The 66676-nt window shown below is 40.8% G+C and overlaps 1 protein-coding gene across 1 annotated transcript; it reads right to left on the bottom strand.

Annotated features, from left to right (window-relative positions):
• Positions 1–29758: 29758 nt before the first annotated feature.
• On the bottom strand, positions 29759–36443 carry LOC147853300 (short-chain dehydrogenase TIC 32, chloroplastic-like). Its single transcript, XM_087333322.1, has 8 exons — positions 36252–36443; positions 35071–35320; positions 33754–33833; positions 33437–33599; positions 31303–31381; positions 31129–31216; positions 30458–30504; positions 29759–30346 (listed from the first exon to the last, which is right to left on the bottom strand). Exons 1-8 carry the CDS (start codon positions 36364–36366, stop codon positions 30104–30106), a joined length of 1065 nt encoding a protein of 354 aa, XP_087189448.1. The 5' UTR covers positions 36367–36443; the 3' UTR covers positions 29759–30103.
• Between the last annotated feature and the right edge of the window lie 30233 nt (positions 36444–66676).

Genomic DNA, 66676 nt, shown 5'->3' with positions numbered 1-66676 from the left:
AACCGGATGGGGAGTACCCGACTACGGAGAGCCGGATGGTGTAGGCCCGGTATGAACCGGATGGGGAGTACCCGACTACGGAGAGCCGGATGGTGCAGGCCCGGTATGAACCGGAGGAAGAGACATATTCGTAAATATGTTTCTGAGAGCCCATCGAGGCTACATTTGTAAATAGCCGAAAAGTCATATTAGTATAAATATGACTTAGGGCAAACTTTTAGTGGGGTCGTTTCTGTTGTTGTTATTCTTCCTTGTTGGTGCAAGAAGAAGCGAGAGCGCGTAACTGTACAGAGAGAGAGAGAGAGAGAGAGAGAGAGACGAGGTCGTTGCCTCTGTTTTAACCTCCGCCTGTGGTGAAGATCTGAGAGCACGAGGTCGTTGCCTCAGTGAACTCACTGTTGTATATTCCTACATAGTGACAGTTTGCAGCCTGTGGGCTGCCGTGGTTTTTCCCTTATTTTGGGGTTTTCCACGTAAACCTCCTGTGTACCATTTCTCCCCTTTGTGTCGCGTTTCATTACCTATTTTTCTGTGTATGAAAAGAATCTCGGTTGTGGCCGAGCGTCAGACATAAGGAACGACGAGTTCTCAGCACTACCTTCCCGTTCACCTCCGGATTGTACGCCGTAGTGAGGGAGAGTTTGACGCCTAGCCGGTCGAACAACTCCTCAGCTTCCCATGCATCCAGCTCTCCCTGGTCCGCCATGATCCTCCCGATGCACCCGTACCGACATACTACCTCTTCGATCAGGAACCAGCATACCGCCGCGGTTGTCCTGTTCTGAAGTGCACGGCCTTCCACCTGGTTCGTTAAGTCTTCCCGTGCAAGCACCAGGTATCGCATCTGTCCTGCCCCCATCAGCATCGTCACCAAGTCCACCATCCACTTGAAATGGACTGTAGACGGGTAGGTCGGGTGTAGCTCGTCCCGATGTCAGACTATGGAGTGCATCTGACAGCTTTCGCAAGTCGTTACGAACCGATGCACGTCCTGGTATAGCCCCAACCACCAGTACTTCTCCTTCAGCTTCTCGAACGTGGTCCACGTTCCGCGGTGCCCGGCCTAGGGACTCTCGTGAAATGCTGCCTGTAGTTTCTCCTATTCTTCTTTCTTTGTCACTACTCGGAGCGGGATGCCGTTTCTCTTCTTAGAGTGCCTCCATATGCACTTGTCCCGCAAGAAGAATCGGTATGCCTTCTTCCGTACCCGGCTCGCCTCTTCTCTCGTCCATGCTGCGTCCGGCATCATCGTCCGTAGGAACCTCCCGATTTGGAGCCACTCCCCGTCGTACCTGCTTTCGTCAAATTCGTTAAGCGCCGGAGTGTCCCCTTCCTTCGTCGTCACATTAGCCGACCCGAAGAAGTCCTCGCCGACTTCTTCGTCATCCGAAACCATGTCGTTTTCGTTGTTGAACCTTGCTTTCGAAAGCATGTCGGCCATGGCGTTATCCTTTCCGGAGATGTGCCGTATCTCCAGGTTCAAGGACTTAATGTACGCTATCCACCGGAGCATTGCTAGGTCCAGCGTCGCGCATCCGGAAACCATGCCGAGTATCGGCAGGCAGTCCGTCTCGATGATCACCTCCGTCCCTATCAGATAGTCCATGTCGGCCTTGACTGCCGAAACAATACCCCAAAGCTCGCGCTTAACTTGGGCGTATCCTCGCTGCCGCTTGCTCAATACCTTCGCCCCAAACCGGATCGGGAATCGTACGCCGTCCTTGTCCTCCTAACTGATTACCCACCCGATCCCGGTCAGGCTCATGTCCACCGTTATGCAAATGGGGACACCCTTGCCGTAAACCGCTTTACGTAGGGCCGGCGCTACCGTAAGCGCCCCCTTTAGTCTCCGGACCGACTCCATGTGCTCCGTCCTCCACTCGAACCCACACCTTTTTTTCAATAGCCCGTAGAGAGGTTCCGCAACATACGCGTAGTGCGGAATCCAGATGTGGTAGAACGCGCATGCCAAGAATCTGCGGACCTCCGTGACCGACCCACAATCGTCCCTCATCGCTGAGATGGCCTCTACCTTTGCCGGAGACGGTTTCCTACTGTAGGGCCCGCACAGGTGCCCGACCACCAATATCTCCGACTGCCCGAACGTCGATTTTTCTCCGGAGAAGGTGAGTCGTGCGTTTTCGACCCTCTGCAGCACCTTCTCGCAGTCATTGATGTGGTTCATGACGAACCTCCGGCATCCATCTAGCCCGACAGTCTCGTCCGCATCATCCATCGGACACCCCTTTATCGGGATGTCGTTCAAAAATGGCATGGTGATATCCGGGATGCAGTCCCTTAGCACCTTGTTCATTGTGCTCACCATATGTGCCACCGAATTTGTCCCGCCTTGTGGTAGGGTACACATCCGTACCAAGCCAAGAGGAGTTCGCATCGTCGTGATATCCCTGCTCTCCACAGCTAGCTGGAACTGGTCGTACCCCAAGTATAAGTCACCAACCAAATAGATCGACCTTCCAGCAAAGGCCTCCGCAAACTCGTCTATGGTTGGTCCGATTCCTGCATTCCAGATGGTCACCTTGTTGACCGGTTGTAGGTCCTGAATGAAGTGCAGCGTGCCGTTCTTCTTCGGCACTGTAAACCACCGATTTGAATACGGGGCACTCGACGGTTCGAGGATGCCCATCTCCACCTTTTGCTTCAGAAGCTCCATCAACTTCGGGATGTGAGCTCTTGGCACCGGAATCGGTTTGAGATTCCACGGTACATGCGGTACCGTGAAGATCACCATCGGTTCGAAGACCGTCGGGTCCACGCACCCGATCTCCTCCGGCGAGAACGCGAAGGCTTTCCCATGCCTTCTGAGCATTCTCCGAAACTTGTTCTCCTCCACCGGCAGTAGGAAGCCACCCCCACCAACCTTGAGCTCCCGTAGCGTTATGTCAGTGAACCGGTGCCCTATGCCAGCCGGATTCCGTAAACTCGGGTCCGACGCGACCCCTTTTATCCGCTCCTCGCTACCCTTCGGCAAGGGTGCCGCGACTGGCCTCACCTTCTGGTCCACATTCTTGTACTTTGTATCCACGCGAGCCATCCGATCCGACCCGATCTTTTCCCCGAAGTCCGCGATGACTTCGTACATTCCCATCGAACCAACCGAAACAGTCTGGTCTTCTCTAAGGTCTTGACCAATCACCTTTCGCAACTCGCCCAAGGTGTCGTCAAAAGACGCCGCCTCCACGGCGCCGCTAATTTCTTCGTCGGGGGAGAGGACTCTGCATCCCTTGAGGCGCTCCTCCGCTCGTTTCCTCTCCCGGCCGCTAACAATGGCTATAGTACCACCTCCATTTTCGGAGAACCAAAATTTCCTACCTATGGTACAACTCTTCTTCTCTACTGTACATTTGTGTGGTTTTTCCGGGGTGCCCGTCCTGGCTCTTGACTCTTGCATAGGCCGAACCGTTGTCCAACACCTTGGTCTCCATCCATGCTGCCGTGATGTATGGCTCTCCTAGTATAACCGGATGCGAGGACATCTCCTGCACGAAGAAGTGCTAGTCGATCTCGACATCGCCGATTTTCACCTGTACGTTCAGACAGGCCCCATGTAGTTCTTCCGTGGCGCGCATCGTTGCCCATATCTTCCAGCCGTGCTTGGTGTTGATTGGCCATTTACCCCTCTTGTAGAAATCCATGGACATCAGGTTGATTTCGGATCCATGGTCTACCAATGCCACCACCGGTTCCAGAATGTTGCCGATCCGTACAGGGGTTTCCGTAGTTGCCCTAGCCCAATGCGGCTTCGTGTAGTGGCTTCCCGCCAACTCATCTTCTAGCGCTGCATCTTCCAAGTGCGTGGTCCGCACCTCCACCGGCTTCTCCGGTTCCGGCTTCGTCGAGAGCCTCTTCCGCTTCACTAAGTCTACGATAGAGTCGTGGAACTCCCTCTTGGCGATTCCCAGCACCTCCCGCAACAACAGCTCCACTTTACTGTCGAGGATACGTTCCTCCAGGACCTTTCGCAGGTCTGTAGTCCTTTCGATTTTGGTGCTCAACCGAAACCTCACCTGCTTCTTTCCATCCGGCGCACCTGGGTTGCCGGCACCGGTCGGTTTCGGTCCAAACCGGGTCTCATACCTCTACGGGGGACCGACCCCTCCAGCCTTTCCTGCCCGTTAGTCCTCCACCAGAACCTCGTAGTTTTGGCAAGCGGCTTCTACGAAGCCCGTTTTCTCTTCGACCGGATCGTCCCAACCGGTGACCTCCTGAACCTGCTGTTCCACGCGGTCCACCTCTTCCTTCTTCAGCCGAACTCCGGAGAGGCCTTCTAGCACTAGCGGCCAGAATCCGGAGTCCTTCGCCTTCCGGGTCTCGTCACCCCCGACCTGAATTCCCGCCGACACTGAGTAGTTAACGGCTTCAACATGCCGTGCCGCGGCCTCTTCCATCAACCTCTTAATTTCGTCGCGCTCTGTAATAAGTTCTAGGGCTCTCTAGGTCTTGCTCGCGTGCACCCACCCGTTCCAAAGGTACACCGCGTTAGTCCTGAGCGCGTCGGCGAAATCCGCGCAATCCTTCTGAATGTGACCGATCGCGTCACACCACATGCACCGCTGCCCAACCGGCGGCCTCCGATCGCGAGGTTGTTCACCACTGTCTCTCCGGGCTTGTGCGATCTGCAAGTCGCGCACCATCTGTGTCAGCTCCTCCAGAGCCGCTCCTCTGGATGGGCCTCTGACCACGTCGTTCGATGCCGACCCCGACTCTGGCCAGATTCGGGTCTCTTCCTTCCTACCGGCCGGCACCGATACCGGCTCCTCGAGCCTCCTCCCCGGCACCGGCCCTGACCCCGACGAGCTTCCGTCGCTCCAATCACGCAGTTTGTCGAAACGGATGCAGACCCGTTTTACCACTGCCCAGTGTGCCGTGAGCCCTTCGTCCGTTTCCAATAGGGGACCCACCTTTTCCCTGTCCAGCACGTCCACCGACTTGACAAACAGTAGTACTCGACTCGTTTTGAGCATCGTCCGGTCCAGCGTCGATAGCCATGCGAACCGTTTTTCGAACTCCTGGAGGAGCACTGACGTGTTCCTCCCCTTTCCGGGGCTTTCCACCCACACCATGAAGTCCCGCCTCGACAGCCGAAGCGAGTCGTCAAACCCGTACTTCTCAAGGAGCTGCAGCTCGAACTCCTCCCAAGTCTGGTATCCGGCCAACACCTCGAGCACCTCCACGTGGATGCCCGGCATCACCACCCGAGGGAATCTGGACAACCGCCTGTCCACCGGGATATCCCTCATGATCATTTCGGCCCAGTAAGCCTCCAAATAACTTGTGGCGTCTTTCCCTCCGAACCGGCCTATAGAGCCAACGATCGATTCAATGGCTCTATCGAGGGTACCCGTCCCCTCACGAGCGCTCACCAGCCGGTCGACGGTTACCGCCATTGCCTCTGCTAGCTCTGATCCCCTCATCTTTCGACTCCTTTGCCGCCCTTTCACGTCGGGTTCACCAAATATGTCGCGTTGTTACACGTGTGCGTGGAGAAAGAGGCGGGACCACGGGGGTCTCGGACCAAGGAGAGAGAGAGAGAGAGAGAGAGAGATGCAAGCACACATAGAGAGACTAAGATCAAGAAAAATAGGAATCTGATTACTATAGTCAGTAGCTTACAATCGGCAACCCGGTAATGGACCCGACACGGGGTCCTACTCACGCACACCGACGACAACCACACGACTCGAAGAAACAAGAGGGGAAAGGGGAAGGAGAGAGAGACTCTGCTAGAAGCACACGGGTTGTCCACGAAGCAGAGTCAACGAACTCCCGACACCTGAAGAGAACGACGATTTGAGGAGAGAGAGAGAGACCGGCACTCGGTTCTGCTGCAGCACTTCGTCCTCGCCAACGCGCGATATTGAAAAGAATGACGTGCGGAAGCAATATAGGAAAACCGAACAACAGAAAACGCAGGTTTAATGGAAAGCTTAGGTTTGCACAGTACGCACAGAAGAGACTGAGAGAGAGAGTAACTCAAGAACTTAAATTCGAAAAATAATACTCAATCTCTACATAGGATGTGCTCAGTGAGCACTTTTATACAAGCCCTGACAATGGGTTGACACAGGTACTGGCAGTACTTGACTGCTCATAAATGAGCCTCGACACTTACTCCCAAAACTATTCCTTACGAGGAATATCTTTCTAATGGCCTTTCGGTCTACGCACCGATACGGCCTTTCTTCACACCGGTCTGCATACCGGTTTTATGCACCCAGTCTATGCACTGGTTACGCATCGTATTACGCACAAATGTTGAGCTTGTCTCTCAACACTCCCCCTCAAGCTCAACTTGAGGTTTCGCTTGCTCTGCCGGACCTACGCTCCGGCTTCTCCTTGCTCCTCGGCCTATTCGACTCCGTGCGCTTCGACCCTTCTGGTCGACTTGTCTGCTCCCACGGCCCTTCACAGGTCCCTTGCTGTCGCGGTGTTGGCGCTTCTCCTGCTGCCTTCTTTTCTGCTTGGCCCTCAGTTGATTCAATGTATTTGAATTAAACATCTGAACTAACTCGGCTACCTCCGATCGGTTTTTGCTCTCGTCTGAGTTGGTTGTCTCCAACTCGGCTCCGGTCTTCTCGCCCTTGACGGCGTCATCTCCCCCATGCCTGGTTGGCTTTGGCTCTTTCTTTCTGCTACTCCCCTTGGGTCCGCTTTCGAATTCTTCCGCGGATCCGCTCTCGGCTTCTTCAGCCGATCCGAGGTTTTTTCTTTTCGCTCCTTTCATGCTCCCTTTCATGGTTATCTGGAACGTTTCTCCCCCTCAAGTTCGGCACATCGAGGTGACGCAACCCAAGCGCACCCGAAAATTGCCGCATCTTGCCCAAACCAATAGACTTGGTGAAGATGTCGGCGGTCTGCCGATCCGTCGGAACATATTGAAGTTCGACTTCACCAAAAAGGACACGCTCACGGACAAAATGGTAGTGCACCTCAATGTGCTTGATCCGTGCGTGGAAGACGGGGTTCTTCGCGAGTTGGATGTTGCTGAGGTTGTCGCAGTAGATCGTCGTTGGATCGGACACCTCCACCTGCAGATCCTTAAGTAGCTGCTTCAACCATATGGCTTCGCATGTTGCGACAGCCGCTCCTCTATACTCGGCTTCGGTACTCGACAGTGCAACTGTCGGCTGCTTCTTGCTACTCCACGCTATCGCGGCACTCCCAAGAGAGAACGCATATCCAGACATGGATCGGCGATCAGCAACATTGTCGGCCCAGTCGGCATCAGTGTAGCCGACCAACTGCGGGGCTGTGTCGGTCCGATATAGCAGTCCCCGGTCCTTAGTGCCGCTTACGTACCGCAGTATGCGTTGCGCACACTAAAGGTGCTCCTTGGTAGGTCGCGCCATGAACTGACTGATCACCCCGACTGGATAACTGAGATCGGGTCGGGTGATTGTCAAGTAGATAAGGCTTCCGACAACTTGTCGGAACCTTGTCGGATCACAAAACTTGCCGGAATTGGGGCAAAGCTTGACAGTTCTATCCAGAGGAGTCGAGACGGACTTACAGTCTGCTATCCCAAATTTGAAGAGCATATTCAGCGCATAATGACGTTGGCTGATTAGTATGCCTTCGGGGGTGCGGATCACTTCGATCCCGAGGAAGTAATGAAGGTCCCCAAGATCCTTCATGTCGAATGATGCCGCAAGCTAGAGCCGGTTGATTTCACCTAGGTCAGCGCCGATGATGACCAAGTCATCAACATAGAGTAAAATACTGACTGGCCCAAGTCGACCTTTCCGAATGAACAACGAGGAGTCCGATTTTGACATCGCAAAGCCCATCCGACGCAGCCGATGCGTGATTTTCGCATTCCAGGCACGTGGGGCTTGCTTCAGTCCGTAAAGGGACTTCTTCAATCAAAGTCAGCTGCAGAGGTTCTCAACCCTCGCGCTCTGATACCATGAAAAGAATGACGTGCGAAAGCAATATAGGAAAACCAAACAACAAAAAACGCAGGTTTAATGGAAAGCTTAGATTTGCACAGTACGCACAGAAGAGACTGAGAGAGAGAGTAACTCAAGAACTTAAATTCGAAAAATAATACTCAATCTCTACATAGGATGTGCTCAGTGAGCACTTTTATACAAGCCCTGACAATGGGCTGACACAAGTACTAGCAGTACTTGACTGCTCATAAATGAGCCTCGACACTTACTCCCAAAACTATTCCTTACGAGGAATATCTTTCTAACGGCCTTTCGGCCTACGCACCAATACGGCCTGTCTTCACACCGGTCTACGTACCGGTTTTATGCACCCAGTCTACGCACTAGTTACGCATCGTATTACGCACAAATGTTGAGCTTGTCTCTCAACAGATATCTTCTCTCCCCTCTCTCTTTTCCTTAAATAGTTCCCATCCCTAGTCAAATCGCCTTATTCCTTGTCCCTTCTGACAGAGATACGCACAATCCCCTAATAAATGTGTACTACTTAGTATTTACATCAGTCGATCCATTTATGAATCATGTGCAAAATATCAAAATATCAATTCACGCGTCCATCCGTGTAAGAGCCAGTCCATGCACCCTTTTCTCCAATTCCGCCTATGGCCGGTTTTCTTCACGACAATGGTATACTCGAAGTGCCCATATTGGGTGCGAAAAGCGGTCTTCCATTCATCTCCCAGTCGGATCCACACGAGGTTATACGCTCCTCGTAGGTCGATTTTTGTAAAAAAACTTAGCACCATTTACTCACTCTAAAAGACTTGATATAAGGGGAAGTGCATACCTATTCCTAATGGTGACCTTATTCAAGCCGCGGTAATCAACGACGAGACGAAGTCATCCATCTTTCTTCGTAACAAAGAAACTAGGTGCACCGGCCGGAGATGGCTCGAAGGACTTCTAACTTAGTTGGTGACAAGTTGTAAATTGGTCCCCATGGTGGTTGTGTTCCTGGTTGTAAATCGTAGGGACAATCGTAGGGACGATGTTGAGGAAGAGTACTGGCTTTTACCTTGTCAAATACATCAGCATAAGGATGATATTTCTCCTAAAGTTGAACTAAGGATTCCTTCTTAGTATTGTTGGAAGGATGTACTGATATTGCAAATAGAAACATTGCCTCCTTGTGTCCTTCTTCACATAATTGATGGAGTGAAATGGTCGAAACTCGATGAGTAGATTCTTGGGCTTGTCGATACCGGACTTCTCTTGTTCTCCAATCTATGTCTGGATTATGTAATTCAAACCAAGGTAATCCCAGGACAATGGGATGCTCTGGACTACTAATTATATTAAATGATACCACACACACAAAACTACCTAGGACAACCTGAATGGGTTTTGACTCTTCTATAATATTCCCAGAAGCAATGGGACGACCATCAATGACTACTACAGATGCGGGGCAAGGAAGTTTTCTTAAGGATATCTGAGAAGCTTGGGCAAAATTCTGATCCATGAAACATGAATTGGCTCCGGAATCTAAAAGTGCTAAGACGTGTACTGGAGGGGTACTTTTAGTACTAACCATGACTTGGGCTAAAAACACATTGCTAACTTGCTTAGAGGGAATGGAACTACTAATGGGTTGCATAGATCTAGGGTTGTCCAACCAAACGGCTCCTATTTTGGCTGGACTCAGTCGTTTAACTCTTCTTCTAATTGACTAAGGATTTCAAATTTGTTTGAGATTCCTAGGCTATCAGTACTAGTAATACTATCAGACACTCCTAAGGAAATTGATTCGGGTTTAGTACAGGCTACGATTTGATTTACCTATCTTCTTGGCTTATGGGGACAGTTGATGGCGATATGCCCTGGTCCACTGCAATAAAGACATAATCGATTTGCATGTCGTCGTTGATTTTCTTCTTCCGATAACGGGCCACGTCAACACATGGTGTCGATCTCCATCGGTGTTGGAGTATTTGCCTAAGATACATCTCATGCAAACGGTTTAGCTGCGAGTGAGGCATATGTGGGCTCTGGCCTAGGGTGTGGTATTTGTAATTGACGTTTTGAATGTCGTTCGAAAAGGCGGTTGTCGCATCGGACCGGTCGACTGATTGCCTCTGTAAGAGACTTTGGTTCTTCGGGGAAGGTTAAAAGTAAATCTTTGACATCGTTTCATAGACCGTAGTGAAACTGCTCCATTAGTGCATATGATCATCCCAGGGAATATCTAAGGCGAGTAGACGAAAATCCGCCGCGTAGGCTGGACAATCGCCTTGACGCAATCGTCGGATTTTGTTGATCGTCGTCCTGATGTTGTCGGTATCTCCAAAGCAGGATTTAAACTCACTAATAAAGTCTTCAAAGTTATTAAGCAAGGGCAATTATTTTTCTAGAAGCAGAGCGAACCATGCCAAGGCTGAGCCGCTAAGCAACATGCCTATTAGGCCTACTCGGGATGCATCCATGGGGTATCGGGAAGGATGCATTTGAAGGACTAAGTGTACCTGATAAAGAATCCCCTAAATTGCGATTGCGTTCCATCGAATTTCATAGGAAGTCCAATCTTGGGCTCTTTATGGAATCCTTGGGTACTTGATCCTTGTTGTTGCAACGCTACGATGGTTGCTTCGAGTTGTTGTACACGTAACACTAACTCCCCATGTTGTTTTTGCAATTCCCCATGTTGTTGCTACGTTTGTTGTTTTTCTAGAGCGATTTGTTGAAGATCCCCTAACAATCGTTGCTTTTCTTGTTCCAATGCAACGAATTTTTCTTTTAGACATTGTACCTCGGAAAAAACGGATTGATATTCTTGGGCGCTAACAGTAGCCATAGTATTGGAAGAAAAAAAAAGGGGGCGTAAGAGGATGAGGGAAACCGAAAAGAAGACTAGAGGAGAAAAATTGGTTCAAACTATCAGGAATAGTACTAAAACAGAGAGAGAATTAGTATTGGAGAAGGGAAGTACTATTAGTACTAAGAGGACGGTATTGTGTAAGACTCCCAAGAGAGGAAGAGAGAAAAGGGGAGAGAGAGAGAGAGAGATGATGATGATAAAAGATGATATATTATATGAAGAGTAAGTACAAAATAGCTATGAGGCTTAAGACTAGCGTTGAACCAATTTGGTTCGAAATAATGCCTTGTGCCTCCTTTTATAATGCTCTTTGGAGTAGTCCTAAAGCTTCTAGAATGTTCTCGAGAAATCTGGAATATACATTAATTTTCTATAGTAAAACTTAAATGAAAATAATATCCTACGTCGGGGCCATCCATGTAGCGGGTATAGGAGTGGTACGACATTGTGTCAAAATCTGGGTCTTCCGGTAGGGCCGGAAAGGGGTTGAACTCGGATTGTTGAGAGACTTCCGACGGACTCGGACGAGTGGCGAGTTCGGGGCCGATATGTGATTGTGTGGGGGATGACTGGTGAGGGGTGTGATTTTGGGGTTTCTGGTGATGAGTGTTGAGTGATCGCGGAGTCAGTGGTATCCTCGGCTGGCTCGGCGCAACGGAACAAGAGCCGAGAGCGGGGAAGACGGTTGGGCGCCATAATGGCGGCTAGGGGTCTCCACCAACGTTTTGTGATGCACAACGTGAACCGGGCATGCAAAATTGTGTTGTCTCCTATTTGGAAGCAACACCTTCGATTACTCCTATGGTAATCGGATCAGGGGACTATGGTACGTGATGGAGGTCAAGGTGATAGAGGGATTGCTCTACAATCCGATTCGTGCCGAGAAACGGTCGGCATATGTTAACCATAAAACAGGATCTTAATTCACAATGTTATAATTCAAAAATGATCTCAAGACCCAGAACAGATTGGACCCAAAAGTAGATATATATTATGTAATTCGGAACAGAAATACATGGCGCACGGCCAGAGTCACAAATAGAAAGCACAATCAGATATTCAGTACGTGTCTTACTACTGTATTCCTATTCTAAATAGGTGCCTTCTCTTCTCTCTTTTGTCCTCCTCCTCTGTTTCGTTTGTGCTTCACATTTTATAGTTTTCTTTCCCGCTTGGCGTGCTTCAATCTTTACTCGTTTTTAGCTCCATCTTTCACAACTGCATTTTCTTCGCCGCCTTCTCTATTACAGTTGCCTTTACCTACTTCACCTACATCTAGATTCATTTTATTCCCAAATTACCAATCTGTCCCACGGACAACAAATATTGTGTGTATCAATTCATGAAAATGTGTGTAACAATGAGGAGCGTATAAATCGTGGGTGTTGCGGGTTTAGGTAGGGATATATATCCCATCGAGATAAAGCACTAGTCTGAGATACAAATAGACATGTATAAAGATTATATCCCACTGAGAAATTATTAGTGTGCATTAGGAAGTTCTATATATGTAGCGATAACATTCGACTAGGAAAATGCACACCTAGTTATATCTATATCTATATCTATATATATCGCCTATTTGATAAGAAGAAAAAGCACATGATATATAGCGTTAAGACGATAAATATACATATAGTGTGATTTTAGGATAGATATATATTGAGAAAAAAACACACCCCCATAAAAAAACAACTCATGTATAGAGAAAAAAATCGCTTGCTATACGTGAAAGACCTTACCCATGGATACCGTGGCGCACAAGTGTGTTTACCACAATGCTAATGTCCCATGAGGGTGCAGCCCAATTACCCAACATTTTTTTATGGAGACATCACTCTCTCTAAACTACCGCGTCCGCGAAGCTTTGGCCACCCAAGCATGCTTTGTGGTGGCATTGCAGAGGCGCCTACCAAGCCATGGTTGTTGTGCCAACGTGCAACCGCTTGGCATAGCTGTTGTGTTGCGGCGCTAACTGCCCGCCGTGGTGGTTGTATGGTGGTGCTATAAAGCAACCTGCCATGGCTTTTGGGGTTGTATCCTACTGCCTACCATCACCGCTTTTGGGCGATGCTACATAGGTGTTATAGTGTTATGTTGGCTACACTGGGTGTTAGAATATAAAATAAAGAATAATTAGGAGAAAAATAAAACATATTATGATAAATAAAGTAATAAATAATTATTCCTAAAATACCCCTATTTTATAAAACGTTTTGTAACTACCCTCTCTCTTATATATGCACATTGTAACCACTATTCATGTCACGGTGTGAGAAATACATCAATTAGTTTCTTGATCTCTCTCTCTCTATTATTTTCTTCCTATCTCTTGTGTTATTGCTTGATTTCTTACATGGTATCAGAGCTAAATTAGAGACATCAATCAAAACACAAAACATTTTGTTCGTGGATTGATCCAAACGATCTAAGCAAGATGGAGTTCAACAGAAAACCGGTCCACATCCACATCAAACAATCACCATCCTGCAAATACATCAAGTATAGAAAGAAAATATGTAGTTGAGAAACTAACTACTCACAATTACAGGATGTGCAAGATGGATAGAGTTGATAATGGAGTGTAATAACCTAAAAGAAATAGTAGATGGTTCTATGAAAATGCTTGAAGAAGAACCTAGGAGGAGCATGTGGAAAAGCAGAGACCTCGATGCTAGAATGGAGATAATAATGCACTTGAATGACAAGCAAGTTGATTATATTCGAAACTTAAACACAACATACGAAATGTGGGAGTATTTGCGAAAGATTCATCAACCATCTCACGGGACAACATTTTTTTTCATTAAGATCATTGATGAACTTATAGATGAAGCAAGCGAATAGATTGACACATTTATAATAAAGTGGAAAAAACAATTAGATATAGTTGGATCTCTTCAGGTAATAATATCGATGAAATGTCCAAATGTGAAATTTTAATGGGAGCGCTACGGTCAGAATCATGGATGAATTTTATAAGTATTCACAATGAAGACAAAAATTTAAATTTAAAAAATTTAGTAGCAAAGTTAAAGCATGATGAACTATGAAGCAAAAGAATGAGTTCACAACACAAGGCTAGCCACATGGCCATGGGAACCTCAATGAGAAATTATCCTGGCAACTTTGTGAAGCAGAAATTTGAACGGTTTTCAAACAGCTAGAAGTTTCAACATAAGAACAAATCAAATGGAATGGGAGGCGTGACGATATCTACAATCACATGTTCGTATTGTAATAAACAAGCCTGGTCCTTTTGAAAAAGATTATAGAAAGAAGCAATTTGATCTTAAAAGGAAAGGGAAGAAGTCTTATCCTCAATACATAGTGCATCATTGCAAAATGATAATGTGAGCTATTGTGAAGAAGATGAAGACAACAATTGTATACAAACTTTTACAAACTATGATGCAAATAAAAGTCAATTGAATAAAAAAATAGGCAATGACAACATTGGTTCTTCAAAATTGGAGCAACACATCACTTGATGAATAACAGAAATCTTCTATATAACTACTACCCCCTTCCACAAGCACTCCAAGTTACATTCGGTGATCATGGCACAAAAGTCACCATTGGTAAAGGGGAAGGACAACTTTCTCTAAACAAATCAAAGACGGTAAGCATTCCATATGTTTATTATGTTCCAAGTGTAATGAGAAACTTAATATCCAAGTGATGGAACAAGTATGTATATAATTCAATAATAATTTTGCGGTTATTTCTCATGATTTGCCTACTTGTGAAATGCTACGAGTAACTTTCCCTAAATCTGGAAGACTCTGCCCTTTACAAATGGTAGACCAAACTCATATACAAGCCTTGTTTGCGTCAAGCACTTCACATGTTGATTCTACAATGCTTTGGCATCATCAACTCGGGCATCTCAACCCGAAGGCAATGAAGACTAGTCAAGTTCATAAACTATTCGAAGGAATTCCAACAAAGTCATTTAGCTATATATCTATATGCGAGGGATGCCTCTACGACAAGCAATGTCAACAAAAGTTTCCAATAGGCAAACAGAAAAGGACGGAAAGATCACTACAACTAATTCATTCACACATATGTGGACTGATGCAATCTCTATCAATAGATGGTAACAAGTATTTTATTTCATTTATAGATGACTTCACAAGATTCATGGTCTTATACTTTCTTAAGAAGAAATCAAGAGAATACAATACATTTGCAAGCTACAAAGCATATGTAGAAAATCAATATCAACTTAATATCTTGACTATTCGCACCAACAATGGAGGGGAGTACTTTAGTGATGAATGAACGAGGTTTTGTGAAGAAAATGTATTAAGGCATGAGCATATTGTACCATACAATCCACAATAGAATGGTATAACTGAGCGTAAGAATCAAAACCTCTTGGATGATGGCCTCTCTAATTCTGACAAGAAGTAGTTGCCAATGCATGTTACCTGCAAAATTGATCGGAGATGGATGCACTCATGTGAAATGGGACATGGACCTTGGTGCCACGACCAAAGAATCTCAACGTTGTATCTAGTAAGTGGGTACTTACAAAGAAGAAAGATGCATGTTGAGCGGACACTTCTTGCACTTCTCTTAATTAGGTTTTATTACACAACCAAGATATCTAGATACATTCTTATCAAATGCACTAAGGGTGGCCATTGGACAACTTGGGATATCATCTCACCAACTTGAGATTGAGAATGGTCGGGCTAATAGAGTCCCTAGAGAGGAAAGGCTATGTAGGTTGTGCCACATAGAGATAGAGGATGAGTATCACTTCACATGCAAGTGCCCAACTTATGCCGAGATACGAGTGGAATACCAAGACATATTAGGACCCTCTCCCCCTCTTCCACCCTCTCCAAACTATTAGATACCCCGGATGTAAAGAGACTAGGTAGGTATATCTTAGAGCTAAAACAACATAGGGAGAATAAATTACAAAGTGTTAACCATAACCCTTTTACTATTCATCAACTTGTAACTAGTGAAATTTTTCAAGAACAAGGGGAGACGATGAATGTGGATACACTTACGCCGCTTGGCCTCTCTCTTGAGGAAGCCGAAATGGAAAGAAAAACCAAACACCCTCGGATGTTGGGCTTCAAAACAAATCGACACGGAGTAGAAAAGATTAAGAAGATAAGGGAATGTGAGCTACGTCGACGAGAAGCTATGGTTGGGGTACCTTTTACATTGGGACCATAGGCCACATCCACATCGAAACCCTTTGACCTCCCGCTTCTCTTCGAGAGACCTGGATGGAAATGAAATTAGGCCTAGTATAACATCATCTTCATTGTAGAACATGTTTTTTATATAGAACATGTTTGTTATTTTACTAGAACTATTTAGCTTAAAACTCTATTTTTATTTTTATTTTTTACTTTCGATGAATGGGTAAATATCCCATTTTTTGTTGTAAACCATTTGTCTCATGGGCCAATTTTGGCCTTAGAAGACGCTAATCTCTCTCTCTCTCTCTCTCTCTCTCTCTCTCTCTCTCTCGTAAATAATGGTTTTCATGATGAAACAAAATACACCACCATGACTAACTTACTACAAAGTATAGAACCCTTCTATCTAGGGATCTAAAGAATACTACGACACCAAACCCAATGCCACCCTCACTCCAAATCAAATGGCGAGTATGATGATATGTGACCTTGCAAAGTTCTCTCTCTTCGTGGTTAAGATTTTGTGACTTCTCTAGCACTGTCAATTGCCACAAAAAAATTCCTTTTAACTTTAGAACATATTTTCTCACCCCAACTTGCGAATAAAAAAATGAAGGCATTCCACATATTTCAATTGAACCATAGCCCCCAATACCTCAAGAACTCAAAAATAATTTGAAAATGAGGCATTGGTTCATTGTTCTCCATATGTGCAAAAACCCAACTAAAGGAAGATAGACTTACTCCTATTAGAGACATCCATACTAAACTAATACACCTCCAAACCATCCTTGCCATCGGGCATGAAATAAATCGATGCCTACTATGTTCCAATTCCACCGAACAAAAGAAACACAATCCTTTAGTAATGTTCTTTTTTTTAATGCATCCCCTAATGGTAAAACTCCAACCATAAATCTCCAAATAAATACCTTGGCTCGTAGCATCAATCGAGAACACCAACCTGCCTTTATCACATGAAACCACCAAGTAATGGGCTTATGAAAACCCCATATCTTTATAACCCTTTCTTCCAACCACTTATTTTTGTAAATCAACTTGTGATAAGAAAAATCCGTTGAGATCATAGTCAATCTCTTATTTCCAACAAACCTCCAATCAAGTTCTTGAGATTGCTAAATCTAAATCAGGAATTGGCTCATGCGAAGATAGTATTTATTGCAACTTATCCCAAATAAAGTTATAACCTTTTGGAATACGAAATGTTGATCTTATTGTTCGAAAATCCATTAATCTTCTTTGTGAAACCAACATAGCATCCTTAACTATTACCAAACCCAATCTAGCCATCTGATTAAATTGAAGGTTAAGAATTTGTTTACCTTCCCTCCACAACAACCTTGATGTTGCCAAAACCTCCATTTGTAATGAATTGGCACGTCCCCTTTCTTGTGGGGGATGCCATTCCACAAAATCCAACATACTTTGCCAAGATGTCAACAATGGATTTTGACATCCCTGTTAGAATTAATTACATTCCACCAATTCGCTTCAACCTTCATGTTTCCACGCTTTATTCCATTCTTCTCTATAAACTATGCCGCCATTTCTGTCCAAGGTTGTACACCTTCAAACATGAATCAAATGAAAGTAAATCCACGAGCCACCATATGCTCATATAGATTCAATATTGATGCCCCACCAAGACGCTTCGGACTACAAACATGATCCCATGCCAACCATGACAAGGCACTTTTCCCTTTTCTTTCCATAACAACATTCGCATCCAACGTGACAACATTTCAAGAGCTTTCTTTGACCATGGGATCAAAGGAAGATAATAAGATATCATAGAGACCATAATCGATTGGACCACCTTAAGTCCTACATGAAAAGGCCAAAACTGAGACCTCCAATACATAAACTTATCCTCCAACCTTTTGGATACCCACTCAATAAGTTTGACATGAGAAACTTCCACCCCAATTGGATATCCAAGGTGACGACAAATCATACCACGATGTACTATCCTTCCTAACCACCCCAACCCTAACACATCTTGTTCTGTACATGAAATGAGGACAGATTTGTGTATATTAATTCTATACCCTGAAGCATTTGAAAACAATTCCCACACATCTCTTGTCTTACTAATATTTTCCCAATTAGGTGCCAAAAACATAATATGGTCATCTGCGAGAGCTTGAACAATACATGGCTTCCCTGATGGCAACCTTAGTCCAAGCAATTCTTCCTCCATAGCCATATTGTGTAACTTAACAAGAATAGGATGTGTCACAATAGTGAATAGTAAAGGACTTACCGGGCATCCTTGTCTAACTGACCTCCAAATAGAAATTGGTTGTGTTACTCCTCCATTAAACATCACATGTGAAACCGAACCCTCCCCTAATGTGTATATCAACTTAGACATACGATCACCAAAACCCATATGAGACATCAAATGATTTATAAATGACCAATCCACATTATCATAGGCTTTCTCGATATCCATTTGTAGCAACACTAATTCTTGTTTAGACTCCTTTGAACATTTAAAATATTATGTAAAATGTCTCTTTTTGCTAAAAACCCATATTGAGCATTATGAATAATAGAAGGTAAAACCTTATGCAACCTATTGGCCATCACTTTTGCAAAAATCTTGTACATTCCCCCCATCAATGAAATAGGCCTCCATTGAGCAAAGGAAGATGGAGAAGGCACCTTCAGCAAAAGCTTGATAAAACCAATCTTCCAAGAATGAGGCATTTTCCCTAATGTCCACACCTTCTGAAATAAAACCGTAAAAGGCCTCTTTAACTTAATCACATATTTCTTAAAGAGTTCATGTGTTAATCCATCCCACCCAGGACTCTTATCATTAGCAAGATGTGACATGACATGTTCCACCTCATCCTCTGAAATATTAGCATCTAATGATTGTGCCACATCATGCAATACATGTTTTTTCACTCCATTAAAAAATACATCTCTATCCTTTTTAACATTATCATCGATACACGTTTGTACATCCAACAATTGTGTATAATATTCTATGCTTTTCTTCACAATTTCTTGAGGATCGAAACACATGATATCATTTTCCTCTAACCTTACCACATTATGTCGTGCATGTAATTAGTGAAGGTCATGAAAAAACTTATGTGATTGACAATTAGCATCATCCACTTCTTGTCTTAGACGATGTAGTCTAACATGTTGATAATTTTTTGTCGTTAGGTCATGCATCGCATAAATTAATACCTCTTGATATCCCATCAACTCTACATCCGTTGGCCAATAAGTTAACAATGAGTTGCATTTATCAAGCAAATTAACTAGGAGACTTAATTTCTTTCTCCTTTTAAAAGCATGGTAAATTCCATAATATCTAGCCAACCTCTGAACATTTGAAACAAATATTTCCCATGCTTCATACCCATCAAATTGAACACGATAGGCAAATGCATCAATCAATTGACACATATAGGCATGGAAGATCTCATGATCCAAAAATGATGAATTAAAAATCAACGGTGGTTTTCCTAAAAACTCATGAAAACCTCTAATTGAGTGGTGATTGAACTCAAAAATTAATGGGAAATTATCTGATATAATTGACCCATAAGACACTAAAATATCCAAAATCTCTGGTAAAAAACCTTCGGTATGCATTACATACATTCGATCCAACCTACTCCAAGTATCCTTATATTGAGCCGATTGAAAGGTATAACCAGGTTCCTCTCCCTTGATCCATTTCCATACATCCCTTAACATGACTTTAGTCTCAAAATCTCTCCATTCTTGAGCCTCTGATCCATCCATAATAGAGTGGATAGATGTTGATTGATCTGTCTCACAACAAAAATTAAAATCTCCCATCAATAAACCCAGTCTACCATTATCAAGCACTGAGTTTAGAGATCTCCATAACAACTTTCGTTCTTGTGAAACACCAACTGACCAAAGAGCTTTCCCTTCATAACATATCTCTACGACAATAAATCTTCCAAATTCATCTGAAACAATTACTTTTGGGTGAAATTTAGCTCTTATAAACATGACAATCCCAAAATAATCCCCATGAACCTTGCCAGCATAACATAATGTATAACCCTTAGAATAACTAATTAAACCAGCATTACGATGATCTTTATGCTTTATTACACATAAAACATCTCATTGCTCACTTAACACAATCCTCCAAACCTCATGCATTCTAAATCTAGAACACAATCCCCTCACATTCCATGTGGTGATCTTCATACTTTATTTTTTCCTTTTATTCGAGAAATCTCCTTCTCCTTCACTGTTAATGTTTCTGCCATATCGTGAAATAAATCCCCTAATATTGCATATGAATTACTATGGGAATGCAAAACTCCAGACCCCGATGGCTCCTCATGTGAACGAGGCATCGATTTCCGTTTATTCCACAAAACATACAATTATCAAAAGATAATTTCTTTGGATAGTCCTCTTGACGAGCCCATGGTTTATTCCACATGGGATTTGTCGGTGTGACCTTCTCCATAGATACATTATGCCTAACATTTTTATTAGACTTCTTCATCTTTCCAGAAACTATTGACCATTGTCCTTCATCCTCTAGAGTCTTTCCATCCTTCTCATTCACAATTTGTGGTTCCTTTGTTTTCTCTGAAATTGTCAAAGCTTGTATGTAAACTTAAGAAAAGTTTATCTGGTCTAAAGCAATCAACCCGAAAATGGTATCAAAAATTTGATGCTTTCATGAGGTCCCAAATTTATGCTAGGACTAATGAAGACTCATGCTTATATACGAAGAAATGTATAGATGATTCATATGTGATTTTGATACTCTATGTAGATGACGCCGGTTAAAACAAGGATGAGTTGTCCAAACTAAAGAAAAATCTGAGTCAAACCTTCAATATGAAAAATTTGGGAAATGATAAACACATCCTTGGAATGCCTATTACTCGGGATAGGAGTAATGGATGTATTTATTTGTCTTAATCTGAGTATGTATGCAAAATACTCAAGACGTTTAATATGGAGAGTGCAAAGCCTTTGAGCACTCTATTATTTATGCATGTTAAATTGAGCAAAGATGAATGCCCCAAATTTGATAATGAAAAAGAGTTCATGAATGCCTATTACCAATGGGTGCTGTGAGCAGATTTTTGTCAAAACCTTGGTGAGAAACATTGGGAGGCAGTTAAAAGGATATTTAGATATCTAAGTGGCACCAAGAATAAGAGTTTATGTTTATGCAAAGTCCAAACACATTGGAATGCAATATCACTTAATCTGAGAATGCATAGTTGTTGGCTACATCAGTCTTGAGAAAGTTGTCTCTCAAGAAAAATGCCGCAAATGCATTGACCAAAATCTCTACTGCATGATGCATTAGATCATTGATGTCACTTGATGGGAATTACTTAGTCTTTAGGTTACACATTGTTTATGTATATTGTGTAACATATTCATCAAGTAGGATGTGTAGGTCTTGTGCAATCTTCCCATCAGCTTTGTTGATCCCTTGTTTGGCCTTTAGTGGGAGATTGATACATAGTGAGAAAGGCCAAAAAGGTAATTCTCACTAATTATCATTAGATATATAAGTTAATAAAAAACGAGGGTTTTCTGTACCCGCCAAAACATTTTATGTGTGTCTTTTTTCTGTCTGTTGTTCAGTCTTCCTTTCTGCAAGAAAAACAACTCGTCAACTTCTCCTTGCTTCAACAACAGTATATGGATAATCTAGGGGGTATTGTTTCTAAAAAGGTAAACATTTTTTATTCTTATTTGCTCAAGAAATAGCAAATGCTTTTACGAGTATTTGTACATTTTGACAAAACAAGCCTCCAATTTGGAAATAAATCATTCTATTCAAATCTCATTAAATCCCTCTCCCTCATTATGAATTGTAAAATATAGATTCAACTCTTTATTTTTATTTTTTTTCCAAATAAGCATATACTCCATTAGTTTAAATGACATACAATACACAACTTTAGTCCCTTTAACGGGTAGTCATTACCTACTTCCACATGGGCTACATCACTTATTTAGCCCACATGTTTGTTCTCTATCTTTCTAATGTCATTCATGCCCCTCTATCATCTAATGGGAGGGGGGAACAACCATCTCGGTATATCCACTCCAATTTCTGCATGGGCTACATCACTAATTTAGCCACATGTTTGTTCTCTATCTTTCTCATGTCATTCGTGCCCCTCTATCATCTAATGGGAGGGGGGAACAACCATCTCGGTACTACGTACTGCCAACGTATATCCACTCTAACTTCTGCAGCCATCGGTGTAGTACACCATCGTTTTCTGAAATTCAGCCTCATTAATTCTGAGGCATCATCTGCTCATCAATCCGCTCGTATTGGGCCCCCAATGTACTTATTAATGTGTGCCATATTAGCTTAATAGATTCTATTGGAGGCCGTTTGTTTGCAAAAAATACTTTGGTACATCTTGTTGTCTAGATGTTCCATATGATAATGGGTGCAAACAACATCCATATATCTCCAATTTTCTACTTTTGGGCATTAATTGTAGGTGCATTGTTATCAGTGATCAATCAAATAGTTCCATTCTCCCCTCTGTACATTGCTTTGCTTGTGCCATCAAATTTCTCGACATCATCATCAAGACAATTCCAACAAGCATGTCCCCATTTAAGGGTAAATGAGCTAGAGGCATGGCATAGCAATCGTAATGCCCTTCCTCATACAGTCGTTGCCTCATGACATTGCTATAGACAATGGGAAATGCTTTCTAGTTGTCCACATGCACTACATCTAGGGTCTACATTGGGGCCTTTAGCCCACGCCCCTATCGGCAAGGCTCTATGCACAATAAGCCATAAGCACATCATTATCTTGCGGTCACCACTGTCATGCCATATCATTTTCCAGAATTTAGCTAATCTCCTTTCACTAATGCCCTCTTGTATCCAAAATTTACGAGCTGCAATATCTTTGTGTTCTTGTTTTAGTATAATTTGCCTCCCAATTTTCATGTTGTACCTGAAAAATTGAACCAACTTGGCACCATCAATTCGTCCTTGAGTTCTCCAGAAATACATCATTGGGTCCCATGATAGATGATTTGAATGCTCTTCTATCGGTCAACACACTTGTTGGAATTACGGTCCCTTCGGATGGGATGGTCGGATATCGGAGATGAATGCCGACAAGCCCGGTTTCGGTTTCGGAACCGGATGAGGAAGACCCCGACTTCGGAGCCGGATGACGAATGTACCCGGAGAGCGATCCGAATGCAGGGACATATCCGTGAATATGTCTGCTATGGGCCCCTGAGGCTATAGTTGTAAATAGCCCCAAAGTCATATATGTATAAATATGACTTAGGGCAATTTGTTTTAGTGTTGCTGATCATTTTTCTGTTTTTTCACTCAAGAGGAGTGAAGAGGGAGCAGCCGTGAGAGAGAGAGAGATAGAGCGCGAGAGAGGAAGAGGACGACGCCTCTGTGTATTTCCGCCGCCTGTGGCGAGGACAGCGAGCTCAAGGTCGTCGCCTTGGAGCTCGTCATTGTATACTTCTCTTTGTATAGTGTTGTTTGGAGTCTTGTACTCCCGTGGTTTTTTCCCATCTAGGGTTTTCCACGTTAATCCCTGTGTACTCGTGTGTTTCTCTCTTTGGTTCCTATTTTCTGCTGCATTGATCCGCGATTACTCGGTTGTGGCCGAGTGAAGAAGGTGAATCAAAGCGCTGATTCCCAACAACACTATCGTTGGTTTGATCTCACTCGGCTTGGGGTCAACTATCATATCCTCTCCATTTTTTGCTAGCAACCTAATCGGCCTTTCAGTTTGATAGGCTGGTTGCTCACATATTACCATTCTATTCTCTATTTTGTAGTAGCATGCCTCATTAGATCTTGCTTTCATTCCCTTAATTCGAATTAGATAATTTTCAACATGGATAAGTCTTGTCCATTCAATTTCAGAGGGACTTATAGCGTCATCTTCCAAGGTTTGCCTGTTGCGTGCAATGGCATCTGTAATCCTCATTAGCATGCATTTACCCTTGTTTATCCTCCATATTCTAGCCTTTTGAGTGCCCACATCATTAGACAAAAATCTCTTCCAATATGTCAATGTATTCCCTTGGGCATTGATTAAGTTGGCCCATTTGAAGCCTGCTTTTTGTCCTATCATCAGCCCACCCACATCTCTAATTAGTGAGTTCCAAACAATAGGCATGTACATTCAAGCATATGCATCATTTCTCCACCTACAAATGATTCCTTTTCTAATTCCTTGCCACGCCTTCATAATTCCAATAGCACATATACTCTGTGTACATCCCTGGTATTTGGGTCGCATTTCTGGCACAAACCCCCAAAAAGTGCTACTTGGCCAACTTCCACCTTGTCTTGGCAACCACATCTTCCCTTTGTGTCGCCAAAGAATTTTCCAAGGTGCATCAGGTGGGTGCAAGCTCCTAACCACCAATTTTCCTATCAGGGCCTTTGTTTGCACCACAGGATCTATTAGTCCCACCCCACCTTCATTTTTATCTTTTATAAGTGTGGTCCATGCAACCTTTGCATGATCATGTTTTTCCTCTATGGCCCCCCATACGAAATTTATGATCATCCTTTTTATCACTTTCATCGACTTGGGCGTGATTATCCAACATGTTGTAGTATGCCATATTGTGGCCATTAGAACCTGATTTGCAATCACAATCTTCGTGGCAAAGGATAGTTTTCTTGCATTCCACCATATTAGGTTCGCTTTTATTTTGTCCACAAGTAGATTGTAGTGTTCTGACTTATCAATGCCCATCTCGATTTTGAAACCCAAGTATCTAGTAGCGTCTCCTCTCCTCAACCATCTGAAATAAGGGTTTGGAACCCAATTTACCACAGGCTTATTGCTAATCCAGATGCCCACTCATTTATTCTAGTTTATTTTAGCACCCAATCCCCTACAAAACTCATTTATTGTACTTTGCAGTCTATCCAAGTTGTTTGCATCCCCCTTAACGTAAGTTGTTGTATCATCAGCATATTCTGTATCAAGCATCATTCCTGCATCCTCGGGTAGGGGAAGGCCTTGTATTTGCCAATGTCTACAATCTGATAATGCAAATCTTCTGCTGCAATAATGAATAGGTACGGGGCCAATGGGCATCCTTGGCATACCAATCGTGTCATCCTAAAGCTCTTCCCCAAGCTTCCAACCATTAAAACTTGGCTAGAAGCATCCTTGTAAAAGGAAGCCGTTCCAAGGATCCATTGTTGCTCGAAGCCTAGGGCATCCATCACTGCTTCTAGGAATTCCCATGAGATCGTGTCATATGCTTTTTCGAAGTTGAGTAACATTACTACTAGGTCCACTTCTTGCTCCTCCGCCCATGCTGAATACTCCTAGAAAGTTATCACATTGTCAACAATGCTCCAATTTTCTAGGAAGCCAGTTTGCGTTGTATGTATAATGTCCCCTAGTACCGTCTTCAATTGACTACTTACAACTTTAGCCATGATCTAGATTCAACTCTTTATTGGCAATATGCTCAAGTAACATCATACGTTTTTAATGTCTTGATTGGAGCAAGAGCTTATACATCTAATGTATCCTTCTTGGCGTATGTAATGGCTTCCAAGGGAAAATTGCAATGGGTTCCTGTGGAGGATGACCTTCTAAATTTAGTGGAGAGGAAGCCTATTAGGGTGGTTGCAAAAACAAGAAAGGTATGCATTATTGTTCCCCATCCTAAAAATGTACCTTTGTGGGATATTTGGGTTTGTGGTAGTAAACACTTATTGGAGTTAGAGTGGGATCCAACGAAATGGTGGTGGAGAGATGCTAATAGTAAGATGGTTTCTTTCTTTGATTACTCTGTAAAATTTGGTAGGGAATACCAATGGAGGAATCCAGTTATGCCGACTAGAACTAAGGTATGGTTAAGTAATAGTATTCCTATGCATTCAATATTCTTGTTTTGGAAATGGTTGTCGTAGATCCCTCGCAAAATCATTACATTTAGATGGTTATGTGTCAATTATGCCCTTCCCGTCTTGGAATGGATGCATATGGATAAGGGAAACAAAACTTGCTCTTTTTGTGGGTTTCATTTGGAATCAATGCAACATGCATTATGGAATTGTATGGTTGCGTGTTCTATTTGGAAATGTATGTTGTGCCTCATTGATGTTGCGTATGGACCTAATGTGATTACATGGGGAAATGTCTTTTGGATGGATGTAAATGTGGATAAGCATAATTATGGAAGGGAAAAAAATTTATTTACCCTTCAAACTAGGGGAAGGCAAGTTAAGGACATACCATATTTAGGCTCAAATTGGTTGAATGTAGATGCCACAATATGGGTTACAATATCATCTGTGATTTTGTGGGATATATAGATAGCTTGATGCAAAAATGTGTTCAACAAATAAAGCAAAATCTTGCTCATTGTGTGAAGGAAAGTTGGTTGATGCTTAATTCAATTTTAATAGGTCAATATGACTCCATCACTGGTAATGAAGATACCATTTTTCTTAAACAACGGTCCTTTAAAAGCAAGTGAAAGGATATTTCAAGGCATAAACATTTTTAAAGGATGGTTTATGCCTTGAAATATGGTTTTACAAATCACTTTCAAGGCATCCTAAAAAAGGATATTGTTCATATTTGTGGAGAGAAATGATAAAATGGTTTTGCAATATCTACCCCCTCGATGGTTGTTTCCTCCATAGGTGGAGTTTGTTTTACCTTATGACATAGTGGGGGATATACTTTTTTCTTTGCTATCTTACCCTCCACTAGATTGTATCACTATATGTTTTATATACACTTATTGGATTGGTAATGGAAACTACGATGTAGTTTTGAAAGAACATACGTTTTTTAAGAGTGTAAAAGCATATCTAACGCATGGATTGACATTGACATGTTAACAATATGATGAAGTTTACATTATAAAAGTAAAGGAATTGAATGAAGTCCTAAAACACAATTTGAAGAGAAATTGGGAAAAGGTGGTAAATGCATTAGTAGTTTCTATGACGCATAGGAGAGATATATCCAATGCATTGTCATAATGTGTAACAACGTATATAAATGTTTCTCATGGATATATAATAGTGTTTTTTCTATTTTTGAAAAATAAGTTACCTTTTCATCCATCATTGATTCCTATCTTATTTCTACAACTAGAAAGTTGAATAACATAATTGATATTCCTATTAAAATATAGTAAACATCACTTTTGAAATCTTTCTCCCAAAGAAAGATAAAGTTGGATAGTAAATCTTAGAGTAAAAATTGCGAATGTCGCCTCAATAATTGATTTTGTATGCATTTCTTCAATTTGAGGGTTGCCTATTTTGGAATTTGTTTCGTTTTAATCTGAATTCTAAAAGATTATCCATAAGTGGGCATAGCCTTTATTTTTATCCAAATGTTTTTATAATTTCTCGAATTGTGGGCATGGCCTTTATTGTTTTCAACCCTTTAGATGTTGAAAGTGATTTGTAAAACCATATTTCAAGGCATAAACATGTATGCATGACCCCAAAGAAAAATGATGAAGAAGTTTTAAGATGAGCACAGATTTCTCAAGAAGTGAAGTCAAAAACTTATGGATGGAGACAACAAACTTATAAATCTACATATATACAATCATTAGAGCAAAATTAATCTTTAAAATCCCCAAACATCATGGATTGTTTTAGATATCTTAATTAGTCAAAACTAAAATGATAAAATACAAGATTGAAAGACTGCTTATTGGTTCTAAAAATATTTCTGACATTTTTTAAATGATAGTATTTCTATTTAATTTGGCAGACATAGAAAACCTTTTTTTATCTTCCTAATGGGATAACTAGTTCTAAATTATCATCAGAGTCCTAATTACGGCTCACTACTCAAACTAATCGATATGCATTACATAAATTTGCAAGGAATATAAAATTCTCAACAACTCAAATTAGTCCAACAAAACATGTTTGGGAACTAGCATATGGCATGATGTTGTTGTCCTTAAGAGTTTGCAGCTTTAACATACCTACCATATAAAATTACAATTTCACCATACCTTCAAATGACCAAGTTGGTACATAGTTATGTTAAATTGGCAATCATGAATGTAGTATTGTGTGTGCAAGAGGTAACAGGGGAAATCCATGCTTTTACAAAAGTTCTAGCAAGTTTGCAGAATCCAAAAGAAGACCAATGATTAACATCAAAATTAACATGACCAAATGAAGGCAAATTTACTCTACCATACGTGGAAAGATCTTGCAAACAGTGTTTTCCCTTGATCTTCTTAAGACATAAAATACTATACAAAACAAGCTTTTATGTCCAATGTGTAACTCATGAAAGTGTGAAAGCAATTTCCAACATTGAACAACCATATATGGTAGATACTAGAACTCATATGTTTTAAACCCAGATATATACATATATTACTTGTAGAAATTCGTGATCAATTGATGCCAAATATGTATGTGTTTGGAAGTTTCTTTAAAGAGGCGTAACATCAAAAGGGCATACCAATCACTTGAATATTAAAGAAGCATAGGTTGTAAAAAATGGTAAGTTTTTACAACTCGTGTCATGCTTATGGCCTTGAAGGGTCAAAAGGCTACAAATTGATGCCAACCTTTAGATAGCCAAAAATCAATGTTCTTCACTTCTCTCAAAAAAGTTGTTTCTCGTGCTCGATAAATATATTGTTGAGTTGCCCATTTAAAATAATGTTATTTTCACTATTAAGAGCACGATGGATTTCGCACGATTTTTATTTATTACCATTTGATGAGATAATTGTAACACTTTAGTAGTATATTCATACCTTTAATGCGTGTTCATGTTGTTGGACTTTGTACCCTACATGTATTGCATGACATAAACACACTCCCAAATGTATATAACATGAAAAGTCCTCTACAATCGATCTATGGAGGAGATTTTAAGCATTCAATTCAAGTCTATATCACTTGACGGAAATAACTACATTTTAGTCTTTTCTCATAAGAACTACATGCGTATTGCAAAGTTGCACAAGAGTAGTGTTGCTTTCTGAAAAGTTTTACATGTCAAAAGTAAATGGCAGCCTTCTTTAAAAAAACTCTTTGGTCTACAATTATGAAGTAGCGGTTATAAAACCACCAAAGGACTTTCCATCTATTGAGTTCATGAAAATATATAATACATCTATATGTCTCAAGTTGTTTTGTGTGAAAACCAAGACACATCAAGGGGAGGAATGGTTCAAATTGACCTTCGACTTCAAGCTACCTTCCATTTCATGCTATTTTGGATACTGATCAAAAGAATTTTAGCTAGAGAAAGGGTGAGCAAGGGAGAGTGTCTTTATTCATTGCCTTCAAGAGAATCGCACAAGAGAAAATAAATAGAGGGCCCCAAAGTTGAGAATGATTGCCTCTATGAGCTGAAGAGCGTGGAAATGCTTATGCATTTTACCCATATGGCATAGATATCGAAGTGTCTAGTACATGAATGCAAGTACAATGATTTAAACCCAAGGGCATAGGATGATAAATACATGGTTAATCAAAGCAACCAAAAGGTCAATGCATTTGTTGAGAAGCTTATATTACGTAGGGTGATCCAATAAATTCATGCAAGTATATAATATTGAGTCACAATGCATGGAATGAAACAAATATATGGTTTATATGAGTATAGAAAGCCATTTATCACAAGTTTCGAGTTTGCTTGGAAAGCGAAACTATAGAAATCCATATTCAACATACTATATATTTATATCTAGGATGACATTTCACTTAGTGACGGTCTATTTTCAAGTTATAAATTTTGTTTAAAAAGCTAGAAAACATTGGTATCTCTCTTTTTATTGAAGGCCAACTTCGAAGTTACATTTTCATTTGCATCGTTGAAAAACTTATAAACAATGTTGAGAATGTAAAAACATCATCCTATGGGTGTTTGAACTTCTCAAGTTGATCTTTTGAGATGAGTATTGTTGGCTAATACCCCTCTTTTACAGTCTGTTAGACTTTAGACGACTTCTTTCAGGTCTTGTCCATGTAAGGAAGTCGGATCCGGATTTAGCCAATTATAGGCCATAATTATTTGGATTTTTTATTTACAAGTAGGAAATATGGTGTGTGAAGTTGACACAAACAAAAATTGGGTGAATAATCATTTCCTATCTACAAATATCATAAGATGATTCATTATGGCTAACAACTTTCATCATGGAACCAAATGAGCTACACATATAATTAGTTTGCATAGATGTGAGATGTTCACTAAAGTTCCATAGTTGGCGAGCTTGAGCCTCATCATTTGCTAAAGCTGAACACTTGGCTTCACTGCAATCTACAAAATACTTTCCGGACAATCCCTCCATCTTTGGATGTGTTGCCACGTAACAAACCGTAGCCGCAGCCTGCATGGCTCATGAATCAGATTGACCCATGCTTGACATGGAATTTTGACCACAATAATTTCATTGCTAAGGCTTAGTTGGGACTATTGGTAATGAGAAAATTTCATTTACCTGAGGAATGGTTTTCATAAATATGGAGGCAAACCGCAAGACTACATCTGCAAAAGTAGTCAAATTAAATTAAATTAAATATTGCTAGTTAATAGAAATTTCAACTAGGGGGGGGGGGCATTTTTGTGATGCTAACACTTGAAATTCACAAAGCACCCCTCCTATGTGTGTTTTTAGCTCCAAAAATCCCCCAACTACATCTCCTAGCGTTGCTTTCATAACTCTCAAAATAATCCTTTGCATTTTCGGAAATCCCACCAACACTTTCCGAAACTGAAAGCACTTTATGTTTGGAAATCCTTTGTGTTTTTTAAGTCCAGTGGACACTTTCCTTCTATGTGACTCAATTTCTCAGTGGATCCATGAGAATCTCTATAGCAGAAGATTGTATTGTGTGTGTACACAAAAATTAATATATGCCCCATGGTTGAGAGACGGAATTTCTCTAGAGAGAGTGATTGTGCCTATGGAGTTTATCTAGATAGTGAGTGAATTTGTTGTGGAGAGAGAGAGAGAGAAATGGAGGAAGTAGGGAGTCATTGAAGATTGAAAGTTCATTGGTGGGAGGGATATATTTTGGTAATTATCTAAAGCTAGGGAATTTGGCATTTCATATATTCCAATTTGATTGATATATTTATGTAAGAAAAAGAAAAAGAAAAAGCAATGACCTGCAAGGAGTCCTCCGTGGTCTCGTGTGATATTAGTCTTCACAATGCCAGGGTGAAGAGCATTGGCAGTCACGTGACACCCTCTCTCCTATACCCCACATGCCCAAAAATTATGATAAATTAATTAGTTAATTAAGTAGCTAATTAAAAAAAATTCCTTGTTTTCTTTTTTACCTTTAATCGCCTTGCTAGCTCCTTTGCATGGAGAATATTTGCAAGTTTCGAATGTGCATAGCTTACACTATCCACATAGCTGCATGTAGAAATTTTAAAAATATCTCAACAGATGCCTTAGATTCCTAAAATTATCCCTTGGATTTACAAGAGTACCAATTTGCGCCTTTCTACTCTCTACATTCTTCGAATACCCTCTTGTTCATTATGAACCCCTTTAAAACAAAGATTGACCCATTAAGTAATGACCAAAGATATCGCTATTGATAAGTTATCACTGTTTCTTTGAAAGGGTTGATATGATAGGGTTTCAAAAAATCATTGGTACTAAAGGTTGACCCTAGCAAAAGGCATTGTTCTTTAACAAGACAAGTTGTTTTTGGGTACACTATCGTATTTCCAATATTGTCAAAACATTGTTGAGTTGGGAATACTCTCTTCCTATGCATAGATTTCGTGAATACAATATATTGTTTCTGTGTAAATACCGCCACAATATTTACACATAATCTTTACAAGTTGAAGAATCATCCCTATCGTATAGAATAAATTAGACCCCACTTCACTGTGTTGCAGTCCACATATTTGTACTACTAAGTTGTTGATGTAACATTTCCCCTAGAATAATCTCAATTGCAATCACATTATTGAATGGAATTATGGCCATAGTGTGGAGCTACATCCAGATACAGCACTCATGTCTATCTCATATGAACTATTCTAACTTTATGCGTGCAATCTACAAAAGAACATGGGAATTAAATGCACAAATTGAATTTGAGTTTACACCTCAATGTGATTGCGAAGGAATTATATTTATTTATAAAGCTCAAAACTACTTCTAAGGGCATAAATAATTAGTGCATTCCAAAGATTGTATCCTTGGCACCAATTTAAGAATATAGCCTGTGAACTATAGCTTGGTAGGCTATCATTTTCCAACTCCCAAATAATAGATCGACGTCAATTATCCAATGTTTGTATTATCTATCTACCCAAGGTGAAAAAAGGAAATTTATATTATCAAAGTGCTACTTGTAAAATTATATGCGTGCCATCAATATCCACAATGCATGCACGTAGTGTGATGATAAAGATTCATAAAATATATTTAAAATATAAAGTATGATAAAAATATGTGATCAATCATGAAGTATATAGGATTGCTAATCGAATACATCTGTCAATCAGTCAAATTGTGTTCAAATGGTTAGAAACAACTATGTATCTAAGTAAGGTCACGGCCCACAGGATGCAAGTAAAATTGATCCTAGATAACAAACAAATGAAAACCCTCACTATAATGCATTAGACAATACTACAGGAACTTACAATACATCGTTGGCAATAATGTCAACATGCACCTAATTGTGAAAGTAGTTGGATCAAGAAATCGTGGAATAATGAATACGTGTAGATAGAACCTCAAGGTAGAATTTGGCTAGAAATAAGTAAGATGTTATAGAAAACTTATAATAACACATAAATATTAAAGAAAAACCCAAAAATTGAAGGAAGCATAAAGATGAACCAACATGAAAGAAAACATGAAGATACGGCCCATGGATTGAGATTTTGATATTATCATGACATGGCCAAGTTTGCATGATAGAAGTTTACGGGTTGAAGGAAGTTTGAAATACAAAACGAAGAAAGAGGAGAAGCTCATTGCATAATACGGGAAGAACCCACAAAGAAACCATGGATCCTCTATTGGAGATGTTTGTCGCTCACAAAAGGCCATTGTCTAACCTAAACACATAAATTGTTGCTAGCTTCATGATGTAGTTTCCCACCAACTTAGGTAGTAAGCCCTGGACCACTCAAGGGGGACCCGAGTATGATTTTTCGTGGTTAAAAGATAGTGCATTCATGATGCTCCTCAATATCATTGCATTGTTGTTCATTCTCAAAAACATTCAAAAAGCTTCAATAAAAAGGGAAATCTTGAAAGGAAGCAGTGAATGAAGAAATTGAAGGAAAAGACAACGAAAAATTGAATGAAAAATTAAAAACAAACAAATTGGATGAGAAGAGTAAATAACATAAAAAAAAGGGCGAAACAAAGAGAGTCTTGAAAAACTTTTTAGTGACGAAAGTGTGTAGAGAAAAACATGTGAGCACGCACACACACCTAGAATGTTGGTCATTTGACATGAGTTTGTGGAAGGGGATCCCCGAGGAACTAGACCAAGTATGAAGGCAAGACGAAACATTGACAATGCGTCCTTCGACACCACTACTTTTGGCAGTCTCCACCATCCTCTCCAACACCAATTCCGTAAGCAAAAAGTGACCTATCCATTCAATGTAAGTACACACATTCATCATCATTCATTTATCCATTCAATTATACAAGAATATCAATGATGGATTGAATAGTGATATGGAGGCCACATTGCATGCCTTGATTTATATAAGTTTAAATATATCATAAGATTGTATATATACCTAAATGATTTGTTGCAAAGTTCATCTCTAATCCATCCTCCGATCTCTTGAATGTCTTACTGCACACTCCCGCATTATTGCTGCATACCAATGGGCCCAAGAAAAAAAGAAAAAAGTAGAAAATCTCATGGTGTTTACTTTTACGAATCCACAAATTGTCTAATCATGAAACCATTTTTATAACGACTTTTGACACATTTTCGCACTTACTCTCGATTAGGACACACCATTGAGTTATGTTTTAGACATATGTTGTACGATGACTAAGGCACAAGCACCACACTACTTATACATGAAGCCATAAATAAACTATAAGCTTTTGTAGGTGAGGCCAAGCAAACTTAACGACTAGTTTCTATGATGCAGTGGCAACAATACATAACATCGAGGAATGGGAATCGAGCTAATCTCAAAAGCTGGGAGAAGCGTGGGATTCTATGCCATTTATAAAAAGACTTCTAAGGGTTGAGGCCTTCATGTTATGGTTTCTTTCAGGAGCACCACAGTCATATGAAAACGATGTGATACAAGAGTATTTTATTATATGAATCATCCATGTGGGCATCGAGAGCTTGGTTCACGTCGCAATGTCCTACTGTAAACCAATCAAGGAGGAGGGAAAAGCCTATCTTCATATGTTATTGGAAGTCTTTTGTTCGCCACTTTAGGAAATGGGGTCTTAGAGAGTGTAGACCACATGACAACATGATCGAGTGACCAAACTCTCGAAAAGCATTTGTCACCCACATTGGGAAATGAGTTCTTAAGAGTTACGACCACATGGGAGAACTTGTGTCTGCCACATTGGGAAATTAGGTCTTACCAGATGACCAAACCATAGGAAAACTTGTATGCCCCGCATTAGGAAACGAGGTCTTAAGAGTCTTAGACCACATGAACCAAGTGACCAAACTCTATGAAAACTCTTTCCCATGTGGGATGGATCATACATACCCAACCATCCCAATGAGGTCTTAAGAGTCTTAGACCACATGACCCAAGTGACCAAACTCTAGGAAAACTAGAGGATGGGGTCACATCCCAAGCTTCCCAATGAGGTCAGAAGAGAGTCTTAGGCCACATGACCACTTAGTGACCAAACTCAAGGAAAACTAGAGGATGGATGGGTCACACCCCAAGCTTCCCAATGAGGTCAAAAGAGAGTTTTAGACCACATGGCCAAGTGACCAAACTCTAGGAAAACTAGAGGATGGGTCAAAAGAGAGTCTTAGACCACATGACCAGGGGTTACCAAACTCTAGGAAAAACTCTTTCCATGTGGGTTATACATACATACATACATACATACACACTTACATGAGGATGTTGAGTGGGAGGTTGAGGCTCAAGAAGTGGGCGGCGAAGCGGCGGACTGAGGCGAGCGAGCTCAGGTCGAGCTCCATCACGCTCACCGAACCTCCTCCTCCGGACCCCATGCTCTTCATGGAGGCCTCCACGCGCTCCTTGACCGCGGCACCCCGCTTCAAGCTCCGTGCCCCGATCACGACACGCGCCCCGCGCCTCGCCAACACACGCGCCACCTCCTCCCCGATCCCCGATGTCGCCCCTATAGTAATAATTTTTTCTCACATTTTTCATTTAAAGCCAAATGACACATCATAATTTGCCCTATTCATCAATTAGCTTGGAAAATCAATCCCATAAAGCTACTCATTATATACCTCTTCATCCAAAAACACAAGTTTACAACAAAAATCAATCCCATTTAAATCCACTCATTCAACCTTTTGATCCATGAACACACGACTACCACGATAAAAAGCGCCCCATGATTAGTCGGTGCTAGCCCGATCCAATCCACTAAACTCGATGAAAAAAATATTAAAAAGCTCCGTGATTAATCGTTGCTAATCCAATCCAATCCAGTACACTCGACCAGGAAAAAATGGCAGCCCTGCGATTAATTGTCACTAATCCAATCCAATTCAATCCACTAAACTCGACAACAAGAAATAAAAGCCCCACGATTAATTGTCACTAATCCAATCCAATCCAATTCACTAAACTCGACGAAAAAAGAAAATGCCCCATTATTAATTGTCACTAATCTAATCCAATCCACTAAAACTCGACGAAAAAAATAAAAGCCCCGCAATTAAATTGTCACTCATCCAATCCAATCCAATCCACTAAACTCGACGAAAAAGAAGAAGCCCCGCGATTAATTGTCATTAATCCAATCCAATCCACTAAACCCGACGGAAAAAATAAAAGCCCCGCGATTAATCGTCACTAATCCAATCCAATCCACTAAACTCGACAAGAAAAAGGAACCCCACGATTAATCGTAGGTAGGACACTAATTACATAGCCCATGAGCTGAATCACGATAAAATAAAATAAAAGTCCGGAGATTAATTAATTAATTGTTAGCTGCGAGACTAATTACAAACATGCATGCTAACTAATTGTGCTCCTTTCAATCTTTTGACAGGATTCATCCAAATGAGACCTCACCTACTGGTGCAATTAATTACCTGTGATAATCACGGTTAAGTGATTTAATTTCAAGCCTTCCGTCACCTCCTCCGCGGTGATGGATAGCTTCCATCCATACAATAATCCACGCAGGTAATCGATCCAAGCTACCATAATTAATCTAATATATGATCACGATGGAAATTAGCGATTCTGATCGTGATTCAGCTCACGTTGTCGATCCTTCTGTGCGCACTCTCCAATCGTTAATTACGTCCGATCAACCTGAATTAACCCGCACTAATCATTTAACATGTGTGGTTTGATGCTGCAATTAGGGTAGTAATTAATAAAGCATGTAATTAGAGAGACGCGGAGCGAGTAATTAGCAATTTACTTAAACGCGTGATTGATTAGCCATGCGATTCGAGAGGTGAATTCGTGATTGGCTTAATCATGCATTTCAAGAGAGAGATTAGCGATTGACTTAATCGGGAGATTAGAGAAACGGAGAGTGATTAGCGATTCGGGAGGGAGGTTAGAGAAATACTTGATGGCTCAATTGGAGTGATTATCGGGTACTCGAACATGCGATTAAGGAGGAGGATAGCCGATGAGTAGTGAATTGGAGAGATTAGCGAGTACTTAATCACGTGATTAAGCAGCAGCAGCAGGATTATTAGGCGAGCGAGAGCTGAAAGTTAAAAACTGATCGTTTAATTATATGTATATATATGTATGCATAAATCCATCGGCCAAAAAAAGCTTTAATTGTTTTTTGAAATTTTTCCCATTTAAAAATTAAAGAATTATTCTCTCGGATTTCTGTATTTTACTAAATTATTTATTATATATTAGAAATCTAAGTCTTTCCCCGCAGATCAAATAAATCTAATTAATTACTTAATTAATTAATTAAACTAATTATATTTATAGATTTCCGATGGGGGGGGGTGTAATAGTTTATCTAAGATTTGGCTTTACATAATTTAAATAAATTAGTTATTTATAGATTTAATTAATTAAACTAAATCCATTTAATTGTTTTTATGGTACTCATGAGACTTGGCTTTACATATTTATTTATTTAAATTTATATAAACAAATTATTTATTACTTATTTTATTAATAAATAAAAAAAAGACACGGAGAGGGACCGCATGCTATGTGTCAACATCACACTTGCCTTTTTTAAAAAGGAAAAAAATTAAATATATTAATTCCTCACTTTTATTATTTTTTATCTACATTTTCCTTCTTTAATTAAATATTAGTTAATAATAAATATATATATAAAAAAGCAAATATATATATATATATATTTACATTTATGTCCTTCATGTTCCTAGTGCTTTTCCTTTTTACTCTCTTCTTTAAAATAAAACCTTCTAAGTTATAAAAAAAAAGCAAATATATATTTTACATTTATGTCCTTCATGTTCCTAGTGCTTTTCCTTCTTCTTCTTTTTATCCTTACTCTCTTCTTCAAATGTGTCGGAGAATTAGATCTTCTTCAATGGTCTTTTGTGACACGCAAAGTTATAATGGTTTGTAACAGGCAAAGCAGAAGTTATAATGGTTTGTAACAGGCAAAGCAGAACTATAACTAGTGGGTTCGAATCCCAAACCCTCAAAGAAATGAGCATCAATGAAGAACTCTCATATAACTACAAAATCATCACCATCACAATCCCCTTCTCGGTCTCCATCTCCACTATGTTCCATCCCTTGATTTGTACATACGATTCCGACCGGTTTATGTGCATCCGAGACACTGTCCATCCGAGCACTCCTCGCGTTCACTGTATTGTATTGTCTTGTACTGTATTGTACTGTATAGTGCATGTGCATTCGAGACACTGTCCATCCTAGACACTGTCCATCCGAGCACACCTCGCATCCACTGTATTGTACTATATTGTATTGTATTGTATGCACGCATGCTTGCCTTGCAAGTAGACACACCAGAGTCAACACTTGAGTCCACCATGGTACACACCTACACCTACACCTACACCCACACCCCACACCCCACACCACCTCATGTGTCGCTTTATCTTCCCTCAATCAATGCAAACTCCTCCCAAACACACCATGTTCGGTTGACACGTGCAGTGAAAGCGAAAGGGAGATGTCTAATTCCCCTGGTTCACACATCACCCACATGACACATATATCTCTCTCTATACATATATATATCTCTTTCCGGATGAGGCTTGTACTCCAAAGCTCCTATGTATATCTATCCGTTGATTCCCAAATTGGCCCCTACTAAGATTAAAAGCTAACTTACACTACATGTCTTGTAATACTTCGCATAAAGTCATACTTCGTTCCTCTTGGCAGCGCCTTGCTAACCTCGAATTTCGATGCGTTTTTTGTCGACCTCATAGGATCCAACATTGCATCAAAGCCTTGAACTCGACATTCCATACAACCAGACAAAAAAGTGGATTGCTCGAGTTTAAATTTTTGTTCTGTGCCCTTCGTTTCATACACAACTATTAACTCATTTACTCACTTTTGATACGATGATCTCATGACACAGTAGAAAATGTGTCGTATGTCGAGCATATATATGCACACGCTTGCTCCTCAGAAATTAAAAGCATGGGCTACAATTATGTGCACGTATTTCTATACTGGCTTCTTCTCTGTGTATGTGTTCAGTCTCATCATGATGGTAATCAAGGTTCCCTTTCCAGGCATGGTGTGCATGCTCTAATGTTGGCATGTTTACCTTTCATTATATCGATTACCATAAAGTTTTCAATGTCGTCTCGAAGTTAGGTGAGGGGAATTCATATGACCCAGCTTCTAGATCTCAAAGAATGTATCTAGCTTTTTCAAGATGAGCCATGTGCGATGTCATATCAACGAGATCGACATCATATGCTCGTGCAATACTTTTTATTATTATCAATGATCTCACAATAAGTGAATAAGATTCAAAGTCCATTTTGGTACTTTTACAATAGAGCACCTATTCTTTTTATTCTGCTTAACTTGGAAGAACTTCATGCCCCTTCTTTTGTTTTTTTGTGTGAAGACACGCGTTATATTAATGATATGTGTAAAATACTACACCGATATCACACGTGCACACACACACACACACACACACACACTCTCTCTCTCTCTCTCTTTTGTCTTAATTAACTATACAAAAGAAACTATGAAGATCTTAAGACCAATTACCCATAAGGATCCATGTGGGCTTGTGTACACCTACGAGGCCATTTCACAAAGAGGCCAAAACATTATTTGAATATGGTACTAGATAAAAACACACGTTGGACTTACTTTGCAACTATGACCGTCGAATTTTCCTGATTCCAAAACTATAAAAGCGAACTACCTTTCAATTGCCTCATATGTCTTTACACTCCCTATGCATCAAATACAAACACATTATGCACCCTTCTTTTATATTTATCTATAATATATGTATGTATGTATGTATGTATGTATGTATGTATGTATGTATGTATGTATGTATGTATGTATCTATATGTCTATATGTATGTATGTATGTATGTATGTATGTATGTATGCGCGTGCGTGCGTGCGTGTTTAAGTATATTGTTTACAACATGAATTTGAGGTTTCCTATTTGTAAAATATAATCTGTTGGAAAACAAATGTTTGTAAACTGCTATTTATATTTATATGCAAATTCAAAAGAAATGTCTGTCCTCTTTAGTAACCAACCTTCATGATCTTATTTCATATGTGCTTCTTGTAATATAATTGACTTGGAGTTATATCAAACACAATAACTTTTTTGAGTATTTGGACACCGTAGTTCTATTGTGATTCGCTTATTAGATATATCATTTACAAGTATTCCACGAGTTAAGATTGACATTACATCAACACAAGAACACTCATGATTTCACCTTTTTGCGTGGAAAGTTTTGTCATATGTTACCATAACATTTTCACATAATGCTTTGTCTCTTCGCGCCTTATCTTCTCACATACTCTCTTCTTTCTTTACATAAATAAAAGTCATCGAGATGGGCGGAAAGTTAGTGACTCTTAGTCATATGCTACTTCCATTTCAAACATCTAAATGAGTTTTTTGAGTGCCCAAAATTTCTTAGCCTAGCCATAGAAACAATACTATACATATTGCTACCTTTCTCCACAAAGTCTAAATGGGTCTAGACTCTAAAAATGCAAGATTATGACAAGACTTAAATACCTTAAATAGCTAAGAGTTGATCATAGACAATGGACATGTGTTCTTATACATTAAAATCTCATTGAAACAAGAGAACGTGCAATCTCTTGTATCATTTCCTCATGTGATGTGTTGCAAAGTTTGCCTTACACAGTAATATTTCATAATTATAATTAATTTATAAATACTTCTAAAGTGGCATTGTCTTTTCTATAGCAGATGAACAAGGCAAACATATGCTCAAGTTTTAATCAAATTCTTGACTTGTCAATATGATAATAATTTAGGTAGTGAAAGGCTTTACAATTAATTAATTAGCTTCACAATAATCACTTAATATTCTAAAAGATCAGTAAATTGCAAAAATCACTTAATATTCTAAAAAAACCTCCCTAAGTAGTTATTGTACTTTTGCCAAATTTCCTAACTAATTTAGATTCAACTCTTTTCCACACCTCAATCATTGTGTGATCCTAGCCGGTCCCTAGGCATACTAAACTAATTTGTGTTAGACTTGATATAGCATAGAGACGACTCTTGATGCAATTAGGTTTTATTCCCATACCACCCAAAGCTAAATGAAAGGATCATGTGTTAAAATTTGCCTCATTAAATCAATTCACTTTTCCCTTTGTATTTCTCCACATAAATACACATGCATGCATTCTATCTGAGCATTTGTATGTCGAAAGTTAAGAAGTAGTAACATCACTTGCCAATAGTTATAGGAATTCTTAGCCTCGTCCAATAATGATTGTGCTTGCAAACCAAAATGTCTAGCTTCTTATCATGAACTTTCATGCTAAATTGGGCGTAACGTATGGAGTGCAAGACCTTGAAACCCAAAAAAATTCATTAAAAAATAAAATGTCCTTATGTGTTTCTCCCAATACTATTGAGCACAAAATTGTTATTATGGCAATGTTAGTTGATTTTCCTATACCTACATGTGGGTGGCATGATCTTCGTAATGTGAATAGTAATATGTAGATGTGCTTATGTATTTACACATGCTATGTTTATATGGTAAGGGTTGCATGTTCCTTGCTTTCTCTCCCCCCTTCTTCTTCTCCTACTTTTCCAATAACTTATTAGAATGAACAAATCTCTTCAAAATAGGGGGGAAAACAGGACAATTCACATTCATGAGTACTCTTATTACATGGATGACATTAGGCTATTAGCATGTGTGAAGGAAACCTAAAAGAAACCTACTATAGATTATGAGTATTCTTATTAGATGGACGGCATTAGGCTATTAGCATGTGTCAAAGAAACCTACCATAGCCCAACATTTGAGCGAGTGTAATTTGTGTAACCATATTAAATATTGCTTGTATCAAGTACGATACTGATATGTGAGTCTTATGTTCAAACATGTCTTCCCTCACATGATGTGTCTTGTTCTAACTAACATGGTCCTTCTAGATCATCGCTAGAAAACTCATAGTTCTTAAAATAATCGACTTCCAGATTTGAAGTATTAATAATTTTTTAAAAATGGAGTCTTTGATTGAACTTATAAAGCAAAACTTATCACATCATATGATAGATCTCGTGGCATTGGCCAAAAAGCAAATCACTCTTACCTTTAACAAGTATAAGTTTGTTTGTGAATTTCTCAAACCATTATACAATTGTTGTAAGTATTACAGAGTGAAATACCATATGCATCCTTTGACATAATGCATGTCATTGAGTTCTCGAATCGATCATTATTATGTACCTTTAATATAACAAGGTTGTACAATTTAACATCACATGTAAAGAAAATAATCAAAGAAGATTTTGATGTGGTGGTTTTGAAGTAATTTCATGCCATTTTGTATAAATTCACATCCATGACATGAAGAATCGTACAAATAATGTGATAAATCAAAATAGGTCCATTCCTTTGACATGTATATTCACACATACAAATTGTATGGTACATACATGAGATCACCTAACAAGCGACTCAAAATAAATGAAATTCAACCCCATACCCATACCCACGTGCACAGACACACCATATGACACATCAACCACATCAACCACATCAACCACATCAACCACGTCAACCAAATCTAAACAATCATGACATGCTCCAAATAACCTTACAAGTTCATTTCTCTACTTGCAAACAATAACACTCAAACAACTTGATGATACTTGAGCGCAACATGGAAAATACCACTTTGGGTTACATATACTAATTTAACATTCCAATTCTTGTTAACTTTGATCCATCATGGAACCTTAAGAAGTGAGAAACCCTAGTGATTATTGTCATTATTCACACTTATTCTACCACCATGCTGACATTGCACTTCTAATGACTTTGTGTGTTCCATCATGGATCATTAAAAAGTGAATACTCCTAGTGATGAATGCACTCAGATGCATTTCTTTCCTGAAGACTACTCCATACTTCCTTCTCTAGGTGTTGTCATGTCTCGAATACTAGTTTCCATATGTTGGCGATATTCATATTGGCGTTGATCAATGCACATGCTTTGCAAAGTCATGTACATAATTGTAATTTGTAAACTGTAAGCGATTCCTACCTAGCGTCTGATGATTTTCATCAAACACAACTTTCATCAAGTTCCCAATTCAAACATTCAATTCAACCAAATCAAAACTAAATTTTGTGTGTTGTTTGTTTTGCCACCTCATTTCATGGACAATGATTAAGTTTAGTCACTCCTTTTCATTTGACCCTCACATAATCCAATAAAATGTGACATATGTCCTCTATATACACATATTTGCTCCCATAGTACGGGGAGAGTATGGGCTAACAAAGTTTGCCCATTTTTTAATTTGTGGTGCTTCTTGATGTTTGTGTTTACTCCTAATGATTAAACAATTAAGTGTCCAATCCAGGCATGGTCTACATGCTTAACGTTTGTAATTTACCTTCATTGTATCAATCAACGCCTAGCTTTCAATTTGAACAATTCAATCCACTATAGTTTTAATTTTTTTTAATCTTTGAGTAAACATAATAGTTTTGGCTTTTGCAAGATAACCCATGTGACATGTTATGTCAAAGAGACCATCAAACGTGTGCATTTTACTTGTATCAATGATTCTATAATGTCATTGTCTAAGATAATATGAAATCAACTTGGTCAACGCTAATCACATCGAAATTCCATGCATCCACTTTTTCCTTTGACCTATCAATATCTATTGGACCACTTGGAGCAACTCCCATGTGGTCTCTACATATATTATAGTAGAATAAGTGCCTATATTTTAGCCCCCCCCCCCCCCCCCCCCCCCCCCAAACAAACACACATGTGATTTTGTTTTTCGCAACACATACATGTATCATTTGTGTGTTCTATAGACAAGATAAGACATCCACATGATACAATGGTATGCATATCGTGATATAATAATTTGATTTGTAAATTTATTTTGTCAATTCATTTTGGAACATGGATAAGAAGAAACTATAACATACTTGAAATTTTTCTTTAGGATACTTAAAACAAGATGATGATGATTTTATAGGTCTAATTATAGTCCACTATGTGGCAACAACTTCCAATTTTATTGGATCTACAATATCCAATGATCTTAAAGTTAAAGGATGTAGAATTTCGCCTCAAGGGTTGGCTATTGTGGAGAGGGAGGCCACGGAGTACACGTTCCAAGTGGAAAATCTTTTGCAAGAATGTGGTTAGGCAAGGCAACCATGGTAGACAAAATCAGAGAATCCCCTAAGATTAGGTTGCTTGTGCAAAGTTTGTCCACACTCCCCTCTATAATTAGGGTGCATGATGTGGAGGCAAGATTGATAGATGTGGAAGTGGAATATGAGGGTCTACCTAGCCAATGTTTCTATTGTAAAAAAAATGGGCCACATTGCTAATGAATGTCCAAGGAAGATTAATAGTAATGTAAGGGGGGAGAAGGTTATGAGGCCGTTAGCTAAGCAAGAGATGATAAGGGTGACAAGATCGAGTACCCTTAATGGGGTTGAGAAGGCGAACACTAGTGCAAGTGGTTGGACTCGTGTTTTGGGACACAAAAATGGCTTGCAACGAGAAGTAAACATGGATATGTCTCATGTAGATTTGAGAAATCGTTTTGAAGTGTTGCAAGAAGAGGAGGATCGAGCACAGGATCCAAGGAAAACTATTGTTGAAGATGTGGTAGCATGTACACCCGAGGTCCTGTTAAAAAGTGCAACACTTAGACAAGAATCTACCATGAGCTCCCCTTCCTCCATTGGCAAAAGTGGAAGTATTGGATTGAGAGAAATGAAAGATTGGTTACGTAAGGGGAGGTGTCAAGAAAGCTTATCCATCACAGTGACTCCCGAAATTCAGAAGTTGCAAGAGTTGAGACAAGTAAGTACGGAGGTAGATGTTAGAGTTCCAGTCAAATTTGTTAGGTCAAAAATATTGGAAGGGGACATGTTGGACAAGGGATATAGGTTTAGTCAGCAGGCTCTCACAAGACTGATTGATTTGTCTCATGAGAAAGCCCTAGGGCTAAGGGTTTATGTAGTTGTTGCTGAACGAAACAAGCTATCGGCTATCGGCTTCTCTTTTGATCTAATAGACGTAGAGATTACAACCAGTAACATGCCATGGATCTCCAACTCTATAGAAGTCAAGGCGCACAAATACTTTAACAACATGCCTATCACCTGGAATGAAGATAATTGGATGTTGATGTGGCTGAATGCTGGAATGATATGAGGGAGTTTCGATAATTCTTGCATTAAAAAATAGCTTCTACTATGCCTAGAGGAGACGGTAGACTCTCTCGATGAGGTGTTACACTTCCATGAGGGGGAAATGGAAGAAGCTAAAAGGCAAGATGTGGTTTTAGGATGGGAGAGGATCAAGGAAGGAGGTTGGGCATGGGCTCGTAGGGAGGGACTATGTCCGTCTTGGGAGACTTCACAATTGATCTCATGAAATTAATAATGTGGAACATACAAGGTCTAGGCGGCCACAAATGCATGATGGAGAGGAAGAACCTCCTCTTGCGGGGGGTTGACATACTTTTTGGTCCCCAGCTCAGGGTGAGCATGGTAGAAAAGGGGGTGTTTGTACATCTATCAAGAATAATCCAGATATTATTGTTGTGGGCCAAGGCACCATAGTGGGGGGACGTGCCATCTATGTGATTGTCAGATGGCAACAATGTATCATTGGAATAATAAATGTGTACGCACCCAATTCGTCAGCGATGCGAGCCCTTTTTTGGAGGCAAGTGGGCGATGGCCTGCCGACTGTAGATGCCTGAATCCTCGCAGGGGATTTTAACATGACTTTGCACACAGAAGACAAGGTGGGGGGCATGCATATGGTGGTGCAGGGGTCAGAGTTAGTTGCATGGGATTTGTTGATGGGCAGAATGGGAGTGAAAGATGCTTGGTATGTATTAAAAACGCCTCGGAGCTCGCTAAGCTTCTCAAGAGCAGGCTGCAATATAAATGGCTTTTGTATGTCTCGTATAGACAAAATATACATAAGCGAACTGGAAAAATATGGCAACAATGTTGAAATCATCGTAGGTTCGGCTTACTCTGATCATACGCCGGTTAAGATTACGCAGGTCAATTAGAGGAGGAAAAAAAGGGATTGCAACTTGAGGATTAGTAGTAAAATTTTTGAGGATGCGGAGGTGGGAAGGAAGATAATGAGTATATGGGAAAATAATCCAGCTCGTTGTGGTGCACAGGATAATCTTTGAGGAAAGATTATTGAAACTTCAATGTATTTGCATGAAGAGACTAAAAATAGAATTGTGAGGTCTAAGGAAAGAGAGGCAAGATTAAGAAGATCGATAGCGGTTGCCCAAAGAATGCTTCAAAAAAATCCCAAGTGTCAACCGTCAAGATCAGGTCTTGAGGCTACTAAAGAAACACTACATCAGTTGATTGTGTCTAGAAATAAGATGATATTCAAGAGTTTAGCAGCATGGTGGAGCATGAATGGGGACAAGATGAACCAACAATTTCTTAAGTATAAAAAACCGAGAACAAACGGTAGTTACAATCCTAATATGATTAAGAAGGATGGTTCACTGTCAGAGGATGTATCAGAGATCATGGAGACAGTCTCAACTCACTATAGTGGGTTACTCTCATATAGTTATAGTCTCCCCGACTAGCCTTTACTGGTAGAATTTGTATTGGAGGGAATGCAACCAAGAATTTCAGAGGCTGCACAAGTTAAGTTGTCAGGGCCACTCTTGGAAGAGGAGGTGTTAGACGCTTTGGTAAGTATATGTAGCATGTCTTGTCCAGGTGTCGACGGATTATCAGAAGATTTTTTTGAAAAGTTTTGGGCGCTGATTAAGGTTGACGTGGTTGTTGGTCTAAATGAGGCATGGGATGTTGGGTGCTTACCTGAGCATTTTAAAGAAGGATTGATATTTCTAATTCCTAAGGTACATGGTATAATAACGGATGTGAGGCAATGGAGACCGATTATGTTGCTCAACACAATCTATAAGATTTTTGCTAATATTCTGGCCAAGAGGGTCAAACCCCACTTGCATGCGCTAATTAATGTTGGACAAACAAGATTCATGGAAAATAGATGTATAATTGATAATGTGTTGAACTTTTGGGAGACGATTGCCTTGGCAAAGAAAACCAATCAACATATTGCATGTCTCATGCTTGACTTCGGGAAGGCATATGATAGAGTACCGTGGCCCTTTTTAGACCAAGTCATGGAGCAATTGAGACTACCCTCAATATGGATATCAACTGTGTTGGCCCTTTACAAAGGAAGCTTGAGTAGGGTGTTGGTGTTAGGACATCAGGGCCCATCAATTCCATTATGCAGGTCTGTCAAGCAGGGGTGCCCGTTGGCCCCCTATCTTTATTTATTAATTTCGGAGTCATTCTCCTTCTTTTTAAATAGACCGAATGCAAGAATACTGGGATTGGTTGTCCCACATGCTTGCAAGGACTTGTTGGACTCCATGTATGCAGATGACACTATGCTCTATTTGCAAGGCAATGATGCTAATTTACAACAGCCCGAAAAACGGATTGAGCTGTTTTCTAAAGCATTAGGTGGGAAAATTAATTGGAACATAAGTAGAGGGTTTTGGGTAAGTCCAAACCCATGACCGCTTTGGTCCCCTAATGCTGATTTTCAATGGGTCCCTAATGGAATGGATGTTAAATATTTGGGCTTTTTGGTGGGAGTTGAGATTAAGAAAAATCACCAGCTTGAGCAAGTGAAAGACAAAATAAAATAAAAGCTTCGGTTATGGGCATTGGTAAAGCTTTCCCTTGCAGGTAGAGTGGTTGTGGTAAACCACATTTTGTTGGCCACCATGTGGCACTCATTGGCATGCTGGATGTTAGATAAAGATTGCATCAAAAACATTAAGGCAATGGTGAGAGGGTTCCTTTGGTCGGGTAGAGACCATGAGACAGTGTCAGCTAAAGTGGCCTGGAGTTGTTTGACCAAGGCGAAAAATCAAGGTGGACTTGGGTTGGGGGATCCGGTTCACCAAAGTAAGTCTTTACTCGGTAAGCTCATGGTGCGAAGTCTCCAACCTGGACCAAAATTGAGGAAGTTGCTTCTTAGGGACAGAGCTGAACTCTGTCAGGAACAGTACTAAGACAGAGAAGGAATTAGTACTAAAAGAAGTATTAGTACTAAGAGAGGTGAAGAACTCTCGAGAGAAGGAAAGAGTGAGCGAGAGGGAGGGAGAGAGAGATCGAGAGAGAGAGAGAGAGAGAGATGATAAGAAAAGATATATATTATGTGAAGAGAATGTACAGTAGTAGCTAGGAGGCTTAAGAATGGCGTTGAACCGATTTGGTTAGAAATAATGCCTCGTGCCTCCTTTTATAGTGTTCTAAGGAATACTCCTGAAGTTTCTAGAATGTTCCAGAGAAATCTGGAATATACATCAATTTTCTATAATAAAACATAAATGAAAATAATATTCTACGTATTACAATGTATAGTCTAATGGTCAAGAGCTCGACCCATGTAGCATAAGGTCATGGGTTCGAGTCTTGCCATATAATGACACTATCCCCCCTTTAAAACGATGAGTGTAACGAGTCGTTTTGGATTGAGGACCCGGTTTGTCTGGATATTGATGATAGAAGTCTTCAAGAAGTGCACGAGCATTGGTGACATTCTCTATCGGTTCCCAAGTACACTCACTGGGACTATATCCTAGCCAATTGACTAGATAGTAGAGCTTGTTGCGAACAATCTTGGAATCAAGGATGGCGGCAACCTCGTACTCAGGTCCATCTTCAAGCTCGATTGGGGGTGGAGGCTGTGTAATACGTCCTGGGATGGTGCTCTCTTGATAGGGTTCAAGGAGAGAACTATGAAACACCGGATGTATCCGAAGTTGTGGAGGTAGATCGAGACGAAAAGCGACATCATTAATCTTTCCTATGATACGGAAAGGACCTAATCGCCGATAATCCAACTTCTCACATGGGCGAGTAGTCTTGATGTGTCGTCGGAGTAGTCATACCCGATCTCCAATGTTAAAACTGGATGGGAGTCGATGACGATCCGCATAAACCTTGTGTGTTTGCTGAGCTTGTTGGAGATGAGTAGATAAATCCGCTTGTATCTTGCGTAACCGCTCCAAACGATCCTCCGCGCAAGGATTTGTGGACACCTCTGGGGTTTCAAGTACACACCATCGGGGGTGACATCCCGTATAAGCATAAAATGGCGTAACTTTAGTCGATGCGTGGATAGAGTTATTATAGGCAAATTCGGCGAAGTGGAGAATATCTGCCCAGTCATCCTGATGATAGCTGAGAAAGCACCGCAGGTACTGCTCCAGTGTTTGATTTGTTCGTTCGGCTTGGCTGTCGGTTTGTGGGTGGTAGCTGGAGGAGAGGTTACAAGTGACCTTGAGCATTTTAAAAAGGTGCTTCCAGAATTTTGACATGAACTGGGGTCCACGGTCGCTGACGATACTATCGGGAAGTCCATGATGCCGACATACTTCACACATGACAATTTCGGCGGTGTCTTCACTGGAGATTTCCTTAGTACATGGCAAAAAATGAGCCATCTTCGTATATCGATCTACCACTATTAGAATTGCAGATCTGTGATGAAGTCTAGAGTAATGGATTGCCACGGCTTGCTTGGAATTGGTAATGGTTCTAATAAACTATATGGATGATGCCTTGGCATTTTCGCTTTGCAGCATGTGTCACAAGTCCGAACAAAATCTTCGACAAATTGTCGCATACGGGGCCACCAAAATGATCATTGTACTAAATCTAATGTTTTAGTACTACCAAAATGCCCAGCTGTATATGTGTCATGACAGTTTTGTACTACTTGAAGGTGGGAAGAACCATTAGGAACATACAAAAGTTCTTTAAAGAAGAGTAATCCATCATGGTATTTGAATTGCCGATAGTCCGTACCTGGTGGTTGCGGCTGTGAACACGACGCTTGAGAGGGATCAATTTGTGCTAGTATAGCTTGGGCGAAAGCATCTGTCTTCAGGTCCGCACGTATGATATCGATAACGTGGGAATCCATGAGCATGCCAAAGACCTGTGTTGCTTGTAGTCGTGCCGGTCCCAAGATCACTTGCTTTTGGTTATCGAAAGCTGGCTCGCCGGGACGCGGTGCTAGGTACGAACGCCGTGATAATGCATCTGCTTTCCCTTGATGTTTCCTAGGTCGATATGTAATCTTGAAGTCGAAACGCGTGAGAAAATGGGCCCAACGAGCTTGACGTCGATTTAACACATGAGCGTCTTGAAAATAGGCGAGGTTTTTGTGGTCACTGAATACAGTGACTTGATGAGAAGATCCCTCTAGAAAATGCCTCCATTGCATAAAAGAGTCCACTATAGCCAATAGCTCTTTATCATGAATTTCGTAGTTGATTTCGGCGGCGTCAAACTTATGTGAGTGAAAAGCCACATGATGTAGCTTTTCATCATTCCCAATGCAAAATCCGATGCGTCCGCTTCAATGATGAATGGTTTTTCTGGATCAATGTGAGCTAGAATCGGAGCCGATGTAAATGCCTGTTTAAGATTCTCAAAAGCCATGTCCACTTCTTCAGACCAAACGAACGATTGTCCCTTCCTAGTAAGTTGTGTAAGAGGCAAAACGAGCTTTGAGTAATCCTTTATAAACTTCCGGTAAAAATTGGCAAAGCCTAGAAAGCATTGCACATCCCGCACCGAATGCGGAGTCTGCCATTCTACCACTGTTTTGACCTTAGCTGGGTCCATGGAGATGCCTTCTGAGGAAATGACATAGCCGAGAAATTCCACCTAGTTGCACCTGAAACTACATTTTTCCAGCTTTGCATAGAGACCATGTTCTCGAAGTTGTTTTAGTACTAACAGTACATGATAATCATGCTCTTCTTGGGTCTTCGAGTAAACCAGTAGATCATCCAAATAAATGATTAGACACACATCCAAGAGATCTCGGAAAATATCATTTGCCATGTGCTGGAAGACTGCTAGCGCATTAGTGAGGCCGAACGACATGACCGTATACTCGAAGTGCCCATATCTGGTGCGGAACGCGGTCTTCAATTCATCTCCTGGTCGGATCCGTACGAGGTTATAGGCTCCCCGTAAGTCGATCTTCGTGAAGAACTTGGCACCATTGATCCGTTCTAAAAGACTTGAGATAAGGGGGAGTGCATACCTATTTCGGATTGTAACCTTATTCAAGCCACGGTAATCTACAACGAGCCGAAGTGAGCCATCCTTTTTCTTGACGAAGAAAAGGGGTGCGCCGGCTGGAGATTTCGAATGTCGTATGAAACCATTCTCCAAATTCTCCTCTATATAGGCTCGAAGGACTTCCAGTTCGGTTGGTGACAAATTGTAGATTGGTCCCCAAGGTGGCTCTTTCCCCGGTTGTAAATCGATGGGGCAATCATATGGTCGATGGTGAGGAAGCGTACTGGCTTGTACTTTATCAAACACATCGACATACTGATGATAATTCTCTGGAAGTTGAACGGTGGAATCCTCTTTAGTGGTGCTGGAGGGGTTTACTGATATTGCGAAGAGGAACATTTCTTCCTTGCATCCTTCCTCACGCAACTGATGTAGTGAAATCGTTGCGATCTCATGAGTAGACCCTCGGGCTTTTTGATGCCGGATTTCTCTTGTCCGCCAATCTATGTCTGGGTTATGTAATTCGAACCATGGTAATCCTAAGACAATGGGGTGTTCTGGGATGCTAATTATATTAAATGATATGACACATGCTAGATTATCTAGGACAACATTAACGGGCTCTGACTCTTCTATGATATTTCCTAAGGCAATGGGATGACCATCGACGACTACTACAAGGGCAGGACATGGGAGTTTTTTGAGAGATATCTGATGAGCTTGGGCAAATTTCCTATCCATGAAGCAAGAATTAGCTCCGGAATCTAGAAGTGCTAAGACATGTATTGGAGTAGTACTTCTAGTACTAACTGTTACTTGGGCTACGAACACATCGCTAACTTGCTTAGAGGGAATGGAACCACTAATGGGCTGCTATTTTGGCTGGACTTAGTCGTTTAACTCTTCTTCTAACTGACTAAGGACATCAAATTTGTTCGCTAGATTTGGGCTATTAGTACTATTAGGACTATCAGATATCCCTACTGAAATAGAGTCGGGTTTAGTACAATCAGAACTAGCAACTATTTGGTTTACCTGCCTTCTTGGCCTATGGGGACAGTTTACCGCGATATGCCCTGGTCCACCGCAATAAAGACATAGTCGGTTTGCTCGGCGTCGTTGCTTTTCTTCTTCCGATAGCGGTCCACGACGATGTGTGGTGTCAATTTCCATCGGAGTTGGAGTACTTGCTGGAGGCGCATTATATGAATCCCTCGGAAAAGGTTTCACTACCACTGAGGCATAGGTAGGCTCTGATCTTGCCCTCGGAATCTGGAATTGTCGTTCCGAACGTCGTTCGAAGAGGCGGTTGTTGCATCTCACCGCGCGACTAATTGCTTCTGTTAATGACTTTGGCTCTTTGGGGAAGGTCAAGAGTAAATCCTTGACATCGTTGCGTAAGCCATAACGGAATTGCTCCATCAATGCGTGATCATCCCAAGGGATATCGACAGTGAGTAGGCGGAAATCTGCAGCATATGCGGAAGCTAGACGATCACCTTGGCGTAATCGCCGGATTTTGTTGATTGCAGTCCTTATGCTGTCAGTATCTCCAAAACAGGCCTTAAACTCACTTATAAATTTTTCAAAACTGTTTAATAATGGAGAATCCTTTTCCAACAATGGAGCAAACCATGCTAACGCTGAGCCACTAAGGAGAGTGCCTACTAGTCCCACTCGTGATGCATCAGTGGGATATCGAGAAGGATGCATTTGTATCACTAAATGTACCTGATTCAAAAACCCTCTAAACTGTGATCGGGTCCCATCAAATTTTGCAGGAAGACCGATCTTGGGTTCTTTGTGAATCCCTTGAGTGCTTGATCCTTGTTGTTGTAATGATATGATAGTCGCTTCGAGTTGTTGTACACGTAGTGTCAGCTCCCCGTGTTGTTGTTGTTTTTCTAGCGCTATTTGTTGAAGATCCCCCAACAAGCGATGATTTTCTTGTTCTAGTGCTACAAATTTCTCTTTTAAGCACTGGAGCTCCGAGAAAACAGATTGGTATTCCTGAGCGCTAACAGTTTCCATTTTACTAGGGAGGATAAGAGGATTAATAAGAAGATAAAAGGAAAAGGAGGAAAGGAAGATCGATCAAAATCGGTTCAAACTGTCAAGAACAGTACTAAGACAGAGAAGGAATTAGTACTAAAAGAAGTATTAGTACTAAGAGAGGTGAAGAACTCTCGAGAGAAGGAAAGAGTGAGTGAGAGGGAGGGAGAGAGAGATCGAGAGAGAGAGAGAGAGATGATAAGAAAAGATATAGATTATGTGAAGAGAATGTACAGTAGTAGCTAGGAGGCTTAAGAATGGCGTTGAACCGATTTGGTTAGAAATAATGCCTCGTGCCTCCTTTTATAGTGTTCTAAGGAATACTCCTGAAGTTTCTAGAATGTTCAAGAGAAATCTGGAATATACATCAATTTTCTATAATAAAACATAAATGAAAATAATATTTTACGTATTACAATGTATAGTCTAATGGTCAAGAGCTCGACCCATGTAGCATAAGGTCATGGGTTCGAGTCTTGCCATATCATGACAAACTCTAGTGTCTGAGGAATGGCGGCCCTTAGAAGGCAAAGAAGTGGTGGTTGTTTAGTTCAGGCCTAAAGTTAAAAGAACCGATTAGCATGGAGGATAGGGTGACCCGCATTATAATGAGGGCTTGGTGAAGTTTAAGAGAAGGGTTGGTCGTAATGCAATAAAAAATGATGGAGGAACAACTCCGACAACCATTGTTTTGGAACCCTAGGATTAGAAACGATGACAATATGATGCTTGGGCAGAAAAAATACTTGTCATGGGGGAAAATGTTAGGGTACAATGTTAGTTCAGTAAGAGACTGGGAGGTTTTCAAAACGAAGAGAAGGGTGGGGCTGGTTGATAGTACTAGGTTTACTGGTAGGCTGGAAAAGGTGACCCGTTTGAAAGATAATGATGTTGATGGTCTAGCTAGGGTGAATGAAGAAGAGGGGGTCTGGTTTGGGTGGTTTGTGGGTGAGGGTGATGGACAAATTATCCGTGGCAGGTGCCCATCTAATGAGTATCGTTTTTGGGGCAACCTATGTGCTTTGTCAGACAATGGCTAGTGGTTGGCAGTGCGGGTGACAGTGTTGGATGGTAAGAAGTGGCAAGTAAACCTGGACCCAGGGAAGCTGGAAATTGATTGTAAACTTTGGATAGTTGACAACAAGCCCGTATGTGATTTGGATTGGGATCCACTAGAGGTGTGGTGGCAGAAATAGGGAACAAACAAACTGAAAAGGTTTTTTGAGTACAGTACTAAGCTAGGAAGGAAAATCAATGGCTCCAAATCAATGGGCGTTGCTCTAACTCGCAATAGTTGGAGGGATAAAGACATATCTGATGACTTGTTGAAGTCCTTTTGGAGGAGACTATGGGCGTTCGATATGCCATAAAAAATAAAGCTTTGGTTGTGGCTTCTTAGTCATAAAGCGGTACCGGTGGGGGAGTGGCTAAGGTGTTGTGGTGGTGAGGTTGGTTACAAGATATGTGAACACCCTTTGGAATCAATCCCTCACTGTTTTTGGAATTGTGGAGAGGCTATTAGCATTTGGGGTAGAAGTCTCAAGATAGTGGCAACATGTTGTGTGAATGGGAGAGTTGTATGGGGGTCCTTATAGGGGTTGAAGTTAACAGGGGAAGGTTGGGCTGAATAGTTAAACCCCCACGGTCATGGATTTATAGTGCAGGGTGGCAAGGTGTTTCAACGTGCTGGAGTTCGACATGGGCACTAACTCAATTTTTTTTGAAGAGATATGGATGATGGTGGCTTGCTTATCGGTCTAGCACATTTGGACTAGGCGTTGTAAGTTTGGTTTTCAACAGCAAAAGCTCCCTAACAGTGAGGTGTTGTTAAATATCTGGTTTGAGCTAGTATCTTGGCTGTGGGGACGATGCAACTCGATTTATGGGGAATCTGATGCAGCTGAAAGAGCTCGGTCAAAGTTCTTGCTGAAATAGGGTAGTTCTCCTATAGTGGGTAGATCATCATCAGGGCCTAAATGGAACTACCAAGCACTCCGATGGCTGTTTCCGCTAAGGGCTTCCATTAGTGACCAAGTGCTGTAAATATGTATAGATATGGTACAAGTTAATTACTAGGTTATAGGAGTTGATGGGATACTTTTGTTGAAAATGAGGTGGGGACTATGAACACTTTGATGAGAAGGCCAGAGTGAGGGTTGCTGAAATTTTGGTGGTCTATGATGTAATTTGTTTGCTAACTAATGTGAAGTAGTGTTTTTTTGGAAAAAAAATAAAGGATGTAGAATTATGTTTTATTTACAAGGATGCAAGCTTTGTACAAGTGGGTTTGCTATAAATATAGAAGTTTTATTAATATAATAATTCATTTAAAAAATATGCTACACAACCTTACAAATGATCATATATACATTATCTAGTGAAAGGTTTAGCTTGTTTCAAAGTTTTGGAAACCCTTGTTTATCCAACAAGTGTCACGGACAAGTATAATAGAGCAAAGCAAAGACAAGACTAGAACACAAGAGAGGAAAAGAGCAAGAATTCAACTTATAGAATCCGTAACTAGTGTTGTTCACCTTGATTAGAATCAAGGTGCACTTGAGTATTTATACAAGAAGGTAGGGCTATGTACGCCAGCTAGAAATAGAGTATGCATGAGGATGCATGCAATAGAGAATGCATGAGAATGTGTGCAAGCTAGAAACTTCCAATGTTCAATTTACACTACATAAAGTTGGATTTGGTACAAGGATGTATATGTAGCTCAATTGGTAGGGTTACCCAATAAAGACCATGAGGTCTTGGGTTCAATCCCTTCCTTCCTTCGTGGTAAATTTCTATAACGACAAGGAGAATCGTAGTTCAAGTTGTAGCCGTTGGGTGTTTGTTTTTAATACTATTGAAGAAAATCTTTGAAATGAAACAACAAGAAGGACAATCTTAGTCCAGAACTATTATTGGTCCTCCTTGGGTCGATATCATGAATTTTGGCTATGTATGTTGACCTGCCACTTTAATATCCTTTGATCTCCAAATAATGTAAAGGCAACAACTACAAGAGAAAAATAGTTCTAGACAACCCAAGGCTTACACTACTTAAGTAATGAGTCATTGAATGACATTCTACATGAAGATCTATGCTCAAACTTCTCAACCATTTGCCTCACATGATGCCACTTGCACTTAACTAGATTATGATTGTATCGCAGAGACTCACATGCCACTTGTTCTATTTAGGTTCCTGGCATGTGGAAGATGACAAACTCAAATTCTTGTAAGATTAGCGTCTAGTGTGTTTGCTTATAAACAAACACCACTTTAACGATGAGGTAGAATAGAAAAGAATTGGATAGATGTTTTGTCGTCCCCAATGAAGCCAATTTTGATCTATGCAACCACATCAACATATCATCTTGTATGTGACATCTTCCTAAGAAGGTGGATCACTATTATGCAATGAAAACTATTGATGTGAAAATATAGCACGCCCATATGCGCTCACCCTTCTCTTCTCTGTAGAAATTAGAGTATGACACTTAAATTATCATGCATTTCTAACATGTCATTATATTTTTCATAAATCACCTTATACAATGAGCATATGATAAGTGATATTCATCCTCCACTAGGTTTTCATTGCATACCTTGCATATCTGTTGGCGGTAGTGACATGTTATTGAATATGTTCTTGCAATTTTAGCTTGTATTAGGGCCATCATTGGGGGTTAATATTTGCAATGTAATATAATTCCAAATTTGATAATTTAGCATCTTGGCACTCCATCCTTAGTGTCTCTAATAAGATTCCATCTTTGATGATCACATACTTCATAACATTGCCTAATAGCTACAACAGATCTTTTACTTCCATCTCTTACATCGTTACATAGTGTCAAACTTGCACCCTTTGTTCTGAGCTTGTTTTTGCAATGTATGACTAGGAATATTCTTGAGTCTTGTGATATACTTGTATAGTCTTTTCATGGCCAATACTTATTTCTAATAGCATAATAGGATAGGATATTGAGGGTTTTACTGTTAGATATAATCAATGATCAACCTCGATTTGTCAATTTGTCCCCATATGTACTCTTAAAGTGCACATTTTGTGATAGCTCCCCAAATGAGGAGTAGCTATTGTGCAATTTGAACAACTTCAACAACACCTTTGACAACTACGAGTTGGCCCAATTCCAAGTCAAGTCAATGGGTTGACCATTGAGGGGATGTGTTAGATATAATCAATTTTCAACCCGAAGTTGTCAATTTATCCCCATATGTACTCTTAGAGTGCACATTTTGTGATAGCTATTGTGCAACCGACCATATGGGTCGATAAGGTGTCAATCGACGAAACTGTAGATTAGGTCACAATGTGTTTAGGAAAGAGCGAAGTAGGCTAATAGTATTGACTAATCAAGTCAACTACATAATATTTTATGGGCTAGTTACGATGTACTTAGTATTGAAGTATGTGTCGTTGACTTTAAGATAACTACTATCTAGCACTTGCTTGTATCTAGGGAGTTGGGTCACATTAAATGACAAGGCAGTTGATATAAAAGGAATATCTCCACTCCTATCAACTGATTTGCACCTTTAATGTTACACTCATACCAAACAAAGAATATAATCCACTCTCTTACATAGTGGTTGTGACCATCATTAGTCCCCACTAATTTTGTAGTGAGTTGGCTCAGATCCCATTTAAGCTCTAAGGTATGAGCATATGGGTGAACTACCATTGTGAGCTACTCTCATAAGTAATAGAAAGTTTGTTTTCATATAACCATATCTGTGGTTGTAACTCTATATGTCTATCTAATTGATTCTCAACAACTCTAACATTATATCAGAACTAAGAGGTTCATCTAGATTAGGTATATATAGGTAGTTGTTGTCTAGCAACAAAGAGAGAGAGAGAGAGAGAGAGAGAGAGAGAGATATTAACGTCTTCTAAGGCCAAAATTGGCCCATGAGACAATTGGTTTACAACAAAAATGGGGTATTTACCCATTCATCGAAAGAAAAAAACAAAAACAAAACAAAACAAAATAGAGCTTAAGCTAAATGGTTCTAGTAAAAAAAACATTTTCTATAAGGAAATGGCTTTATATTAGGCCTAGTTTCATTTCCATCCAAGTCTATCGAAAAGAAGTGGGAGGGCAAAGGGTTTCGATGTGGATGTGGCCTGTGGTCCCAATGTAAGAGGTACCCCAACCATAGCTTCTAGGCGGCATAGCTTACATTTCCTTATCTTCTTAATCATTTCTACTCCGCGTTGAGTTGCTTTGAAGCCCAACATCCGAGGGCGTTTGGTTGTTCTTTGCATTTCCGCTTCATCAAGAGAGAGGCCGAGTGGCGTTGTCGTGCCTTTCCGCTCCGGATCATTGCGTGAGTCGGGTGGGAACCACTGAGGTTTTGGACTGTTTGGTCAGTCCCATGGTTGTACTTAAGGGGAGGTAGGTTATTAATGTCTATGCCATTTGCAAGTAACCAACTCACTACACTGCTATACCAAGAGCTAGTGTCTCCAAACGCATATAGGGATCGAGATGCCTCAAAGGCTTGACGGGATATCCTATTTTGTGGTTGGCAATGTATCCGATGAATAAAAATTACCACTTGGAAAAGTGCTTCTACTAACATTGGGGGCAAACTGAACTCTACTCTAAAAATGTCATGTGGTACTGTCGAACAAGAATTGATATTATGCTTCCGTAACTGGTGTTGTTCACCTTGATTAGGGCCAAGGTGAACCCCTATATTTATACATGTTTGTGGGCTCTAAATGTAGTTCTATGTAGAGACTCATTTTCATGCACAACCTTCTAGAATGTTCCAACTTTTGGAGCTTTCTAGAAGCTTCTAAAATCTCCTACACGTAGAATAGATAATCTACAATAATCTACTAAGGTAACATGACCATGTATTGGATGTGTTGGTTAAAACATATCAATTGATTGCAATACAATAGGTCAAGAGTTCAAATCATGGCATGATTGTTGTCATGTCCATGATAAAAACCTCGAAAACCAGCTTGTTGCAGAAAAGTTGGTTGATGGAAAAGAAGTGGAATATTTTGTAAAAATGATGAACAATCTTCAAGATCAAAGGATTGTTGTTGGAGTAGTTGTCTATCTAGAGGATATGGCTCATCTGTGCATTCGAGTACTTCCTTCCAAGTATGATGGCATTGTGACAACATTGAATACTCAGGATCGACCCACTCCTTTAAAATTTGATGAATTAAGTGCAATGTTGCTTGAAGAGGATCTTCGCCTGAAGGCAAGAGTAGGAAAGGAAGATTCAGTATTTGTCACTAGGACTAAGGGTATAGGGACATCCAATTCAAACGATGCGAATAGGATACCAAAGAAGAAGAAGTTTAATGAATCATGTTTCTACACACACAATCAAGGATTGTCAGAAGAAGATGGTGGATGAGAAGAATGAATCCACTAAGACTTCTTGGAGACAACTTGGGTTTGCTAACAACGTCGTAGATGAGCTTAAGTTATGGGTCACAACTGAAGAAGTGTGTTCTTTAGTCGACAACTCTTGGATTCTCGATAGTGGAGCCTCCCAACATATGACCAGTAATCGTGACTGGTACAACTCTTGCACACCTCTACAAGAGCCCATCAATGACATGGTTGGGAACAATGCTTGATGTCCGACCAAAGGAACCAGAACCATCTCCCTCAAAGCAATGACGGGCGGGACAAAGCATCTCTTTGAAGTGTTGTACGTGCCAGATCTCAAGAAGAATCTATTGTCCATTTCTGCATTGAGCGAGAGGATCTTGATGTTCGATCCAAGAAGTTGGGTCATTGTAGAAATAACAGATTTTGCTGGCAATGTTGTAGGAAGAGGGGTAAGGCACAATAATCTCTATGAGCCGCGAGCGTTTACAATTTCTACCAACCACAATACAAGTACTAACACAAAGCAATGGCATGAGAGACATCTCAATATTGTTGTGTTGAAGGAGATGAAGAAGTTGAATATGGTCTTTGGGTTGCCAGCCCTATTTGACCTAAGTCATGTTTTGTGATGCTTGTATGATGGGCAAGCATCACAGATTAGCCATTCCAAAAGAGTGTCAAAATCGGACAAATCTCCTCTACAACTAATACACATCGACCTCTTTGAAAAATGGTGACTCTTGCAATGGGTTGATCTCTCTATTATATGTTAGAAATCAACGACTTCAGTAGAAAGATGTGGGTTTACTTCTTTCAGGAGAAGGTTGAAACTTTTAACATCTTCAAAAGATGGCATATGTTTGTCGAGTGGGAGTCCGGAAAGTTAGTGAAGGAGTTATGCTCTTATCGAGGTGGAGAATTCTTATCATTAGAAATTTGTGAGTATTGCAAAGAACATGGAATTAAGTGCCAGGTTACAGCTACCTATACCCCACAACAAAATGGCATTGTCGAACATCAGAACTGAATAGTTTTCGAGATGGCTAGTTGTATGTTGAAGGCACAAGTGTTGCCCAACCCATTCTGGGTTGAAGTAGTGAATACAATATTTTACATCCTGAATTGGAGCTACATGAAGGCACTTCAAGGGAAAACACCCCAAGAAGCTTATTCACGCAAGAAACCTTTAGTGTTGCACTTTAGAACCTTTGGCTGTACGTGCTACGCACATGTTCCAGATGTGAGTAGGAAGAAGTTGGATGCCTCTACGATCCGGAGGCAAGAAAGTTAATTGAGAGGCCGAGATGTGTTGTTTGATTAAGAACAATGATTCTCAAGTTACCTCATCAACTGAAGAAGTATTCCACCCAATCCTAACCCATTGTACAGAAAAGGAAGTTGAACCATCCAATGGTAATAGCTCGTTGGTTCACCTTGTGCCAGTGCCATATGTAAAGAAAATACTTAAGTGGGGTCAACAACTCTTCAATGATTGTACTCCTAAAGTTGAGTTTTGTTAGAAATTGACCGGCCACAACTGGTTTCACGTTCGTATTCATGTGCAGAGAACAAGAAGTAGTACACAGACAGAAAAACGTGTAGACACAGAGACACTGATATTTTACGTGGAAAACCCGAAATGGGAAAAACCACAGGGGTCCACAAACCCCAAGAAAAAAATTCACTATAGTAGAATGGAAGTACAAATACGGAACTCGGAGGCAACGACCTTGAGTTCTCCTTCGTCTGATAGACGGGTTTAGAGTTACACTCTCACTCTCTCACTCATAGTTACAGAGGCAACTACCTCGTTCTAACTTTTTCAATAATGATCAACTACCTACATACTAAAGTTTGCCCTAGTTGCTTATAAACAAAAGCAACTTTCTGGCTATTTACAAGTATAACCCACAAGGGCATTTTAGACTATTTACAATAATGGTCTTCCGAAACGATTTCGATTTCGTTTTTGGATTATGATTTCAATTTTAGTTTCGGTTTCGGCCTCAGCCGAGATACTCACCAACACGGTCCTTCTCTTCCCATCCGGAGGGACATGTTTCACAACAAGTTTCCTAAAACTTCAACTGATGGATTATGAAGATCAAGAAGAATACATGAGCAAGGGAGAACGTATGACCACATTGTCAACATGGCTCTGATAATGGACATTCTAGGCTCAGTGAGTGAGCCAAACTTGGTGGAGTAAGCCATGTTTGACCTGAAGTCGAAAGAGGCGATGACATCGGAATACGACAACATCATCAAAAATGACATGTGGGAGTTGGTAGAGAGACCAACAAAGAAGGTGATAGGCACCAAGTGGGTGTGGAAAGCAAAGTATAAAGTTGATGGTTCTTTGGAGAAATTCAAGGCTAGGGTAGTAGTGCAAGGATAGTCCCAAATTGAAGGGTTCGATGTACAAGAAACATTTTCCCCGATAGCTCGCATGACAACAATTCGAATGGTCATAGCGTTGCTGCTTCAAGAGGATGGCAGATTTTTCAAATGGATGTCAAATCGGCATTTCTGAATGGGCATCTCAAGGATGAGGTATACGTGACACAACCACTAGGATTTGAGATGCCAAATTAAGAAAACAAAGTTTGCAAGCTAAAGAAGGCATTGTATGGTCTAATGCAAGCAAATCGACTTTAAGCAATGTGCTTATGATGAAAGTATGTATGTCAGAATGAAGGACGAGAAACAAGTCATCATCATCATTTACGTGGATGATCTAGTACTTACTGGTGACCATGAAGAGTGTATTGGCCAAACACAAGAGTGTGTGAAAACTGAGTTTGAAATGGCGAACTTGGGGATTCTACACTACTTCCTTGGGATTGAGGTTTGGAAAACCTCGATTGACATCTTCATGTCAGAAAGAAAGAATGCAATAGAGACCTTGAAGACCTTTGGGATGATGGACATCAAGTCGAAGTCAACTCCAATAGAGTCAAATTGCAAGCTATCCCAAAAAGACCCTTCACCAATGGTTGACATAAGGAAGTATAGATAGCTAGTAGGAAGTTTAACTTTCCTATGCAACACTAGGTCAGATATTTTCTTTGCAGTCGGTGTGGTGAGTCGATTCAGCAACAAGCCGAAGGAGACTCATTAGAAAGTTGCAGTATATGTGTTAAAGTATATTGTGGGTACTTTAAATTACGGAATCTTTTACAAGCCCATAGTTGATGAATTGTAACTCTGACTGGGTTGGGCATAGTGATTCCAGAAAGTCAGTTTCTAGATATTGTTTTTCAATGGGGTTTGGAGTTGTTTCATGGAGCAGTAAAATGCAACCACCAATAGCACTATCTTCAATGGCAGAATAGAAAGTGGCATGTGAGGTAATTTGGCCAAGAAGAATCCTTATGGATGTGGCAGTTCCTATAAGGCTGACAACGGTATTGAGGTGTGACAATCAAAGTTGCATGGTCATTGCCAAGAATTCTGTATTTCATGCACATACTAAACACATAGAGATTTACTATAACTATGCGCGGGAGCCCATAAATAATGAGACTGTGGAGCTTGAGTACTGTCCTACATCAGAAAATGTTGCAAACATCTTCACAAAGGCGCTTGGAGCATAAGAGCTTCAACAACACCTTTGACGACTAGGAGTTGGCCCAATTCCAAGTCAATTCAATGGGTTGACCATGGAGGGGACGTGTTAGATATAATCAATGATCAACCCGAAGTTGTCAATTTATCCCCATATGTATTCTTAGAGTGCACATTTTGTGATAACTATTGTGCAACTGACCATATGGGTTGATAAGGTGTCAATCTAGGAAACCGTAGATGAGTAAGACACAATGTATTTAGGAAAGGGTGAAGTAGGCTAATAGGATTGACTAATCATGTCAACTAGAAGAATATTTTGTGGGCAAGTTACAATGTACTTTTTCTTGAGGTATGTGCCATTAACTTTAAGATAAGTATTATCTAGCACTTGCTTGTATCTAGGGTGTTGTCAAAACTCTCCTCACAATGGATCAACTTCGAAGAACAAGTGAAAGCCCTTGCCCTCCTATCGAGCTTGCCGGCGAGTTGGGAGGTATTCTGCACAACATACGCCAATAGCCGACCGATGCTAAATCTGGATGAGATGATTGGCCAAGTCCTCACCAAGGACATTTGGCGAAAATTGATGGGACTTACCATCGATGAATTGGCAGAAGTCCATCACTCGACCGACAGAGTTGAACGAGAGAACAAGCCGATAGAACCGGTCGGAATACCAACCGATCGAAAACGATGGAAGATTGACAACGGTCGAAGTCGAGAATGGGCCGATTAGGCGAATTCTGCACACACTACCGAAGAGCTGGCCAGAATGTTTCCGATTGCGGTGTCAATCTAGGAAACCGTAGATGAGTAAGACACAATGTATTTAGGAAAGGGTGAAGTAGGCTAATAGGATTGACTAATCATGTCAACTAGAAGAATATTTTGTGGGCAAGTTACAATGTACTTTTTCTTGAGGTATGTGCCATTAACTTTAAGATAAGTATTATCTAGCACTTGCTTGTATCTAGGGTGTTGTCAAAACTCTCCTCACAATGGATCAACTTCGAAGAACAAGTGAAAGCCCTTGCCCTCCTATCGAGCTTGCCGGCGAGTTGGGAGGTATTCTGCACAACATACGCCAATAGCCGACCGATGCTAAATCTAGATGAGACGATTGGCCAAGTCCTCACCAAGGACATTTGGCGAAAATTGATGGGACTTACCATCGATGAATTGGCAGAAGTCCATCACTCGACCGACAGAGTTGAACGAGAGAACAAGCCGATAGAACCGGTCAGAATACCAACCGATTGAAAACGATGGAAGATTGACAACGGTCGAAGTCGAGAATGGGCCGATTAGGCAAATTCTGCACACACTACCGAAGAGCTGGCCAGAATGTTTCCGACTGCTGGTCAATCAAGAGAAAAGAGAGTGGTTGGCGATCTAAGTGGAATCGAGGACAACCCAACTTGGACCACTCTCCAATCGGCAACAAAGTTAATGTTACTAACACCCGATCCAAAGAAATTCTCTCCTTAGAGGACTCTATGATCGGGGAACTCCTCTACAGTGCACAAGATGCACACATGTGGTTACTGGATTCCGGTGCCACATTCTATTGGTAATATGTCCTTCCAGTGGGAGGATGATCCGACTGTTCGAAAAACCGACAGTCGAAGAGTCGGAAAATAGGAGCCGAGTTGATGAGAAACCGGAATCGTGTAAATAGCCAACTCGGGCGACTATATTTGTAAATAGTCTTAGTGTGCGCCCCATGAGGGCTACATATGTAAATAACTAGAAAGTTGCGTAAGTATATATGCAACTAGGGCAAACATGTTGTGTGTTATATAGAAGGAAAAAAGTTAGAAATGCAGAAGCAGAACGCGTGAGAGAGAGAGAGAGAGTGTGTGTGTGAGCCGCACCATAGCTGTGTGAGTAACAACAGATGCGAAGAGCCCTGTGCGGCTGATACACTCGACAGAGTGTTGTATTCCTCTCGGAATTGTATATCCACTTTGTATAGTGAAGATTCTATTCACTGGTGGTTTTCCCCATTTTAGGGTTTCCATGTAAATCTCTGTGCATTCTTGTTTATCTTGTTTTCTAGCATTTCTGTGATTCGTATTTTAGCGCGTAGTTTGTTCATTGTGATCAATTCCGCAACTATTTCTCAATAAACTGGTATCAGAGCTTGAGGTGCAAGCATGGAAGGAGGTGTTAGCAGATTCCTAGGTATGATAGTTCTCAATTCAAAGAACTATGCAGACTGGAAGATAAAGATGGAAGACCTTCTCAGTGTCAAAGACCTGTACGAGCCAATCGACAGAGCAAAAATACCCAGGGGGGTATTGGAGTCAGACTGGAAGCTTCTGAATAGGAAGGCGGTGGCCACAATCCGACAATGTGTTGATGTAAGTGTCCTTCAGCATGTGGTGAATGACAAGAATGCCCACAAGATGTGGCAGAAGCTGTCGGGTCTGTACGAGAGGAAGAACGTGCTAAACAGAAACTCGCTAATGAGAAAAATCATATGGCTGAAATACAGAGACGGTGAGAGCATCGTCGAACACATTAGCACGTTCATGGGGTATGTAAATCAACTTGCTGCGACCAAGTTTCCCCTGGATGACGCAATGCAGGCCATCTTGCTGATGTGCACACTGCTGGAAAGCTTGGAGAACCTGGTGGTTACTCTCAACACCTCCTGTCAAGAAGAGAACTTGTCTTTATAGACAGTGAAGACAAGCATCCTAAATGAGGAGGCAAGGAGGAAATACAAAGGATTCCTATCCCAAACGGAGTCGAATCTGACTCAACATATGGACAGAGGAAGAGACCGGCGAAGAAGAAGTCCGCAACGAACGGACAAATCCCACGCCAGATTGAAGTCCAAAGGTAAGTTTGTGTGATTTTATTGTGGAAAACCTAGACACTTCCAGAAGGACTGCCAACACATGAGAAAAGACAAGAGTGTCGGAAATAATGTCGAACCCCGGAAGATTCCGGATGAAAAGAACACTTCGACCATTGCTATGAGCAATGCGGAACTTCTGTTCATTTGTGAACAGACAAGTGCAAATCTTGCGAGTGAAGAATGCACTTGGATGATCAACTCCGGCGCCTCATTTCACATAACTCCGTCGAGAGAGTACTTCTTGACTTACATAGCCGGGGACAATGGTTATGTAAAGATGGGTGATAGTGGAGAATGCAAGATAACTGGAGTCGGAAGTGTCTGCTTGACGACGTCGATAGGGTGTCGATTGACGTTGAAGGATGTTTGACACGTCCCCAATATCAAATTGAATCTGATATCGACTGGAAGGCTTGACGACGAAGGCTACAGTGGTAGTTTTCGGAATGGCAAGTGGAAGTTCTACCGCGGAAATCTTATAGTGGCCTGAGCACAGAAAGAAGGCACATTGTATATGATGCATGCCCGACTGTGCAAATCAGAAGTAAACGTGGCAGCCGACTCGACAGGGGACTTATGGCATAAGAGGCTAGGCCACATGAGTGAGAAGGGAATGCACATGTTAGCTGACCAGAAACTTCTGCCAGAAGTGAAGGGAGTGCACCTGGAGAAGTGTGTCGACTGCTTAGTCGGAAAGCAGAATAGGGCGGCATTCCACTCTAGATCACCAAGGAGAAGAGAAGCTGCACTGGAACTAGTGCACACAGATGTGTGCTATGTGGATGCTCCATCGCATT

Source organism: Azolla caroliniana, unplaced genomic scaffold (assembly GCF_043228905.1).
Source record: "Azolla caroliniana isolate FFs.n. ecotype wild unplaced genomic scaffold, voAzoCaro1.0.p SCAF_17, whole genome shotgun sequence".
Taxonomy (NCBI): Eukaryota; Viridiplantae; Streptophyta; class Polypodiopsida; order Salviniales; family Salviniaceae; genus Azolla; species Azolla caroliniana.
The sequence above is the reverse complement of the archived record's forward strand: the minus strand, read 5'-3'. Positions and strand labels throughout refer to the sequence as shown.

Coding starts and splice junctions, on each gene's coding strand:
- LOC147853300 (XM_087333322.1), bottom strand. CDS start 36,366: ATGGTAGCTTGGATCGATTACCTGCGTGGATTATTGTATGGATGGAAG. Junction 35,321..36,251: donor CTTAACCGTGATTATCACAG/GTAATTAATTGC, acceptor TTATTACTATAG/GGGCGACATCGGGGATCGGG. Junction 30,505..31,128: donor CCACGGAGGACTCCTTGCAG/GTCATTGCTTTT, acceptor CTACTTTTGCAG/ATGTAGTCTTGCGGTTTGCC.